Below are 72,089 nucleotides of genomic sequence, written 5' to 3' on the forward strand. Positions count from 1 at the left end.
CACACAGGTCACGGAGTGACCCTGAGTGCAAACAGCTGACTGTGTTACAACTTAGGGGTGATACATTTTCACAATAGGGGTGAGGCAAACTCACTGGAGGGACTTTAATTCACTTATAACAAAGAAATGTGTACTACAGTACTCCTGTTGATTGCTCTGATGGAAATTATATGAGTTTCACATTCATTTGAACGGGAGGACAAGATTATTGTATATATCGAGTGCATTATGCATAAATCATATACCATTGCGACCCCTGCCTGGCCGATGGTCCAGGCATGACGATCCTGAGTGACGTCACCGATAGAGACCTCAAATGCCAGGAGAGCCTATTCGATAACTGACTTCATCTAAAAAACACGTATTGAAGATAACATCCAATGGGGAAATGGCTTTCATTTTCATGAAATATACATTCCATTCTTCAATAAATCTTTAACCCCGTCGTTAACTGCCCATTCATTCTCGAGCAATGGGGGGAATGAATACAGAGTGTCTCAAAGTTTGTGTGAAAAAAGGTGCATTTTCCATAGAACTTCTGCCAAAAAGCAATGCGTAAGGGAAAGATTAGCCCCAAAACACGAATAGATGAGTTGATCAAATGGGATGAATCATGAAAATCAGTGAAATATAGTTTCTCCTGTACTCATTACTGAATACCCCGACTTGATACGATTAATTTTTCCCCCTCTCCATCAACTTTTAAGAAAAAAGGTGCATATTTTCATAAAAATATTATGTGTTATATCGACGGACGCCCGTACGTACGAGCAGGAGGAAGTCAAATGTCTCGTATTTTTCATAATGTGCCACTGAATTTAACTGGTTCAAGGGTTTCTTTCTTCTGGGCCCCACGACCCACATGAGCAGATTTTTTTTACTAGCTCCCCTTCAATTGAAATATGCTTAACAACTTACTTCTTGTATTATACTCATCCAAAACTAAATTATTGAGTTTAATTGCCTGAAATTTACGTGCATTCTTTATAGCAAAAAAGTTATCTATTTTTTTATTAGCCTGGAGACTCCATGGGTAGAATATGATATGCTTCCCAATCTGAATTTGTTTTTATCTCATACAAAAATATCAAATTCCGTGTATTCCAAATATTGTTTCATAAACCCACCAAAATTCGGGTGAGACATTTCCCCTGGCATATTTTTTCATCACTATTATTATGCCGCACCCCTATTTTTAAAACTCCCTTTTTCCCTTTGCGATTGGATGCTTTGGCGACACCTAAAAAGCAGATTGATGAGCGAATTTCTTCCTCCGGATTCACCGACAGAAATCATGTTTATTTGCACCTTTGAGGACTGTTCTGCCAGCTTTAACAAGAAATGGAAATTGGTTGAACATGAGTCCAAACACACCGGCATTGTGAGTTGAAAAAATCTATAGATTTGAATTAAAATTGTATATTTTCACGTGCTCGATGCATTCATTCCTTATTTTAATTCCAGTCCCATTCGTTATCATTCACGTTTGTTGTTGGTGACGCACATCACATCCCGTTCGTCTTCTCACACTCACGTCACAGACACATGCATGCACACCTAGCCAGGTAGCTCCTAGAGAGTAAAAATCATTCATGGTCATCATAATTATGTCATTGTCGGCACATCATCATCCTCATCATCAATATCATCACCATCATCATTAACCAGGCAATAGACATCTGGCAGCCCTCTGCTCTTTAACTTCTGTTTCGCGGAGTTTTAATTTTATTTTAAATTTATCATTAAGTTAACATTTTAAAAATTTCTCCTCTTAAATTAAAAACAGACGGCTCGCGATCGTGCAGCCACCATTAGGGGATAAACAATGCAAAACCCCCTGTCTCCGATGGTGCTCATCAATTTTTTCCTTATTTCATAAAAATGTATAAAAAGAACTGGACAAAAATAAAGACATCTGGCAGCCGTCTGATTCACAGAGTTTTTTAAGTTAATGTTTAAAAAAAAATTTATTGCTCCTCGTAAACAGACGGCTTGCGATCCTGCATCTGGCAGCCGTCTGTTTCGCGAAGTTTTTAAATAAACATTTTTTTTATTTCTCCTCGTAAACAGACGGCTCGCAATCGTGCAGCCACCATTAGGGGATAATCAATGCAAAATTCCCCTGTTCCTGATGGTGCTCATCAATTTTTGTCCTTATTTCATAAAAATATATAAAAAGAACTGGATAAAAATAAAGATTATGCCTCATATTATTCCGTTTTGGCCTGAAATGCACCAAAACAGAAAAAAAATCAAGTTAATGAGGACAAAAAACAGTGATTTTCTTCGGTTGTCGCGCAACTTCACTTCCTTGGTTTATCGGAACTTCATACATAAACATATCGCCATTGGTTTTTCTGTACAGATCAAGTGAGAACTTCGGTCTCTGTATTTGGTGAGTGGATCCAACAGAGTTCAGCAGAACAACCAATTTAACAGAGACTGAACCTTTTGGTCTACATACAGTATTGCTCGGAATAAAGTTGACACATTACCGCGCTGTACCGCGTAAGTCGACGGGAGATCGGGTACCGCGCGATTACCACCAGCAAATTCCCATCGGCGGGAGTCTCCTGCCAAGAGAAATTACGGCGGTAATTACCACGAGATTTTTTTAATAAAAATCTCGTGTATTACCGCGGTAATACCGCAGAAGGAGGGACGATCTTATGTTGATAATAAAATGTCACAATTTAGACAACTCACATGGTTCAAATTAGCCCTCCTGACTTGCCGCGATGTCTCTCTCGAAATTACAATACAGCAACTTATTGCCGTAAGATGCCGTCTCGATCTCCTCGAAACCCAAACAAAAATGTCATGGCTTGATGTTTAGCTTTGCGCCAGTGCACAATTTTAATGCACGCTCGTGTCATCGCCCTCAAATTGTCATCTTTCTGAACTTCTTTGAACGAAAGTCGGGTCGAGATGAGATCATGTACTTTCTGGGATAAGTTGTAAATAGTTACAAGAAAAAGGGAGCACCCAATAACGGAGGGACAGAGTCGAGCAAGAGGAGAGAGCGACAGATACGAGAGACGGGGAATGATCAAGAGAGAGGGAGAGAGAGCATTAGATAATGGATAGAGAGGGTGTGGGGGCGGGGTGGTTAGATTGAGCAAGAGACACCGAGGCTGGAAAAAACAGACCTATCGTCTATTTCCTTTAATTTCTTACATTCCTTTATCGTCATTCTCTCACTTGTTCGCAACTATAATTATTTGATTTTAATATTTTCAGTGCATTATTGCCCAACAATCCTCCTGCCGTTATTATGATATAAGGAATGATAAACTACTTTGTTTCTCCCACCACTCGATCAAGTCACAAAAACACAGCACGTACAAGGCATATTAAATGATTGCACCACGAATTGATTACTCATGCTTAATTATAATCAGTGTTGTTTTTCCCTTGTTTCCTCATATTCTATTTTTATCGTTTTTTATGTTGATATATTTCCATTTGACCCAGGTCTCACTCATTAAATTTTTACTGAATCAATATCTCAGGTCACTTCTCCCTCGATCCCTATCTTTTTTTCCTCCATTCTTTAATCCTTTTGACTTTTTTGGTGTAATATTGCAAAGCTCTATATTCAATATTATCCGACGTTCAAGCTGGTGTTAATGGATGAACAAAGATAAAATATTTTTAAGTGTCAATTTATTGTCACCGGATCGTCATAATATGCATATATCTTCTTAAAGTTTAATTAATCTTTCATTGTTTGAATGATAGTTTTCAGAATTGTTTTTATATTCTCTCCTCTCACTGATTCACGTCACCTCTGTCATTGTCTGCTGTCATCTCTCTTGCTCGCAGTGGCGTACCTCAGATTTTCCAGCAAGGGGGAGGGCAAATTCGTCCGCCCAAAAAAATTGACAAGCAACCAAAAAAAGTCTACAAGAACAAATGAAGGATTTCGTATCAGGAAAAATTTTGGCCAGCCAAAAAGTCTTCAACCACAAATAAAGGATTTCGTATCAGAAAAAAAATTTACAAGCAAAAAAAAATAAAATTCAAGACCAAAGTAGCAGGCCATCTGTGTGTCGCTCGTCAGGGGGGGGGGGGGGCACTCTCTCCCATCTGACCCCCCCCCCCCCCCGCCGTAGGTACGCCAATGCTTGCTTATACCATGGTCACATTTGTTCCACGGCGGCCGTACGGCGAGTCGAAAACAGCCGTTTTATCCATTTTGATTCAAACCACCAATATGTAGTTGGACAAAAAAATGTTAAAACGGCTGTTTTCGACTCGCCGTACGGCCGCCGTGGAACAAATGTTACCATGGCATAATGGCTCGTGAGGTGCTGGTTTGCACAGCAAACCAGCCTGAAAGGTCGAGCGAAGCTTCTGCAGCCTCCGTAGACATAGTCTGCTATGCAGACTCGTTGAATCAGCTGAGGTACACACACTGCTGATGTGGGTCTACATTTTAGACTGTTTGCTCGACTCACTTTTCCCTTGCCTTATCGTTCCTTAGATACATGTATTTAATTTGATATATAGATATTAGTTTGATTCGTATAATCACAATATTTATCTACCGTCTGTTACCAAGTATTGTTATCTTTGTCTTTTTTTGACTTAGATTTTGACTATATTTTCATGTATTATATGATGATTTATAGTTTTTATGTTTTCCTTTGGTCATTGATGAAAAACAATTTTATGCTGATCTTTTGTACCTGAATGTTCTAATAAACAAATAAAGGTGTATATTTGTCAATAAGTAAATATTTGGTCTTAACTAAGACCCAACGGTGGATCATATTATCCTGAAGAGTGAAGGCACAAAGATGAACCACTGAAGTCAGACAATGAATTAAATTGTCCTGATTAACATCATGACAATTAACTGTAAGTATGAATGTCTTCAGTTAAGTTTTAGTGCCGGAATAAACATTTGCTTGTGCTTTGTGAAGGCTTGTTTGTGCTTATCCCTCACTCGGCGATATCTGCATTGCGACAACGACAGAGTAAGCCCGAGAGTAAGCATATATGGGTATACGATCAACGTTAGGCCTAATTTGGTAGTCTTTTGAAGAAGTGTACAAGGCTAGTACTAAGTAACTACATGTAGCTAGCTACAATCACTGTCAGTGTCACTACGTCAAACCACTAGTACGAGTTTAGCTAGCTACTGTACTACTAGTATACGGTACCGGTTACCGTACATTGTGAGCAGAGGCCGAGAAGACAGTGACAGTGCATAATATTCCGATTTTGTCTCTAAAATGGACGTCCATCATTAAAAAATACAATACCTGTATCATTTAACTGAAGAAAATGAGTTTAGGTTCAGTAACAATCACTGGGATAGCACAAAAGCACGAAATACTTTCTATTTGGTGATTTTGTTGTAACTTAGTTCGAGCAATCTGATTTTCTTTCGAGCTCGCTGGTATGGTACGGTATCTGCAAAAGCGCTAACGAGTACTCGCACGAGATGGGTTTTTCTCTTAATTATGGTATGATTTAGGAGTAGACTGAATAGATTATGCCTAATATCACTGAGAAATACGACAAAAAAAGTTCTAAGAGGCATAGCGAGAGCTTTTAATATAAAGGATGGGAACAATTACTAAGGAAAATGTTTCTGAAATTGAAAATCCCATTTGAAATCGAAACAAACTTCGAGATAAAAAAAAGTGAATTTGAGCTGTAGAGGAACGGGGGGGGGGGGGGGGGGGGGGGTAGCACCCTCCCCCTCTCCATCGAGAACCATTAAAACATTTATTGTGGTAAAATAACGGACATACGTAAGTGACCTGACCCTTGGTTATATGCAGAATTTTTTTTCGGGGGGGGGGAGATGCATAAAATAAAAAAAAATTGAAGTGAGAAAAGCGACCGAGCTTGTCATTGCGTGTTTCCGTTCTGTTAAGAATGTTCAGACTTTTCGTGGCATATATTACCTTCATTTGGGAGTGAAACACATTTTTTTTTCAACTTGTAAGATTTTACTGAATAAGCATACCCCCCCCCCCCCGTTGAAAAAGTTGGATCCACCCCTAAACTTCAATAGTGATGCTGTGATTAAAATGATTGACGGAGCGAATGAGGGAAAACCAAGCAATAAAACAATGGAAACGAGTCAGGAAGTGGCAGTATACATAAATTAAATAAAGAAATATATCCAATGAAGTGACATTAAATTTCGCAGTACGTTTTTCATGAATGTGTAAGAATGAAAAAAATAAAATAAATCAATTAGCTAGAAATGTGGAAAGATAAACTTACCTTATTAATCTAATGCACAACATAGTTATAGTTTGAACATCGGGTATAGTCGAGGACGACCTGGCATCATCATGGGTGAGGGGTAGTTTGCAGGCACAGACCCTCATTGGAACAAGTGTGCCTCCACGCAAAGACTAGCACATACAAAACTTGCTGTTCCAATCCTGAGCGAGAGAGCCTTCAGTACACAAGGCATGAGTAGGCTGCACATTCAGACCCTTATTTCGAGTGAAGGGTTTGCCCAGCAGACTAGGTGAGGGGTGGGTTATTTCTATTTCTTCAATCATCAGTTCTTCTAATTTATCCATCATTTGATTTCATCAGTCAGTATCAACCTCTCTTGTAACCACACGTACACATACGCCTGCTATCTATATCTTAATTTCTCTTAATCTCTATTAAGACGATCCCTTTATTTTATTCCTCAATATCAATAGTTCCTGTCCTCTTCTATCGCTCTTAATTTTTGTTGAATATCTTGTCTATCCCCTATTTTATTCACTATCAATTATGATACTTCCAAAAGAACGGCACGATACCAAATTGAAGACAAAAATAAAGAATAGAACATAACATTTTAATAAACGAACATGTTCCGAGGTGTCGCACCTCATCCTCAGCCTGAAAATTATTAACAGAGTCATTGCTATTTATACTGTTAGGATGTCAATTATAAATTTCAAGAATGTAGTTACACAGGATTATAAGGTGTGAATTCAATTGTTCAATGGAATGCAGTAAAAAAAAAGTCTATGGATTCATCAGATAGGGGTGGGTTAAATTAAATGGATAACATTATTTGGAAATTGCACACCTGTTGGTTTAGTTGAGGTTGTTTCCATTTGATGAAAAGCCCTTCTTTTCTTTTTAGTTGAAAATCTGTTTGAGCAGTATCGAGAATTTTGAAACAATGGGTATTTCATTCTAACTAGCATTGGGGTGACGATTGCAAGTGTCTCCAGACATGGTAGACAGTGACTGTGTGTAACTACATGTACATTCTTGAAATTTATACTTGACATCCTAACTGTATAAATACCTATGACTCTGTTAATAATTTTCAGGCTGAGGATGAGGTGCGACACCTCGAAACATGTATGTCCTATTCTTTGTGTCTTCACTATCAATTGTTATTGTCTTGTATTCGTCTACCGTTCTTGTTCTATCTCTTTCAAGCATATAGGCCTAAGTATTTTATTTATTCAGATCATTCTTTCCTCTCTGATCTCGCCTTTTCTTCTCTTTAACTTCAATCGTTTCCATCAGTCACACATATATAATATGACGGTACAAGACTCTTACATTGTTTTGTTTCTTCAGCATCAATAAGATCAGGAATGATGTCCTCGTACATGTATATTAATTCCTCTTGAAACGTGGTTAAATTGAACAACCCTAGCTGTATGTGAACTTAACTGGGGTCAATTAATTACACCGTCTCGCGCATTTTGTGGACAATGAATAGAGGTGTGAAGATTATAGAACAGCTAACAATGAGAAGGCTGTAAGTTACACAATGATCTTTTGTGTAACTGTTTGAATAGAACATGTATTAAGCCAATTAAGTCAATCCCGTTATTTTATTCCTCTATATCAATAGGTCCTGTCCTCTTCTATCGCTCTTAATTTTTGTTGAATATCTTGTCTATGTCTATCCCCTATTTTATTCACTATCAATTATGATACTTCCAAAAGAACGGCACAATACCAAATTGAAGACAAAAATAAAGAATAGAACATAACATTTTAATAAACGGAACATAGTCATTGCTATTTATACAGTTAGGATGTCAAGTATGTAGTTACACAGGATTACAAGGTGTGAATTCAATTGTTAAATGGAATGCAGTAAAAAAATACAAATTCTATGGATTCATCAGATAGGGGTGGGTTAAATTAAATGGATAACATTATTTGGAAATTGCACACCTGTTGGTTTAGTTGAGGTTGTTTCCATTTGATGAAAAGTCCTTCTTTTATTTTTAGTTGAAAATCTGTTTGAGCAGTATCGAGAATTTTGAAACAATGGGTATTGCATTCTAACTAGCATTGGGGTGACGATTGCAAGTGTCTCCAGACATGGTAGACAGTGACTGTGTGTAACTACATGTACATTCTTGAAATTTATACTTGACATCCTAACTGTATAAATACCAATGACTGTTAATAATTTTCAGGCTGAGGACGAGGTGCGACACCTCGAAACATGTATGTTCTATTCTTTATTTTTGTCTTCACTATCAATTGTTATTGTCTTTGTATTCGTCTACCGTTCTTGTTCAATCTCTTTCAAGCCTATAGGCTTGTACCTTTAAATTTAAGTATTTTATTTATTCAGATCATTCTTTCCTTTCTGATCTCGCCTTTTCTTCTGTTTAACTTCAATCGTTTCCATCAGACACACATATAAACCCCTCAAAAAAAGTTTTGCAACTCGTTTTGGGGGTGATATCTTTTTGGTTAATGAAGTATAAAAGATGAAACTGGTATCTTTGGAAAGCTGAATTATTCTTCTTTACAATGACATGCCATTTGCTGTGATTATGTAATCATGGAATATGCAGTCACCCTGAACATCGAGAAAAGTCAGAAGTGAAATGTTGCAAAATGCATTGATTTCCAACAAGAGTCTCCATTTCTATAGAATTTCCACCATGCAGGTGACAGTGAATGCACTCGGTCCATCCTCGAAACAATTGGAAATTCGCTATTGCAAACGACGCATTTTGCAACATTTCATGTCTAACATTGCTGCGTATTATCATGTCTGTGTATTTCATGATAACACTAGCATGACAAATGACACATGATTGTAAAGAATAATAATCATGCTTTCTAAAGATATCACTTTTACACATGATGATGGCACATTAAGAAATTTATTAGCACTAAAATTTGCAGTATGAGTTGCAGAACTCAAACATGACATGGCAACGAATTTTGCAACATTTCATTTTTTACATTGCTGCATATTAATATCATGTCTGTGTATTTCATGATAACTCTGGCATTACAAATGACACATGATCGTAAAGAGGAATAATCATACTTTCCAATGATACCACTTTTACATATGATGATGGCACACTAAGAAATTTATTAGCACTCAAACTTGAGCTGCGGAACTTTTTTGAGGGGTTTATAATATGACGGTACAAGACTCTTACATTGTTTTATTTCTTCAGTATCAATCTTCCCTATCGAACGTGTACATTATTTATATAGACAGATAGATAAGATCAGGAATGATGTCCTCGTACATGTATATCAATTACTCTTGAAACGTGGTTGAATTGAACAACCCTAGCTGTATGTGAACTTAACTGGGGTCAATTAATTACACCGTCTCGCGCTTTTTGTGGACAATGAATAGAGGTGTGAAGATTATAGAACAGCAAACAATGAGAAGGCTGTAAGTTACACATCTGATCTTTTGTGTAACTGTTTGAAAAGAACATGTATTAAGACAGTCCATGAATACCCACCCCCAAATTGTCCAATATAGTTGGCATTTTGGGGCCCGGAGTGTTGATGAGGGTGACGATGATGGTCATGAGGATGATATTGAAAATCTATCATATATTTTGGATAAAAATCACCTGTTGTCGATAAAAAGAGAAACAATTGCAATAATTCCTGGTTGTCTGTTCTATATAGACGAACAATACACAGGGCAACATTAAAATGAATATACATAAACATATTAGCAAGAGATAATTGATATGCACATGGATTAAAACGAGTCAATTCATAAAAAGATACCATTGCAACATTTTATTAATATTACTGAAATACATTTATAGGGAATTATGTTTTAAATGTTTTTTTTTACGTTACAGCTATAACGTAAGTGAAATGTTTTATAGTAATGAGAAAACCATTTTTATATGATTTTAACATTTCCCATAAACATTTTTATGATATTTTGTCAATGTTTTGTGCCACGGAAAATGGAGTATATTGGTAAAGCAAGAAAACTGGAAGGTAGTGACTTAATTGACCTCAAAAGGAATAGAATTCCCGGATCATATACACACCAATAATATAAGCCTCGGGTAAGTTGAACTGGAGTTATCATGTTGAGAAGGAAAAGTTAACGAATGGACGGACAGACGGACACCGAGTGTGTCCTTCATACGGGCGGGCGTAAAAAGACGATATAGCCTACAGGGGCAGGCTGTTGCTGGAATGATGAACGGGGAGAAAGGGAACAGAGTAACACTAACAGGCATATAAAATATTTAAGGAAGATGCAAGGGGGGGGGGGACTGAATAAGATTTTTCAGAAACTGCTGATGCTAGGCATTTAAAGCAGGGCCACTTGCGGGTTTTCTTTTTCCGGGAAGGGGGGTTCAAGATGGCCGATCGAAGAGAAAAGAGGGAGAAGTAGGAGGAAGAAGACGACGGCGAGGAGAAGGAATGAAGGATAAAGAAGATAAGGATACAAGAGAAGCAACGGATGATATGTTGAATGAACGAATGAAGGTGATAAAGGTAAAGAAAGAAGAAGAACAGGAAGAAAACAAAGTGAAAGACATAAGAATTGAATGAGAATAAATAATATACGAATGATGATATTGAAAAGTAATCTTTTTGGGGTATAAAATCATGTGTTATCGATAGCGATAAAATGAAATATGATGGGAAGTGAATAATCTTTGAATAAAAGACGTAACCGATAAACGTACAGAATTTTACAGAAAATGATGGAAATCAAATTTACTAGTTCTTCGAATAAACAACTAATTAAAACACAGAACTGATGAACAGGAAAATGGAAAGCAAATATACTCGTCCTCTGAACGTCGGAATGATGGAAAGTGAATCTACTTGTTCTTGGAATGAACGATGTAACAGATAAAATAAAAATACAGAATCGTTGAATAGAAAAATGAGGGAAAGCGTTTTTTTTTCTTTAAATAAAAGACGTAACTGATGAAACAATGAAAAGAATTGATGGAACTAAAAAATGATATGAAGGTAATCAACTCGTTCTTGCAGTGAACGATGCAATTAAACTATACAGAATTGAACAGAAAAATGATTGAAAGTGAGTGTTCTTTGAATAAAAGACGCAAGTGATTGAATGAAAAAAAAAACACAGAATAAATGAACAGAAAATGATTGAAATCGAATCTTCTTTGAATAAAAGTCGTCAGTAATGGAAAAACACAAAAATATTGATGAACAGAAAATGATAGTTAGCAAATCTAGTAATCTCTGTTCCATTCTGAGTAGATCTCGTATCTCATAGGTTGTTTTGTTTATTTAAATGTATGATTATTTTGACTTAATTCTAAATCTCTATTTCATAACTTCATAATAAAACTCAAATCTGAATTAAACTCGTCCTTTGAATTGACTTTGTAACGATTACATGAAAAAAAAGTCAATCAATGAACAGAAAAATAATGGTAATCTAATCGTCCTTTAAATGAACGACGTAACAGAAAAATACAAATACAGAATTCATGAACAGAAAAATGATGGAAAGCGAATCTACTTTGAATAAAAACGTAAGTGATGAAATTAAAAACAAAAAACACAGAATTGATAAACAGAATATGATGGTTAGCAAATCTACTCGTCCTTTAAATAAACGACGTATTACTGATTAAAAATAAAAAAAACAATGAACAGAAAACGATGAGCATAGGCGGCGGGGGGGGGACAGATCCCCCTAAATTTGAGGTGGGAGGATGGTTCCCCTCTAAAATTTTAGTTGATAACCTTTTTTTTTCTTGTCAAATTTTTTAACTGTGTCCATCACAAGATTTCAGGTGGACCCCTCCTATTTTTGTTGGCTTCCGCCGCCTATGATGGGAAGCGAATCTTCTTCTTTGAATGATGAATAGAAAAATGATGAAAATATTCGTTCTTTGAATGAAATACGTACCTGATTAAAATTACAGAATTGAAGAACAGGAGATAAAAATAAAAGACATAAATTATTATCTACTCCTTTTAAACGGAAGACGTCATTGATAACATATACACTGAATAATAAACCTTTAGCTAGCTTCATAAATAAACGGTGGAAAGGGAATCTACTCGTCCTTTAAGCCAAAGATGTCACAATAACTGGGTCACTCGGTCAGGAACTGGGCACATGGATTTTTAGCGGGAATTTTTCTGATGCGCGCGCTCGAGGCAGTTTTTCAACCTACTGTCTATCGGGTTGATATTTTGAAGTGCAAATGACTGGATGGTAGATTAAAAGAGAATTGAACAAAGTGGGTTTAGCCATAATGTTGTTAGCCCATCTGATAAATAGACCAAGTGACAATAGAACATCCGTCAGTAAACTGACGGGATCGCATCGGGATCGCTTGAGATTGCGTCTTGTTTTTACCAAAAAGTGTCGAGTGTTGAGGCGAAAAGTACATGGACAAATGGTGATCAGATCTGACTAAAATCTCGTGTTTGACGTGATAATTGGGCCTCTCTTCAGCCAGCGGCCTGCGGGAATTACCGCGGGAATTTCACACGTGAAATTGGCTGGCGGTAATTTTTTGGTTCACGCCTGTCTCGCGGTAGGTGCGTGACCCCTCGGGAGGGTGTCAACTTTATTCCGAGCAATACTGTAACCATCACCACTATCATCATCTTCACATCACTGTCATTACCATCACCACTAATATCACCATTACCACTGTCAGGTTGACCACTGTCATAATTTTACCATCATTGTCATCATCAGCATTATCATCATTATCATCACCATCATCACCATCATCATCATCATTATCATCATCGTCATTATCATCATTATCATCACCATCATTATCATCACCATCATTATCATCACCATCATTATCATCACCATCATCATCATCAACATCATCCTCTCAAGGTTTCCATCACACATAATCAGGTTTCAGGTGTATTTTTGATAAAATGAAAAAAGTGAAAAAGTTTGTCTTAAGACTGGTTTAAGCAATATCATTTTTTTTTTAATACACACAAAATGAATATAGGTGGGTGATGTATTTTTTTTGTCCAAACACACATTAAAGACTGATATTTTCTGTTTACATAATCTATCCCTCAGACACTCTCCCTTTGTTTCCCTAGCTCTTATTGTCTTTCATGTGTACATTTCTTTCTCATTCTGTATCTACACATTGTTTGCCTATAATGAGTCATGCTTGTTTCAGTTTAATAGTCATGTTTGAGCTAATAAGATATGTATGATGGTGGTACCCAAGTCTGCGCACCTAACAATTTTAGTTAAGATTTAACATGAATTTCTTTTTCACAAAATCTTTCAGTTGATAATGTTCCTTACATCATTATTAGTTACTAGTAGTGTGCCCAATATCTCGCAAAAATTTGAAAGAAATATATGATTTTCTTGGAAAAAACCTCAGGCAGTCATTTTCAGATTGAACAAAAAAATGGTGCCCCATGTCTGTGCACCCATTCACTTTGCACGCGATTCAGGGATTTTGATGAGAAAGGCTGCATTTTGAGGCTGTCACAAGAAATGCCCAAATTTCATTATTTTTTCACCATTGTGAGTCGGATTTTGTTATTAATATCTGTTAATGCATTAGATGTGTAAAGTTTGTGTTCATTGTGTATCTTCTTTTACTAGAATCACGCAGATACGTGTATGCGTAGACAAGGGGATGATGTCACTTGCTCACTATTTCTTGTCTTTACTAAATTGTATGAATTATACAATATTTAGATTTTATGATAAGGATTAAACCACAAAATATTAGCCATAAGTAACAATACCACATCTTCAGGGAGGAATTAATCTTTGTTTATAATGAGGAGAAAAAATGAAATATTTCATAATAATGAAATTTAAAAAAATAGTGAGTGGTTGATGTCACCATTTTCCTGATTTGCATACCCACCAGCATGTTCCAATATTTTGTTGTTGTTTTTTAAATATACCGTAAATTTAAATTTTTAAATGTCAAAATTTTCTCAAGTTTATATCTAATTTTGATGTAATTTACAGTTTAAATATGGGGTATTGTGTCCTCTTTTTATTCCACTCCATTTTTTTTTTGGGGGGTAGACTTTATATTTGAGTCCTGTGTATATCATAGTTTTCAGAGTAAGACATTGATGTAGGCCTACTGTTCTATTTTTCTTTTCAATTTAGATGGTGTTTTCATTACATTATACATTCATAAATTTTCATATTATGGAAATTTTCTTTCAAAAGATGGTAAATTGGTAGTGACTTCAATACAAGGCTCATCAATGAGGACTTGACATTGTCCATTCTCATGTGATGTTGCTTTTACAACCAGTTATGCATTCCTAGCAAATAAAAGGAACAGCAAAATGTCATATTTGTTTTTGTTTTTCTAGAAACCGTTTGTATGTCCCCATGATGGGTGTACCAAGGCCTTCACTAGAAAGCCTCATCTACAGAGACATCTTGGTTCTCACACTAATCAAAAGGATTTCTTGTAAGTATCATCTGCTTAATATGCAAAATCTCCCACCCCACTCCCCCCCCAAAAAAAAAAATTGTTTGCTTTGACATTGTTGTCCCTAGGAAAACCCTTCTTCAACAGTAAGATTGAATACATCTAGATGTAGTAAGTTCTGACTTATTTCTGACTTAATCAAGTAAAATGTGAAATAATGAGCACGTGCTGAAAAATTATCAATTAAATAGCTGGATAAAATCTTCTGACAGATGCCCTGTTTGTTTTCATCACTATTGTACATGAATAGCAAATCCTCGTTTTCTGTATTATAGTTTGGCGTAATTTATTTCAGTCATAGATTCAAGAGCTTTGGTGATAAGTTTGTTTGATTGGTATGAAAAAATAAAATAATTTTGTAATTCCAACAAATGGAACCTCTGAATGATATTTGTAAAATATCATTTATTTGCTATTTTTAAACAGATGTGAGGAGATTGGATGTGGGGCAGCTTTCAACAACAAAGATAATCTTAAAAGGCATATTAAAAGAGTACATCAAGGCAGACAATATAAGGTGAGATCAAGCTCCTGAAATCTCGTAAATTTTATTATGTAAAGTCTTTACATTTTAAACATTCCTTTTTACCATCAAAAATTTTCACCTGCTTTGTGGTTTTTATTGCTAAGCCCCAAGAGCATAGTATGAGAACACTACTTTATGTAGCTCCAGCAACTACACCATCTTTGAAAGCTTAAAGGACAAGTCCACCCCAACAAAAATCAACAAGCATAATACTGAAAATTTCATCAAAATGAGATGTAAAATAAGAAAGTTATGACATTTCAAAGTTTTGCTTATTTTTAACAAAATAGTTGTATGAACGAGCCAGTTACATCCAAATGAGAGAGTCGATGATGTCACTCACTCACTATTTCTTTTGTTTTGTATTGTTTGAATTATGAAATATTTTGATTTTCTCATCATAGTCATGTGAAATGAGGTTTCATTCCTCCCTGAACAAGTGGTATTCCTTTATTTTAACATTTTGTGCTTCAGGTCCTAATTGTCAAATTCGTAAAAATTGAAATATTGTATAATTCAAACAGTAAAAAACAAAAGAAATAGTGAGTGACACCATCGACTCTCTCATTTGGATGTAACTGGCTCGTTCATATAACTATTTTGTTAAAAATAAGCGAAACTTTGAAATGTCATAACTTTCTTATTTTACATCCGATTTTGATGAAATTTTCAGCATTGTGCTTGTTTGATTTTTCTCTATTGATTCAAATCAACATTTTTCTGAGGTGGACTTGACCTTTAACTAAAACTGGTTGATTTTTGAGAATGCTTTCTGATGTCATCACACCAATCAGATGAATCTTTTCATGAAAATATTTTTAATACATTAGTAATTACTCATTATCTACCATAATCTTATAAATTTCATATATACCTTCAAACAGTGTTGTGGACATTGTGTTAGATTTTGTAAGAATTAAAGGTAAATGATAGTTTTGGTAATGATATCAAAATGAGTTCATACAGAATCCAATGAAATGACCACCAAAGTGTCTGTTTGTATAAATAAAACGCATGTGCCAAAGGATGGAAGAAATTGTGTAATTACTGAGAAATCAGCAAATAAGCACGGGATTCGGGTAGAGCATCGGGCCCGACGCCCTAAGCAATAATTATACATTGTCCCTCGTGCGCTTTTCTGTGTTGGGGATATTCGATGTGAACATTTTTCAGCGTAGATTTCAAGATTTCACAAAGTCCAGTTAATGTAACTGTACCAGATCTAGATCCTCGATGATATACTGACAATTAAGCCTTGTTTTACAGACTTTCTCATGAAATCAGTGTTAACTGCAACTACTGGAATTTCTCTTTAACATTACCACAAATCTGATGTTGTAATTGGTGATTAATTTCTTCTTCTTTGTTTTCAGTGTGATCATGTCGGTTGTGGTAAAACATTCAACAAACATCAACACCTCACTGTACATCAGTATGTCCATACTAACATCAGACCATTCAAGTAAGTCATCAGAGATATGCTGAGAAGTTTGAAAGTCTTAGAAGTGTTAGCGGAATTTGTGTGTAAATTTCATAAAAAAACAACTTAAAATGCTGTTTTAATCTTTATCTTCTAAGGATTCAAATTATTCAATATAATTCTTCTTCTTCATTTGAACAGTACATGTGAAATTTCTTGTTGTCTTATTTAATTATGTACCAGTGTTGATAATCTCATTATAATGAGATTTAGCTGATTCCATATCATTTTCCTTTTTTATGTTCTTTATCAATATAATGGATATTCCAATGAATTATTTGATTTTGTAACTGTTTTTGTGTCCATATTTTACATTTTGTTGCATCATTTGCTTATTTTGTATTTGTCATCATCTTTACTATACATATTCCTCCATCTTTGATTCAAATTTGATTTTTTTTTTTCAATTTTAGATGTGAAGAAGAAGGATGTGATGCAAGTTTTCTAATTCCAAGCAAACTTAAACAACACATGAAAGTTCACCAAGGTGAGAGAAAATATTTTCATTTCTATTCAGTTGTGGATCTAGGATTTCGACATAGAGGGGGGGGGGGGGGGGCGCGAAGAGCAAATTTGAAAAATGGGAGAGCAGATGATACAACCTGGGTCTTGTTTCATGGAGACTTATTATGATATCAAACACACAATTTCTTTTACAAATCTTCTCTCAACCTATCAGATTGAATGATTTCAATAGCTTATAACTGTTACTGCAAATTGGTTATTGAAACAAGTTTTATGAAACAGGGCCCTGCTTAAGCAACCACCTGTCTATAAAAATGGATAACAAGTTCGGTTTCCCTCCAAAAAGGATTCTCAATTGAAACCTGTATTTCAGGAACCTGTTTATGAAGACCACTTGCTGCTCATGAAGACCAATCTTTTTGTCTCCCATGGGTTGTCTTTATACAGATTTGACTTTATATTTCTGTTTCTATTATGGTAACTCCCATAGGAACTTGACAGGTCAGCTTTTTGGTGGTATACATAGCAATAACATAGGAATCATTTTACGTCTAAGTTAATCAGGCATAGTGGCTGACCTTATATAGACTACAGATGTTACTCTTGGGTCTTTTTATCGAAGTTGGGATTTGAACTCACAACCTTATGGTCATCAGTCCAATGATCTAAACACTAGACCAAATTTGTCTTCCTTGGGCAGTCTTTATATTCAGTAGGTGATTCTCAGACTATAAAGGGGGTGTGTCCCCTTGTAATGCTACCTGGATTTGCCTCTGCATTTAATGCTTATTGTTTTTAGTATATGCAATTACTACATGTTTATTATTTTTTTCTTTTTATTATAAGTTTATTCACAATTGAATTGATCGATTTACTGGAAAGCCAGAGCTGTAAACATTTGTGGTTGCAGTGAGGAATAATTTCAAAGCTCTGACATAGTTAGAGCAGGCCAAACAATTTTTAAAAATCATGCATAATAACATGTTCAGATAGATTGAAAGATTCTCAAGAAAATAGTGTTAAAAGTGATATTTTATTTCGTAATTCTCCTGGAGAAATTACAGGAGATCCCGCCCGCGCATGCGCAGTCATTACGTTCGCAGCATTGTTTTGGCAGTCATTTTCCGCCATTTTGGGTAAGACAAAAATTGTTTTTTCTTACCCTTCTTCGAGTTGGTTGCTGGAATTATTGTGCTAGGACTTTTTTCTTACCAACCTCCTTCTAACATCGACTTTTGTTCCGAGTTGGAGTACTTCCTGTCGGAAATCAGATCATGAATCGTGATCTCTTGAATGTGGATACCAGCCCGCCGGCGACTCAGTCGCAGCGGAGTGCGGTTTCTCCACCGGGCCAGACGCCGGCGAAGCCGGGCGCAGGGACCCGTTCCACGAGCCAGCAACCAGCTTCGCACGATAAAGGAGATATCAAATCTCCGTCGGGCTCTTCGGGCATAGGTACCGATATGGCACTATTGAAAGCCAAGCCCAATAAAATTGTCAAGAAACATAAAGACAAAGGAGATATTAAATCTCTGCCTGGCTCTTCGGGCTTAGGAACCGATATGGCACCATCATCAAAAGCCAAGCCAAAAAAGAATAAACCATCTCCCTCAACTTCAAACTCTGAGTTTGAGGAGAGACTTACTAAATTGGAATCGCTTTTGACTAAAGCACTTGAGAATCAGGCCACCCGTTATCAAGATAGTGCCCCTTCTGAGGCCGAGTCTTTTTACGATGATAGTAATTATGGCTATGATGATCAGAATTCTCAGTTTCACGCAGGTCAGGTCCATGTGACCAATGTCAGTGATGACTATTCACAAGCACCAGATTTCGAGAGTGGGGAAGGTGAATGTGATGTGGGCCAAGGCCCAAGCATTCCGGCATTAGCCGCTAAGTTTGCCCAGCCCCAAGAGATGGGACAAGCAATTGATGATAATCTAGCGATGTCTGCATCGTATTTACTCTCCAACAAGTTGGGTGAAAAGGCTCTTGAGGAGTCTTTGGACAAATACCCCCCACCCACCAATTGCCCCTTGGTCGATGTGCCAAGAGTTAATGGTCCCATTTGGGACAAACTAAAACAAGTAACTCGACAAAGAGACCTGCAACTACAAAAAATTCAACGTTCACTAACCAGAGGTTTGACAGCATTTTTGCAATCTTTAGACCCGGGGAATATTTCTGAAGCCCAACAAGATTGCCTCGCTTTGCTCAGCAATGCCAATTTTGAGCTAAATTGCACTAGGAAACGTCTTATCAGACCTGATATGAATATGAAGTTTACACCATTGTGCAAATCTTCCCAAGTGGGCAAGTTCTTGTTTGGAGATGATCTTGCTAAGCAAGTGAAAGACCTGAGTGAGCAACAAAAGGCAGCTGCAGGGATGATGAGAGGTCAATTAAAAGACAAACAATTCAAGACTCACTCATATCACCCATATGCCAGGAATAAAACCAGTACCCGTGAATTGGGATGGGCGCAATCAGCCCAACATGATTTGTGGTCAGGCAACCCAGAGGGTCCTTTTTTAGGGCAGCCCCAGTGGGAAAGACGCAAGAACAAGGGTCAAGACCAGTGGCAGAACCCAGGCTCGCAGAGCAGAATGCCTTCCCACAGCCCCTTTCCCCCAAAGCAGGGTGCACCTTGGAAGAAAACAAAGTAACTACTTCTGCTGAAGAGGTGAGTTTACTTAATGATTATTCAAAGTTTCCTATTGGTGGCCGACTGAGGCATTTTGTAAACAATTGGAGAAAGATTACTTCTGATCACGTTATCTTATCAGCTGTTGAAGGGTACAAATTAGAATTTGAAAATGTATCTATTAAACCATACCGTTCACTACCCCCACGCTGTTTTCACATCAGGACAGCTGAAGTAATTAAAATCAATCAAGAAATTATACATTTACTTGAGAAAAGGGTGATTGAACAGTGCTCCCATGAGAAGGGAGAGTTTGTGTCCAACATTTTACTCGGCCCAAGAAAAATGGTGGGCTAAGAGTTATTCTGGATCTTTCTGACCTGAACAAGTATATGAGCTATCAGCATTTTAAGATGGATAGCATACATACAGCAACACAATTAATGTCAGAAAATTGTTTTCTTGCCTCAGTGGACCTCCGGGATGCTTATTTTTCGGTCCCAGTTCACCCTTCAGATAGAAAGTACTTCAGATTTATTTGGCAAGACACTCTTTTTCAATTCACTTGTTTACCAAATGGTTTGAGTACTGCACCACGGCTCTTTACCAAAATTTTGAAACCAGTGTTCGCCACACTGCACCAAGCAAATCACATCTTAGTGGGTTACCTTGATGATACCATCATTATTGGTAACAATAAGGCCAAAGTACACAAGGCAATTGATGCTACGGTTAGCCTTTTATCACAGCTTGGGTTTGTTATTCACCCTGATAAGTCGGTACTCAACCATTACAGGAACTTACCTTCCTTGGATTTGTACTTAATTCAGTGAATATGTCCATTACACTTCCTTCTGACAAGGTAAATGAAGTTAAAAAGTGTTGCTCAGACCTCCTCCAAACTAACTTGCCTAGTATTAGAGCAGTCTCCAGAACAATTGGGAAAATTGTAGCAACATTCCCTGCTGTCCAATATGGTCCGCTTTTCTATCGGGCTTTAGAATCAGACAAAATTGTAGCACTGAAAATTAACAAAGGTCATTTTGATAGGCCCATGCAACTTTCGCAGGCAGCTCGGTACGATCTTGAATGGTGGATAGCAAACCTGCACATTGTATACTCGTCTATTCTGAGAAAAGAACCGGACCTGGAGTTGTACTCCGATGCAAGTGGTTCGGGATGGGGAGCTAAGTGTATGGAGCTAAATTCTAGCACAGGTGGGCGATGGAATGCCGAGGAGCTTGTCAAGGCTAAGAATAACGAGATTAATTATCTTGAGTTACTGGCAGCCTTTCTCGGACTAAAGTCCTTTTGTACATCTATGAAAAATGTCCATATCCTACTACGCATAGATAATGTAACTGCAGTTACCTATCTCCAGCATATGGGGGGTACTAGATCATGCAGTTGCAATGAAATTGCAAATACAATCTGGAAATGGTGTTTAGAGAGAAATATTTGGCTGTCTATTTCCTATATTCCAGGCAAGCTAAACGTAGAAGCTGACAAGCTGTCTCGGAAATTCAATGATAGGACAGAGTGGACACTGGATAAGCAAGCTTTTAAGCAAATTACTCATTACTTTGGCTCCCCAGATATTGACTTATTTGCATCTCGACTGAATAATCAATTGCCAAGGTATGTCTCTTGGCTACCTGACCCTAGTGCATTCTCGGTTGATGCATTCTCCCTAAACTGGGCCAAGTTTAATTTTTATGCCTTCCCACCATTCTGTCTCATACCAAGTTGCTTGCAGAAAATTCTGAATGACAAAGCTACGGGCTTACTAGTTGTCCCAAATTGGCCCTCACAGTCTTGGTTTCCCTTGCTCCACATTATGACAGTAGGGAAACCTGTAGAAATTAAGAGGAGAAAAGGGTTACTAACTCTACCTTTCTCAAATGTCACTCACCCCTTTTGGGATCGCATTGATCTATTATGTTGCAGGATCTCCGGAAACCTTTCAAGAGACTGAATAAAAAGACTACGGAGATCATAATGTCTTCATGGAGAGACTCTACTAAAAATCAATACTGTATCTACATAAGAAAATGGAAATTTTTTTGTTTGGACAAAGGTTGGAATTATGTTCAATCATCAGTAGAAAATTTATTGGAGTTCCTTACAAGTTTGTTTGAACAGGGAGCTGGTTATAGTACCTTGAACACTGCAAGAAGTGCTTTATCTACATTTTTAGTTTTAGATGGTCCTTTTACGGTGGGAACTCATCCTTTAGTGCACCGTTTTATGAAAGGAACCTTTCAACTTCGACCACCCAAACCCAGGTACACTCATATCTGGGACGTTAAATTGGTGTTGAACCATTTAAGGAAGCTAGCACCTGCGAAAACCCTTAGCCTCAAGCTTTTGAGCCTGAAACTTGTCACCCTCTTGGCACTAACCTCAGCGCAGCGGGTGCAGTCGCTTCATCAGTTAAACATTGAGCAAATGACTCTTAAAGATAGTGGAGCTACGTTTTGGTTTGGTCAACTACTAAAACAAGACAGACCAGGACATATCACCGGAGATATGACGTTGGAAGCTTACCCTCTAGATAAACGACTGTGTGTACTTCATTATCTAAAACATTATATTTGAAGAACAGAACGTTTGAGGGGATCAGAAAAATTCCTTTTCATCAGCTTTGGATCAGAAAAGTGACTTCTCAGCCTCCTTGTTAGGCAGTGCCTCATCCTCGGTTGTATAGAGGTATTATGTTTTGTGCACACCAGGGTTGTGACTTGGTGTAATTTTGGTATCAAATATGCCTCCTGAGCTTTGAAATCTCCTGTAATTTCTCCAGGAGAATTACGAAATAAAATAGAAAGATTAAATGAGAACAAAGTTTGAAATTTAATATTTATTTTATGAGTAATTCGGAGGGAGAGATTACAGGCCCTCCGCTCCCTCCCATTACTCTAAGGCAAAATTAGTTCTAACTTGTTCTCATCTTAGTTTAATCTTTCTTGCTGTTTTATCAGGAGTCATATTTGATGCTTTGAATGATGACTGCGCATGCGCGGGCGGGATCTCCTGTAATCTCTCCCTCCGAATTACTCATAAAATAAATATTAAATTTCAAACTTTGTTCTCATTTAATCTTTCTATTATTTCCAAAAAGTTTATGCTGGGCAGTTGCTAACAAATAAACTGGCTTAGAAGAGGTTGGGAAAGATTGATGACTTCTGTTTTCTGATTGGTCGGATGATAAGTAGCATAATTCAATGTCAATGGATGTTTGTTTATATTTTGATTTTATTAAGGGTATACCTGCACAAGAGAAGGATGTAATGACTGGTTCAGTAAGTGGAGTGAACTAAGAGCTCATTTAGCTACCCATGCATCTGGTGAGTGTTCATGAGTAAATATTTAAAGCCTCTCTTAAATTGGTGGTATGACCCACTCATCATCTTCATCACCATTGTCATAATCATCATCACCATCATCTTCATCATTATCATCATCCATCATCATCATAACAGCAGCAGCAGCATCATCATCATCATTATCAACATCATCATAGTCATCATAGTCATCATAGTCATCATCATCATCATTATCACCATCATCATCACTTTCTTCATCATCATCACCATCATCATCATCAACATCATCTCACCACCATCATCACCATCATCATTATCAACATCATCATCATCATCACCATCATCACCATGATTACCATCATCATCATCATCACCATAATTGTCATCATCACCATCATCATTATTGTCACCATCATTATCGTCATCACTTTCACCATCATCATCATATTGGTAATCACAAGTGGCAGCAACATCATCATCATTATCACCATTATTAAACCTCTTTAAGTTCACATAAAACGATAGCACACAGAATCTCAAAGCATCTTGGCAGACAGTTGTGCGTCTGGTCCATGCAACTTGGAGGTAACCATCTACTGCATTCATGCTGTTTCAAATAGCAATCATTTCTTTCACCTATTTTTTGTTTTGTGTACATCATACCACTCACTGTTGATAATATACATCACCATAATTCAGTATATTGGTAAAATTTATTCACTGCAAGTGCTATTTGTGTCTGATAATCCTTTACTTTCATTTTATTTAAATCTGTAATTATTCTGTATCAATTGATTTTGATCATTTTCATTACAGAATTTCCCTGTGAAGAATGCAGCATGGTGTTCAACAAGAAACACAAGGTAAATACAACAGTTTTAACACATGATTTTGTAAGTTACTCTTGTTCATGTAAAAGGAATGTTCCAAATATTAATGGGTATTTTTTATGAAACTACATGTCGAGCATCAGACCTGAAGATTCTCAGAGGTTTGCTTGTCTGATATACCTTTTGGTGCATCCAATATTATACAATTTTGTTATGGTATACAGCTGTGAGACACTTTCCATGCAAAAAAAAAAAAAGTTTTGTAATTAAATTGAGTTTTTGTTTATCTTTTTCTTGTTCCCCGTCCTGTCTGAAATGTAGCTTCGTAATCACATGATGGTTCATGCTACTGAGAGAGAAGTCTTTGTCTGTCCTAAAGATGACTGTGATAGAAGATTTATGAAGGTAAGCATCATTGAAGCATTCCATGAAATAAGTAATATGTGATTTTCATTGAATACTGTTATAAGCTAATGAAAATCCTGTTCTATGATTTGGCTTAGAGCAAAAGTAGTCTTTGAAAATCACTGACACTGACAGTGCCCTCCTGAAGAAAGCAGGAAAGAGAAGAAAAGATAAGACTTTGAGACTGAGAGAGAAAGGGGGTCTCTCCTGAAGAAAGCAGGAAAGAAAAAGAAGAAAAGGTAAGACTTTGAGACTGATAGAGGGGGGGGGCTCTCCTGAAGAAAGCAGGAAAGAAAAGGAAAGACTTCGAGACTGAGAGGAGGAGGGGGGGCTAGAAGATAGGATGGAAGATGGAGAAAGTAAGGAGTACTTCAGTCATCTAGGACGAATGCATCTCAAGATGATGGTATATGAATCTTGCAGTGTCGATAATTGGATATCTGATGCATTCTGTAAAACTTGTTTCTCAGTAGGCATACTGCTTATTCAGTTCAGGTGAAAAAATATTTTACTTAAGAGTGTTGATTTTTATTACACTGATTTTGGAAAGATATTTATTTTAGTTGAGAAAAAGAAATATTTTGATAGAAAGGAATAGTGGAATGTATCAGAATTACAATAACCTAGAGCTGCAGGTGAGAAAGAAAGACATCATCATCCTCTTGGATAATCATTGAATCAATAATAGCACCAACAAATCCACACAATAGCATTATCTACTTGTACACTGTTTATACATGTAATGAGAGAGCAAACAACAAAACCAAAAAGAAAAATGTATCCCTCAGAAATTGTCAATTTAAGAATAATAAAAATCTTGTCATGAACACAATACTATTATATAACTCCTGAAAGAGTATTTTCCCTCAATCTTATCCCATTTTCATGTGGTATATATGTGTGTCAATGCTTGGGGTATTGTTTGCTCATTTGTAATACTGGGTTTATACCAAAGTAAGGGTATGATTATAATTAATTAATCCTTTGTCAATTAAGACATTCTACAAGAGATGCACAAACTTAATTGCAAAATACCTTATTATTTATTTGTTCTTTGTACTCGTACAGCATGAGAGCTTGCGGCTTCACATCAGTAAGTTCCATGAGGGCGCTAGACCATTTTCTTGTTCTCACTCTGGTTGTATGAAGACGTTCAGCTATAAGAAGTCGTTAGTTCAACATCAAGTGGTTCATCAACCAGGTTATCAAAAACCACCTCCTAAGGTAGGCACCCTCTTCATCTCTTATCTGTCTTTTAAGTGTGTTTTTTCTTCTTATCCTTTGATTAATCTAATTATCCATATTCATTTTCCGTCTTTAAATGCTTTTTACTTGTGCTGACAACCATTTACCCATGTTATTAGTAACTCTCTGGTAAAATAATTTTGATAGTTGAAGTATGCAAAACTTTCAATGTTTTGACTTCACAAATTCTGTGAGCAAATTAGCGTAAAGAATAATAAGTGATTCAGGAAAGAATAGAATCATAAACTTGGTTTCTTTTTTTCTTTATTTATTATACAGTGCGTCCCAAAAAAAACTATACACTTTTGAAATGGCTGCCAAATAAAAAATGTAGCACTTTTGGGGAAAAGACTTATAGATATGGAAAGCCAATAAAGTCAATTTTCAAATGACACCAAAAGGTTGGAATATTATTCATGCTTGAGCGAGCACTGCCCACTGAAACAGAGGGTATGCAAATTAGGGTGGGCTGGAATTAGCCTTCCAATTTCTTTCAGATTTTTTGTTTGGTACTTGCAAAGTTGAAGGTTATTTGGTGAGTTAAAGATCAGATGTTATCAGTTTGTTGTTTGTGAAAATTTCATACGTTATTAAATTGAAATTTAATGCATGAGTGATCATGAATTGCAATTTTTAGTGCAGCTTTATCATGTGGATCATGTGGATCTTAACAATGTGTTCATGACAGTCAGGAGAAGAGGGGGTAATATGACTTTAAGTAGGTGAAGTAAGTTGATGGGCTTAAGGTCAACAGAACATTTAGCAACCCCTCCCCCCACTTCTCTCCTCCTGAGAGACTAAGCTTGGCTAGGCTGGGCAGGAATTAGCCATACAGTTTTTTGAGAGGTTAGTCCTTTGGAACTTACAAAGCTAAGGGTGTTCTGCTATTCATGAGTGAGATAAGTTTTGGTTTTAATAGGCAAATTTCATGAATTACTCAATTGAAATGTACTGCATGAGTGAACAGGAATTGCAATTTTAGTGTAGCATATTCATCTTGTGGACATCAGAAGTGTGTTCATGAGAGTCAGAGTAATGTGATGGTACATGTACCTGTTACAAGCAAGAGGGCGAGGTATGCTAAGACTTGGTTAAAAGGGCATTCCTCTTCTTTTTGTCCTTTTACAAATTAAAAGTCATAGGTACCCTCCCCTCTTCACCTCCATTTTCCAGCCCCCCCCCCCTCCCTCTCTCTCTCTCTCTCTCTCATCTCCTGGATTGTAGCCTTTTCAAAACTTAACTGCCAAGTGACCGGTGGCTGATGGTCAGTTTGAATGATTACCAAAAAAATTTAATGATTATGATGATTAATGAAATAATTTATTGGAAAAAAATGAATGTTTTATTGATCACATTGCACATTGAATGAGTTAATTTACTGATAAATTGTTGATTGAATGATTGATAGGAAAAAGTTGATGCCCTAATTCAGAATTGATCATTAAACCAACATTCTGCTCTGGACTTCACGCGTACATAAGAATAGCCATCAGTCTCTCAACAGGAGGGGAGGGTGGGAAAGAGGGAGGGGGCGGGGCTGAATGTTCTGTTGACCCTTATTCCATCAACCTACTTCTCCCACTTAAGCCCTATCTCACCCCCTATTCTCCCGACTGGCCGACTCCCATGAACACATTGCTGAGATCGCCATGGTAAAGTTGAAATGCTGCCCCAAAAGAGATCCAAATAATAAAAGCTGAAATGCTGCTCCAAAAGTGTAATTTGTGTTCACTCATGCATAAAAGTTAAATTTAATAACTTAAAAAATTTGCTTAAGCTATCAAAACTGATCAAGGTTGATCATTAATTTATTACAACGCCCTTAACTTTGCAAGTTCAAAATGATTTGCCTCTCAACAACTGAAATAAATTGGAAGGCTAATTCCAGCCCACCCTAATTTTCGTACCCTTTGTTTCAGTGGGCAGTGCTCGCTCAAGCATTAATATTTTTCCAACGTTTTGGTGTCATTTGAAAGTTGACTTCATTGGCTTTCCATATATGAGAGTCTTTTTCCCCAAAGTGCTATATTTTTTATTTGGCGGCCATTTCAAAAGTGTATAGTTTTTTTTGGGACGCGCTGTATATGTCTTTATCTAAGTTTGGTATTTTGTAACTTAACTTTCACAGCCTCGGAAGAGACGTAGTCTTGCTTCAAGACTTGCTGGCCATGGTGACGTCGATGAGCCTGATCTTCTCTCAAGTCCTCTTCATATATTGACCTTTGACCCTGGAATAGAAGACCCTCTAATGAGCCCTAATGTGAACACTACACAATCCAGTGATATCCCATCTACTTCAACCTCAGTGACCTTTGACACTACTAAGGAAGATTCACCAAAAAGGTCAAAGTTGAATACTGAACATTCAAGAGAGATATCTTCTTCATCAACCTCACTGACCTTTGACACTAGACAGGAAGACTTGCCAAAAAGGTCAAAGGTAAATACTGAACATTCAAGAGAAATCTCTTCTCCATCAACCTCACTGACATCTGAAACTAGAAAGGACTCTCCAAAAAGGTCAAGCGTGAATGATAAACAATCATGTGATTTCCCTAGTACTTCAACCTCAGTGACCTTTGACAACAGAAAGGAAGACTCTTCAAAATGTTTCAAGTTGAATTCTGAACAATCGAGAGTGATTCCTCCTACATCTACCTCTGGACAGAAATGTCTACCTTCAGTGACTTTGTCTAGGAAGGGCTCTCTCAAAGCTGACAAGAAGAAGAAGAAAACATTATCCCAAGTTGATGAAAATAACCTTGATGTGTATGCTACAAATATTCTTCTAAGCATGCAAGGAATAGAATGCACGTCACCTGACTCTGATTGGAGGTCACCTGACTCTGGTTGGAGGTCACCTGACCTTGATGAGAGTAAGGACAAGGAATTCTCAGAGACAATTGATCACACAGACACTCTATCAATGGACTGTTGTTTTACAAATAATGAGAGAATAAAGGCAAAGTAATTTCCTGTTTTAAGATAAGTGTTTGTAAGGTGTGAAACATAGGTCTTGCCATTGACTTAGAATCTTCTGAACAGTTTGAAATTACATTTGATATTTTTTATACTATCCAACCGAAAGTAATTCATAAATCATGATTTACATTCTCCAACTGATGAAATCAGTCTAAAACATGTTAGCCATACATTAAGACTACCATGGTACAAGTTTAAGGGATATCTTCTTTTCCTTTTTTACTGTAAGTTTTGGAAAATTAACCTGATAATCATTGGAAAACTTAATTATTCTTTACAATGATGTGGCGATTTTGTTGTGATTATGTAATCCTGGAATGTTTAGTCACCAAGAATAAAGGGCATAGTCAAATGTTGCTAAATGCATTATACCAAACACATTTGACTTCTATGGGAATACACCATGTGTGGATTTCAAGCATAGTTGCATCAATGTCATTTAAACTAGGTCCATCCTTCATTCATTCATGGTGCATCAACATCATTCAAATTAGGTCCATCCCTTCATTCATCCTTGATGAATTGGGAATTCAGAAATGAAAACAACAGGTTTTTGCGATATTTCATTTTGGATATTGTTGCATATTCATCACTTCATGAGCATAAGATGTGACAGATCATTGTAAAGAGATATAATCATGCTTTCTAATGACACCATATTCACATATGATGAAGCTTTAGGATTTATATTTGCACCTCACTCTTGAGTTCCATTATTTTGGAGGTTTTATATTTTTAAGTATTTAGTTCCTTTTGCTGTTAAAGAGTATTATTTCATTAAAAGATACAACAAATTCCACACTGGTGCCAAATCATTGAATGATATTTCAACAAAGGATGCTCTAATAATAATTAGGTTCATTGAATATGAATTAAAATATGTATTGAAATTTGTCGCGTTGGGGTGATGTTTTCTATATTAACTGTGCTTAGAGTGGTGCAACATGGTTATTAAAAGTCCAAGAAAATGTTCTTTCTAAATGGACTTATCTGAAGGGATGAAGGAAAGTTGAGTTTAACTTCCCTATCTGTAATCTGCTGGTACTGGTGAAATAACTTAACATAATTCAACTTGTATGGTTAAGAACATTATTTTTATGAGTAAAGAAACAGGGGTACGTTTGTTAACACTTGGACAAGTTAGTCATATCTTTATCCACCAACCACGGAGTTAGTTCCAATTTGACTAAACCCTTTCACAAAAGGATTTTTAACTAGAATACCTTGATATCGATATTATCGGTAGAAAGTACATACAAGACGTAGCCTTAGTCACAAAAAAGCAACATTTTCAAAAAGTAAAATTATGATAAAACTGCAATTATTGTGATGAATTTGGAAATACATCTAATCAAAATAATAGCAGAGGTAAAATATGCATCAAACATACTTAAACCATGCAGACTGAAGCATTCAATTGCTTGTTCTTTTGACAGTCTGTAATGTTTCTCAAAGGACCATGACTTTGTCAGTTTGTGAATTGAGGTAAGACTTGAGAAAATGGGGGTCGGACGTACAAAAAGGTTGATTATTTAGTGGAATTGCCCCCATGTTATATCACTACGTCATTAAGAAAGAAGTTATGACACGTGCCGCGGTTTTCAAAGTGGGGGGCTGACCATGCAAAAAATCACAATCATATGGTCATTTTTACCTTTTTGTACACGGCCCGTGACACATTCGGAGGTGTCATGAATATTTAGTCAGGTTGTTGTCCCTGATCTTGGCAAAGAAATGGTTAACAGACAAGTAGCTCAATATCTCCAATTTAGTTAAGAAGTTAGACTTATGACGGTGTTGAGAAACGGGTTTCCAGGTCTCATTAGATGGAAGGGCTATGGTGTGATATTTATGAACCTTGCTATTTGCCTTTGATCCCAAAGCAGGTGCCCAAGTAACTGGAAATTATCAAATGCCATCTGAAGTCATTTTTTTTACTGCTGTTTGATGATTATAAAGAGCACTTTTGTTTTAGGGGAATCAGTATAATTACAGACTTCTTAAAATCATGTATTGTGGTTGACCTGGGGAGCGTTTCATGGAAGGACTTGTCAGACATCTCATCCAACAAGTCCCATCTTATCTGACAGTTACCATGGTAACATTACTTTTCATCCAATCAAAATGAGTTAAAGATGTCAGATCTGATAACTTGTTGATAAAATGTTGAAGAAATGCTCCTGTTATCAGATGTGTGAGAAGACACATCATATTAAATGAGTTTAAGCTGCTAATGGGTATGCTGCAGGTTTGTACTTATTTGTATTCACTATTAAAGGTAAAGGATTCTATTGTTTTTATTCAAAGGCATTGTGCAATCATCATTTGAGGTATTATTGGATGTCCCAATAATCCTTGTTTTCAAATAAAACTTCATGAATATCATGAATCTGTTCCCAGCGTGTGTCTTTCTTTGTAGTCATATTATGAACTTATGTTAATAGTTAAATACCTAGAAGGAAAAAAAATTGGAATAATGAATTAAATAGCCAGTAGACATTATTGGTGCTTAATTCTCTGGCTTTAATCATATCACCCTCTTCAAGCTCAAAAATAATTCAAATCCATCAGTTTACTATTTTGCACTCCCTCGATAATTCATATTTGGCTTGTAAAAGCTGTTTTAAGGCAGGTAAAAATCCTTCATAAGGTCAGGTCAGGTTCAGTTTTCATTGAAGCACTCCTACCCGTTCTTCAATGTTACCCAAATTATATGTGGTTTGTATTTGCTTGGTCTAAAAGCAGATGGTCTTATTCTCAGATCATTGATTGCCATCATGGACAACCCACATGATCTATCAATTTGGTTCAATTTCCTCTATCATTTTCTAGTATAATCATCTAATTTCAACTTCGTCAAATGAAAATTTAGCTCACAAAGTAGACTTATGTGGTGTTAGACCCAGTATCATGTTTTACAAAATGGGTATGGATGAATTTGACTCTATAGAGCACTGTAACTTACGGCAGCCATAACTTTGGGGCTTACAAAGAACAAAAGTATTTTTAATGGATTATGCAATGGGCTAGATGTGTTTCTATGTCAGTTTGTAACTTATCTTTTGTTATACTTGAAGCCCCATGTTAAGATGTGACAGTACCCAAGCTTAACAGGAAATTGGATGAAATGATAAATGGGCTAAGTGGCAATTCAAGCAAATAGTAGCCAAATTAGGATTAGGTCCATGATTTGGGTATCCACGTCGGAACTATCTACCATGAATATAAAGTGAGTTCAATTGGTATATTATCTTCTGTGGAACTGCCAAAGTACGATCTCTCAATGACAAATATTCCATGTTTGTAAAGTTACTATTACATGTTCTATAGAGAATGCCAAGCAGTACAGACAAAGTCCATTTGTCACTGGAAATTTAATATTCATGAATACAATAACTTGCTTTTCATAGTATTTGCGTACTGAGAATCATATTTCAAATATGTACTAATTATACCCTGGATAATACAACATACATTCATAACCAAAGTACAGTACAGCACATCATGAAGTCAATATTTCTTGAAAATGCCAATGTCCAGATTATCTAGGAGTTCTAGTTTTAAAAAGAATAAATTCACTATCTTCCTGTTGTTTACAACAGTGAATGAATTGGAAGACAAATGTAGTAACAAGTTTTCTTCAGATTTTGTGAAAACAGACGGAAAATGAATCTTGACATTAAATGGGAATTTTTTTTAGAACTTAAATAAGCATTTCAAATACAAGGACACTCTTCCCATTCTAATTTTTACAAAACCAGTAATACAAGAGGAGTTTTGTTGCATGCTATCTATGTTTTTATTTTAATGACAAGATAATCAGTGATATCCTGTGCAAAACCTAACTTTCTCTCTTAAAAGATTACGAGATATCAATGTGGTACCTGTCCACGTGACTGGTTCGTGCCTTAGGAACTTGCCCACACATACCATCGAGACTTAAGAGACCGATCCATTCAACAAAAAGTGATTTTCACCAAGACACTTACTTTGTTATTACTGAAATGCCTGCATCTGATAAATTCAAAACAAACTAGTCAATGAATATCACTATTTGTTTCATGTAATGCTCCATTAGTCTCGTCTACAGCCTTCACAAAGATGCACTACATGTACTTTAATAACAGAAACATAGCATTATGGTTTTCTTCTTTTCAACCGTACTCATATTGCCAAAACGTTCTTTCATGAAAACATATTCTTTAAAACTCTTTATTCTTTCATTATGTATGTTTATTTAAGTATAAACTTTTAATCTTATTCCTCCCCAAGTACTAAACTTTGTTGTTGCCTAAAGAAACACTATCAATTCTCAGTTTCACTGATGGGCATTCAAAGAGTTGTAAAATCAAATGAAATATTGTAAGAGTTTTTGCTTTGCAAACTTTGCAATCACAATAATATAGAAAGTGATGCTTATGAAAAAAAAAAATCATATTCCCAAATTATAATATTTCAGGCTACTATATCTATTTAGGCCTTTGAGGCACTTTTTCTGATAAACCCTTTTTATAAGCAGCTTTTTCTTTGGCAGACATGGTGCGTATTGTAACCCTAAGGTTATTCATATTCTTGCCAACCATCTGAGGGGGTCCATTTAGAGTTAGTCTATCGTCAAGTCCATGAAGGAGTTGATTCACAACAGCCATCTGTGAACGGAAGATAATACACAGGATTTCATTTTAGAGTGAAAAAGAAAGGTGGATAGAGCAAAAAAGGGCTGGTGGATACATATATGATGCTCGGTATTCTATAAAGTGATTGACACCTCAATATGCCTTTGAGTTGGCTTTAACAATATTGGAATAATGGCTTGCAAAACTACGCCAGGCCACAAATGTGCAATCACATACTTCGTAATGATATTAAACTACACATGTTTCTAATGAGCAAACAACTGCTGCTAAGTAAAACATTATTGCATCTTCAAGCATGCTTCTTTTAATATACTGATGACGATGGTGATGATGATGATGACGATGATGGTAGTGATGGTGATGTTGATGGTAATGATGATGGTGATCATGATGATAATGATGATGATAGTCGATGATGGTGATGGTAATGATGGTGACGATAATTGTTAATAATAAAAATAATGATAACTTCAATTATAATGATGATAAAGATCATACATGTCAGCAAAAACACTACCTGCAATTTTTTATTTTCCTGGGGAGGAGAGCAAAGGGGAGGCTTTGCAAACAGTGTTAATTCAACCTAAAGTTACAACCGTAAGTACAAATTCCCACTCTTGCTTAGCTGATTTAGCATCATGATGCTACCTTTCTTGTGTGCTTTCAGGTATATTTGTTATTATTAACCGTATCAGACATCGGGCCCCTGGCAGAAAGAGTTGCAATCAATCGCAACTCTAAAAATCATGCGCAAGTCCCAAATGCGCGTTGTTGATTGGTCGAAAATCAAATTGCACATGATTTTTAAAGTTGCGATTGATTGTAACGCTTCCTGCAACGGGCCCCTGAGCAGGGCAACTTTGATACATTGTTGCCTGCTTCAGACTGGGATCGAATGGCCGGCCAATAAATTTCCAATTGTTTATCCACGGGCCCAATTCATTGCCCGCTCAGGAAAGTCAATGAGAATATGCGTGGAATGTAGCGGGCAATAAAGCAGACATAACCTCAGGGTATTCTACGCGTTTTTGTATGCGTCGTTGAACCGCACAGTGCTATACGTCACAATGGTAATCAAGTTGAGACAACGTTGGATACTGTGTCCCTAGCTAGTCCAGGAACGCGTCATTTCCATTACGTCTCAGTGGTAGTTTAGAGGCCCAGTCTGCTCAACATGACAAACTAGATTCTCATTCTTAAACTTTAAATATCTAAATTTTAACGAATTTTGCTCTAAATCTCTGATTTGGTTAATAATAGCAATATTGACTGGCCTGGAGGCATAAAGGACATATTGCCCTCACTAAATTGATATTAATCTAGTTTGGGCGATATATGACGCATCGCCTTGAGGCCAGTCGATATCGCTTTATTATATTCTGTATAAAGCTCTCTGAGAAGTAGCCAACTGTTTGTAGACCAAGGCTCCGTAACACAAAATTAGCAATCAATCATTAAATAAACTGACCAATCAAGATCAACATTACACTCGCATTTGGCGCAAAATACTGACCATGAGCCAATCAGAAGTGTTCTCTCATATTTGCTATTCATTGCTAATCTTTGTGTTACGGAGCCCAGGTGAATCTTTGAGTATTATCTGTACCTGTTTCTCCTGAGGTACTATTTCAGTTCCTTTGCCACCTGTGACCGTAACTCTAGCATGTATATTAGCACTTTCATCAGAAAACCAGTTTTCAAGTTGACGCTGTCTCACTCCGATGTCGTGTTGACCAATATTCCATGATGCTTTGACTTCTTTTAACTGAGAGGGAGAGTAATAGAAAAATGGAAAGAAATATTATTTGAAATATAGATGCACAAAAACTCACAGCAAACAACAAAGTAATGATAAGGAGCATGGTTTTGACCAATGAATTAACGTGCAAGATTAGAAGTAATCTCTTTTTAGAGTTACTGAGATTTCAATATTTTAATGGAGAAGACATATCAATAAATTAAATCAAATCTAAAAAGACTGATGTTTAATAGAATAGGATCCCAATTATTTCATCACATCTGAAGCAAATTATCTTTCAAGAATTTAAGAAGCATAATTCTGACTAAGTCTAGTAATGGGCAAGAAATTAATACAAGAATCATCCATCTAACCTGCGTAGGAGTTGTCTTCTTTTTGGCTTTTTCATTGCGCTTAACCTGTTCCTCATGAAGTTCCTGTCCTGTCATCAACTTGTAAATTGGCCAAGGTTTAGCATTAGGCTTCAACAACACCAACTTAAGTTTCTTCTCTTGACTTAAAGCAATTGCTTGACTCCTATTGACTGATCCAAGTGATGTTCCAGTTTCATCAATCAATTCAAGAATCTTGTCCGTCACAAACCTTCCAACGTTGATCATAGAGTTCTTTGGGTCCGCTGCGGCACGTTTCTGCTTCCTGGAGAGTTTGTTTGCAACTTCTAATTCTTTCTGGATGTGAGCAACATCTAAATCTGATGAATTCTCTTCTTTCTGATTCAGATATTTATGCCTGGTAGTCAGAAATCTAGCATTAATTCTTAGTGTTTTTATTTGAACTGTATAATGGCAGATTTTGAAGGGAGATCTGGGTCCTGCATCTGATGCAAAATGTATATGATTAATCTTTCCTTGGGTGCTTATGAAACTTGCACCCAACATCTTAGCTGTATTGTAAGACCATATCTGAGGAAGGATTGGCAAAATTTTCGGCTTTGTAAGAAGCCTTCCAATGCTAAAAACTGGCAATGCCATCTTGATTTAATTCTGTCTGACTTGCATTAAAATCACAATTTAATCAAAAGATAGGTATTCCATAAGAAATCGTCAAGTTCATTGTTTTAAATCTTTCCCTTGTCCTGTGCCTGTGATGATAAAAGAAAAGATGAATTAAAAAACGTGTTGATTAAGAATAGGTCTATATCATATTCATAAGAAAAAACATTTCATACAACAGATAAATTCAGAAGATAATAAATTCAAATTCTTTGAATTGTTAGGCAATCACTTGCAGTTTTGTTAGCCTCTTTATTACTCGAATTATAATTATATTTATACTCATATATTATCAGATTGATGGCATAATTCAACATGTTCAATGCACATTCCAATCAATAGTTTTGTACGTATTAATAATATTAGTATTATTGACAATAACATGACACAAAAAAGAGACAATTAGAGTTTATTAAAAAATTGTAATTGGGCCAGTCTGCATCATTATCCTGAAATGAATGTCTCAAATTTGTCCCTGCGCCTGTGCTGTGCTCTACGCCTCTCTAGTAAGATCTCCTTCCAACAAATATTTGTATTAGTGGGGCTACATCTGTTATTATATTTTGAAGTTCCTTGTAGTTTTCTCGAAATACACAGTTCCAACTTTCCCATCAGCTTACGGATACATCAATACAATCGAGCAAACACAATTAATCTAGCAAACAATGAAATATTTACTAAAAATTTCACAAAGCAAAGCATGGGCGTACCTTTTAGATTTAGGTCTAGTTTTAGCACTCTCCGGTACCGGTATGCGTATTTTTTATTTACACCAGTACCACGGCGGTACGGTACCGCTAGCTCTCCCTTTCACCCTTTGATCACGTCACCTACAAGTACAAGAATCAGACCATACTATTAGTATCCCCGGTATACATCTGGGGGGCGTTTCATCAACATTTTCGTCCGACAAGTTGTCAGATCTAACGACTTTTCGTGGTTTTGATTGGCTGAGAAGCACTGTTACTATGGTAACTGTCGGATAAAACAGAACTTGTCGGATAAAACGTCCGACAAGTCCTTTCATGAAACACTCCCCTGACATCTCTATGAATCACGGGGGGGAATAGGGGGACACGTGCCCCCCCCCCATCGGCTGACAAAAAAGGGGGGAAGGGGAAAAGGTAAAAAGAGGGAGAAAGGAAGAGAAACGCAGTGGGAAAGAAGAAAATATTATTCATTATAATGTTATATTATATTATAATCATGTTATGTTACATTACATAAGAAACATTTTCATCATAACTTTATGAAACATAATTTGCCCAGGGCCTACTTCTTCATTGTTCCTGGTGCTCGCATTGTCTGTTTAACGAGATATGTAATCTTGTTATACTAAAACATCCCGTTTTTTATTTTTTTTTATTTATTGGTTTCTGCAACACTTTTTCATAAACACATGAGCAATTAAAATGAAAATACAATAATGATATACGTATAACTGACAAGCAAAACTTTGAACATAATTGCATTTTCTATTAATATATATCGATTGTTAAAAGGTTGCAGGGGTTACCACTATAAGCTAAGCTTGACTGCGTGGCAGCCCCAGAAAACAATAATTATTATTCATCCAACATATCTTAAAGTTAGGGTGCAGGTGCGAAATGACGGGGGGGGGGCGCTTGGTCCTCACAATGTTTTTTTTTTCAAGTCAAGTCAATATAAACCAAATATATTTTCAAGTCAATATAAACCAAATATATTTCCTAGCACTTTAGTAATCATTGTTTTATGTATTGACATATGCTTCTTTTTCACATATGCTTCTTTTTCATGACTCAAAAAGTGATTGCCTCATGTTAAGGTCTTCGTATATATGAAACATTTCCTGTCCGTGATTACTTTCGCATTAGTGGATTGGTGAGATATGTCTGCTCTTCATGAATTCCTAAAATCAGTCCTTAAAATGTCCCTTTTTCTGATCTGAATATCAAAAATTTTCAGCTCACGCTTCGCGCTCGCATCATTTGGTTAATGAAATACGTATGGTCCTAGTTAATTCCTACAAAGAAACCTTAGAATGCCCCCATTTAAAGTCTGGATTATCTAAATTTTCAGCGCGCGTTTCGCGCTCGCAATATTTGATTAGTGAGATGCGTATGACGATTGCAATGACTATACAAAAAGTGTTTCATGTGTTCAGATGTAATTCTAATAAAATCAGCAAGCGCTTGGCACTCGCATTAGATGACTATGGTGATATATGCATACTCTTAATGGATTCCTAAAATATATTCCTTAAAATCTCGCTGTTTGGGGTCAAAATATACGAAAACTTCACCTCGCACTTCGCGCTCACATTGATTACACAAATTTGATTAAAATGTCCCTTTTTTGGTGTGAATATAAAAAATATTCAGCTTGCGCTTTGCGCTCGCATTATTTGATCAGTGAGATACATATCCGTTTAATGACATTGTCCTTAAAATGTCTCTATTAGGTCAGAAAAACTGGCAACTGAGCGCGCTCACTCAGTGATTCAAACAATTTGCTGGTGCCCCCCCCCCATGGCGTGACCCACTGTGCGTCACTGTGGACATATCAATGACAATTCCTTGCATATCTAAAAACATGATTGCAAAAAAATGCCAAATATTTCAGTCGTCCCCCACCCATCAACACGGATTTACGCCACTGAACTGAGTAGGGATACACGTATATGTATGCAAATCAAAATATGTATATTCTTTGTGAATTGAGCGGGGAGGGGCGGCCGGAGCCAATATCGAAGGAAATGATCGACGACCTAGAGGTGATGTTGACCTCTTATTTTAGAATAGTTTGGGGACTCAGGGGGCGGCCGCTCCCTCTGCCCCCCCCCCCCGGCCGCTGGCTACGCTCTTGTAGCTGATGTTGGTCGGGCTTAACAATGTGCTTAAAATTTCAAACAGCAATGTATACGCTCACTCACAACGTGATGGACATTATTGCCAATCCAAAAACTGGAATAATGAAACCAAAGTTGTGTCAAAGTTGTGTACAAGTTGTAATCAAAACAGAAGTTCGTATTTTGTTTGCTAATTTTGCTCTCATCAAGATAGAATTGGAATTGCATTCAAAACATGATTGTTCCTACATCCGACTGCATGGCGACTGTTCATTTGGCACTAATTATGATCCGAGTGTTACTACATAATTATTCTGAACACTCTTGCTTGCTCGCCAGTATGGAATTAACGGTAGGCCTACCTATAATGCCATAGTGCCTGCATGCCCAAACTTGATAAAATCATAAATGATAAATCCATAATTTATCACAAGTATAAAAACCCATGCAGTTTCTACTGAAAATATTAACAAGTGGGCCTATAAGTGCTTGCTTCTCTCGCTCGCCTTAATGAACATTATATGTAGTTTATAAATGTGATTGTAGCCACCGCGGAATGTAACCGTGACAAAAATGCATGTTTATTAATTCATTGCAACCATCACAGTTGGATTATTGACAATAATATAAATGGGACAACAATAGATACACAATTACACATACAATTAAATACTTAAAGGCGATTGAAAGTGCATAACAATACTTTACTGTACGATATTATGTAGACGAAAGGGCAATGGTCAGCATAGATAAATACAGAAAGAACAAAGAAGAAACGCGAAGAAGAAGAAATATAGGAGAAGAAAAGAAATGGGAAATTGAGAAAGTAAGAAGAAGCGGAGGAAAGGAAAAATATACAAACAGGTGAACATGGAATATCTAAAAAGTTGAAAATATACTAAAATGAAACAAGGAGGTAGGAAACAACCTGAACAGTATTTCTTCAAAGCGGACTCTATAATTCAAATGGTGATTTAGAAAATACACCAAATCGTTCAGGAGTAATTATATGATAAAGTGTGATAGTGGATAGCCAAATATTAATTAGAATGAAGGGGATACAAGTTGTCGGACAAGTTGTACTAAGAACAAAATTATTCAGAAGAACAAAAAGAGAAGAATATGATGGATAAGAATAAGAAAAGGAAAAGAATAAGAAAAAAGAATAAGAAAAAAAGGGAGAAGAAGAATAAGAGGAGCAAGGGGAAAAAAGAGAAGAAAGAAAAATAATAAAGAAGAAGGATATGAAGAAGAGAAGGGAAAAAGAAGAAAACGAAAAAAGGGAGAAAATGAATTAGACGAAGGTAAAACAATAACGGGAGAAGAACGAAAGCCAGAAAAAGAGATAAAAAAGATAAAGGGGGAAAAGAAATGAATGGGATTTAAGAAAAAAAGAAGAAAACTAAAAGAAACAAATTAAAAAAAGAGAGGAGCGAAAAGAGGAAAAAAGAAAAGAGAACATAATAAATAATTGACCTGGAAAATATGGGTTTTATTGCACAATAAGTTATCACCCTTTCAATATAAACAAATATAATTTGAAAGTAGATTTTGGAAATACAAAATATTTGAATATACAATATTAGGTCACAAGATGGGTCTAAATCAATAAATCACTCTAATGTATAACCCTTGAGAGACTATACACTTGCTACTGAAGGTTATACAAACATTCGGAATAACGGGCTGTAGCCTTACCACATCCTATTTTCGATATTGCCAATTAACCAAGGAGATATCACCTCTAGAGGTGATATCTCTTTGAATTAACATTATAAAGTTCCGAACGAAGACTTGAAATTTGATGAGCTGTGTTTATTACAATATTGATATAGCGCCATCTCCTTTCATTGACGTGAATTCAAGACAGTCTTTCCCATTGAAATACTCCATATACGTTTTCTCCCTTGTTATTTAACATTGACAATACTAAAGTTTGTCAACCTAAATATCTAAAATCTGCTGAAATATTATGAAGAATATATCTTTAAATTTTCTTCATTATTTATAAACATGGTGCATCAGTATACTTTTTTTTTCTTTCTCCGATGTCTCCTATATTTCTTTTATAATTATTTTGCATTAATATTTTCACAATTCTCTCCTTTCCTTGAAAGATCAATGAATAGGAAGGAAAAAAATGCAGATTGTTATGAACTGCATGGTTCATTGTTTTAAAGAAAGTGTGTTGGGCCCAATAATATTGCATGCTTATGATGAACTTTTTGTTGAAATATGCCAAATGCAACCAAATACCAAATTACGAGCTATACATCAAAGTTAATACTCTGTCTAGTACAAGGAATGTGGTATTATTGGTGAAATTAGAATCCCAGCGTTGATCTTTCTGACCCCATAGCCCATTTTCCACAAAAGAAAAACTTATAGACTCGGACCCAGTTAGTTACTCTACCAAAATGCAGGAACGGTGATGATGGAGGGATATAGAAGAATGTTTTCTTTCATCAATAATGCGAATGACTTCAGATACTAATTTCATGGAGTGATAATCATCTTGGTTAAGGCCAATGTTGGCATGCATGGAAATAGGAACAGATTAAAGGGCAATAATGTAGTGTCATGGTTGAGCTTCAGGGTTTATTTCTGTTTTGACATCAGATTGATCGTTGAACCTCCATGTGAAGAAACATTACTTTATCCCGAGATAGTATAAACCCATTTTTTCATCTTTTCGCATATTTTCTGAAGACATCGATGCCAGACACTGAAGTCCCGTGGTACCCTTAAATTTGCCGCCAGTGCCTTGCCGCATCTCTCCAGCGAAACGAAGAACTCGAAAATGATAAAATTTCTTTGTCATTTGTCATTTTGTACCCTAGCATGTGTTCCTTGTTGAGATTTATAGTCCAATATGTTTGCCCAAATCCCCATCAATAAATTCCATTTCTGACCCGTTTGCAGGGTGACGAGATGCAACTCTGCGTATGCCAGGAGGGGAGGACAGATTGGGGTAATAAAAAATGCGCCAGAATCGAGGCAAACTGTATACATTTTTATAAATATCACGGTCTGCGTCACTAAATTACAGTTAGTGATCTCTCAGAGTTAGTTGTCTGATCAATTTGGCAAGGAAAGGCGATTTGTAAGGTGTGAGCAAGAGAAGGAGTGAGTCAGCTCGACTTCTTGCAAACCATAAGATAAGGGATTGTAGGTCTGGTGAGTCCAGGAATAGCAAATCTAAATTTCAAACTCCCGGTCCAGGAGGATTACAAGTCACTTCTAAGGGCGGGTTACATGAAAAACTCTTCTTCAAAGCCCATTGCAACTGTGAATGGATTACACATCTAGGATTTAAAAAGTGGTCGGTCCGTCACTCGTATACATCAACAGGCGGTTGTCTGTTACAGACGTGTTGGTGAGATAGAGGAAGGGGGCAACACAGGGGGCACATCATTTCTTCTCTCGTATCATGTCCGCTTTGTACGAGATTGGCCGGATGACTCAATCTGATAAATCTTGCCCCAGGAACATCATTTTACAAGCCAAGCAGCGAGTGTCCATTCACGAGTCGAGACTACTGAACATTTCCTGAACTTCGTAGTTTGTTTCTAACAACAACATCAGAGAAACCCGCGCAAGACTGAGGGATCAGAACCGGCCTTCTCCACCATTTTTTCGTTTGGTTTGTTTATTTATCCATGTGTTCTCCAGTGAAATGCACATGTTTGTCTCAATATTTTCCTTTCGATGATGGATCTATCTGTTTTGTTACTGAAATATGGATTTTATCCAAGTACGGAACATGGGAAATTCTGCTTGATCCCCTTCGAAGGAAATCGGACTGTGATAAGAACATTTAGCTTCGAAAACCTTTTTGCACATAACTAAAAAACTTGAAGACTCCACATTCAACTGGATAACTGCGAGGAGTAATATTTGAACTCTGAAAATTACCGGAAAATTAATACCTTTGGATACTTGCAAATTGTTTTTACGGAGTTGTTATTTCCTACCATAGGAGCCAATCGCCATTTCGGATTATAATAAAGCCCGCTTGAGAATTTGGATACTTCTTTATGATGCCTATTAGTTGTCAAATATCAACTTTGTTCGGAAATGGATTTTGGGGAGCCTCTAACCATAAATCGACCCGGGAAAGTTGCATTGATTACACTTCGTCTCTGTTTATGAAAGTTCAACTAAACCATGGAATCATAGCGCATTATAATACTATGTAGGCATCGCCGCATCATGAGCACAGACTGAAAATGAATAATTTGCGTCGTGAAAGGATCTAAAACAAGTTCATAGCGTGATTTATCGAATGTTGTTTCGTTAAACGCCTGTCAATACATGATAATATATTGGAAAAATAATTTTCCACCGCTTTATACAAATATTGGAGTGACAATTCATTTCCCATTGTGGGCCTAAGGCTGGTAAACAATATTTATTTCGACGAAAATGTCTATTCAGGGATGATTATGCAAATGAAAAGCCTAACTGTGTTGTATGGGATTATTCATGCTTTTAATTAAATCTCTCCACACAAAGGAAAGGATTATCTCAAATGGCTGAATGTAACGAAATATACGGTATAGGGGGTGATGGCCCCAAGGGGTTACCCGTTTCAGGGAGTTCTCGCGCTGTCTCGAAATTAACTATTGTGCTCGGAAATAATGGGAACCAAAATTCGCAAGATGCAGAATATCACACAGAATATCGTACCGAACGGCGAATAGAGGAAACTTATACGGAATACTCATCTTCAACTTTCCCAAGACGACATGGGTCTGCGAAGAGTAATTTGAGGAGGAGGGGTGATGGTCCAGACACAGGTGCTTATTCGTACGCCTTTCGGAGAGGTGAGTGTCGGCCTGTGCATACCAATAACATATCGGCCGTCGGATCGTACGGGTCACGTGGCACGGACTCAGCTGATTACGGTGAAATTCAGTCGTCGTACACGCGAATCGAAAACGGGACGGAAGTGAGATTTGCTGTCTCGTCCGCCGATCCCAATGTTCGCCTCCGCATTATTCCCTCATCCCATCCACAATCGCGGCATGGACATGGGAACAACAATATAGCTACAATCACTCATGTCAATACAACAAACGAGCAGCCTTTATCGGGATCATACCAAGAATTGAATAGGTGTATTGACGATACTGAATTAAAAACCTCGTCTCGCACCACTGATCGCTCCAATGTGGGATCGTATGGGGGAGATGAGCGACCCGCTGCACCAAACCCGAGGTACGATAATGATGATACAGGGATTAGGGCGCAAGGTGTATACAGCGGCGGTGTTTTTGTGAAACCAAGATCGGAATGTTTTGTTCTAAAAACTGCTCGACAATTTGACAGTAAAAACGGAGCTGGAGGTGTGAATGTTAACAGAACTGGGCCTTCAATCAATGAAGATGCTAAAGGTGGGAGATTTGTTTCGCAGCAGGAAAACCGTGAAAGAACGTCGATAGAGAGGAGTAATTACATGGTTGATGGACTCAAATCGAACTCCAAAACATCGTCGCTAACTTCGAACTCCCGACCTCACGTTCAGCAAATCGTTCAGCAATTAGAGGGGGATAATTCTGAAACGATTAGGAATCGAGGTAGGAGTTATAGTTTTGTACGTCACCTCGGAACAAACGTGGATTTGAGTGAACCTTGTGTGGATAACAAACTAGGCAGGAATAACAGGAGTGAGTCTGAAGACCCAGCACCACATCAACCGTCATCATTAACATTATCCAATGCCGGAGCCTGGGGCGGCAGGTACCCAGACAGCGTGGATGCCATGCATAGCTCCCGCGCACCCAGCTGTGAGGGGCAGCGTACCGCTGGTTCAGACATGTCAACCTCAACATTTGCTGCATCTAGTGACTCGGATGCTGCATCTGGTGAAAGAAATTATTCTTCTAGTTTATATTTGCAGGGAAACCAGTTAAGAGATGTTGGAGCATCTCAACGCGGTGGGTTGTATGTTCGTGATGGAAATAAAGCCGCCAGTGCACCGGCTACACCGTCTAATGAACCAGGATATGAATCGCCAGCTGATGAACATTATGACAAGCAGACATTGGGAGATGTAACTTCACAATCACATGATCGCTCTCAAAGATATAGATCAGACTTTGAAAGGCAGAGGAAACAAGGTGGTATTTTCTCGAGCTCTTTCCAATCTGGTAATGATTCGCGAGATTATTCTTTTGGGGGAACTCAACATGACTCCTCAAATACTGCGCATGCACACAGAACAAGAGTACTTAGTCCAAATCGCATTGGTGAAGGTGAATCAGGAGCTAAGCCTCTTACCTCCCCTTCAAGTAAAACATCACCCACACATAAGCTGAAGCCCCTAGCAGTGCAGAAAGTCTCCAAGCGTTCACTACAGACTTTTGATTTCAGCCCTATCAGTTCTCGCTCGACCAGTCGCCGGTCAAGTGTGTCGAGCCAAAGCGGAAATGATTCAAAAGATCTTCAGAATCTAGCTAAGAATCTCAGTGAGGCTGTAAGTAGACGTAGAACTGAAGGCATGTCGTCATCATCTCACAGTTCACAAGGATCAAACAATGACTTGTCAAGTGTTCATAATACTGGGAGTCAGGCAGAGGGAAAGCATGTAAGGTCAGAATCTATGAGCCCTGTATTCCCTAGTGAGCAGAACACAGGGCCCTCTCCAAATCAACTAAAAACTCCTACAAGCCCAGCAGATTCAACTTACCAAAATATGAGTGGAGATACGGTGACTATACGTAAGGATTATAGCAGTTTGAAAGTGCCTCGGCCCAATGTGCTTGTTCCTTCTGGCTCACTTTCGCGTACATCGCGGTGGGCGTCAGCATCTTCATCTCATACAGAAAAACCAACAACTAAGGCTGTGAGTGCTCCCACATCACCAGATCGTTCAAGAAATCTTCAAGATCTGACTGCAAAACTGATCAGGGACTCGCCTGCAAAGAGTCCAAAACACCCAACTGTCCATCATACTAAACAAGACTCTGGTCTTTGTTCACCTGATGAGGAGGATCAGGGATGTGTAATGGATCTAGATCATGAAAAGGAACAAGAAATTGAAGTCCAGCCTTCTCACTTTGGCAGGAAAAGAGGTATAAATCTTCCAGAAGTTCCTAAAATATTGTCAAAATTCAATAACCGTGAAGATGCCTCCTTGAATGAGGTTGCATCTCCAACCAGTATAGAGAAGTTCAGTTTGAAAGCTCATTTGAAGCCTTTACGACCAAAACAAAAGACTAGCATTAGTGAGGATGAGGATAGTTATGCAGAGAAGGAAGAGAGGGAAGCAGAAAGTGGACAGTGGGCGAGGAGGAGAAAAAAGAATTCTGCCTCTGGTTTTCCCTCGTCTGAATTCTCAGGTGGAGGGGCGGAAGGCAATGGGAGATCTCGGAGTGATCCGACACAGGAACGTAAGCGCGGAGGAGGAGATAACTGTGAACCTACAGCACTTGATGCAGATATGTTTGGATCTCTTCAATCTAGTGGTCAAGGTTTGCCCCCACTGACTGATATAGGAGAGGTGAATCTTAGTGAAGACTCGCTCTCAAGTCATAACACCTCTATTAGTGATGCAACAGCAGATGCCATGTTTATCAATGTCTGTCGGGATGTCACAAGAGGAACTGATGTTATTATCAATGCATCAATTGAAAATGAAGAGAAAAATGGGAAGATGATCAAAAAGACCAAATCTTTAACCTGGCCAAATGGTGATAAGACAACAAATGAATTGAGTCAGTACACACAAGGAATACAAGAATCAACGAGTGCCCCAGTAGTCTCTGAACGTCAGGAGGATGTGGCTAAAGCTCAAGAGATTAATAGACGATATAGTCCAGGTCAAGCTTCGCATCTGTCTTCAGAATCTGAAGATAGTGTTTCCAACCAGCCACTGGGACGAAACGGAGGAAACGGTACTCATGGAAAGCGGCACAGCAGTTTATCAGATCCGACATCAGAAGTTCAAGCCATCAAACATGTCCGTGCTGCCAGTGAACCTGCGACAATGCCAGTTGCTCCAAAGAATGCATCAAGTCAAAATGCAGGAACACCAACAAAGATGCACGAGAGAACCAAAAGTGTCGGGGAGCAGCAGAAGCCCCGCCCAGCTCGTCGTCAGCCTATTTTACCAGGACAACACTTTCTTAGACCGCAGATGCTTAACATTCACATGTCGGAATCTACTCCGGACTTGTCGAAAGCCAAGACCCCGGATTCTCCATCCTTGGCACCAGGACCTAAAGCAGGATCCTGTGCAACTCTACCACGTGCTACGTCAGACAAGAAAGGAGGAGAGCTCTCGCCTGCATCTAGGAGGAGACAAAAGCAACAGGTAAGAATAATAGATTTATATACCCTGTATGAATTCTCGTACACCCTTTATTATTCAGTATTCTAATTACCAAATGAATATGTACATGTACATGTACCTCGTAAAACAGGTTTGTTGAAAGTGAAAGAAAAGGAGGAGTATGTAGGCCTGATTGTTATTGATACAGGAAGATGTGGGAGCTTTTCTTTTGTTTTAAATGCAGAATCATATAATATTTTCATTTTATGATTTGTTTTACTTAATTCTGATGAAACTGAATATTTGACTGTTAATTGCAATGCTGCCCTAGTAATGATAACCAAGTGTTTGACATCAAACTAAGTTCTAGTGATGGATTACAGGCGGAAACAAGAGGAAGTAGTGTGTAGGTCAGTCCATTTATGTGAAGTATGCAAGTTTAACCAGATAGAAGAGAAGAAAAGGAAGAGAGAAAGCAGAAATATACTGTAGGCTTATTAAGAGAGAGAGGGAGAGTTGGGGGAGGGTTGTCGCACCGGATTTAATAATTGTTCAAGATTATAATTTTCTTTTTCTCAAGATGGCTTTGCAGTCATTTAGCTTTTGAAATAAAATGTTAGTGTTGAATAAGTAGGGCTATATCAAAACAGTTTTCATGAATTCATCTTGTATTAGCCACAGTAAGGATTACATGTATGTTAGGTCCTACCAGTGAGTGGCACATTTCTCTTTGTGCAACATGCATGGAGAATACATGAAGTATTATTGTTACAGAATAGTATGCTAAACCGCATGATTGATGTACTATGTAGACTGTCCTTATACTTGTTTACGCAAATCCATGAAAAACAGGTGAATAGAAGTCATCCTAAATTTCAACTTTTCAACTCGGATTGGGGGAACGTTGTTCTTCCACTGAAGGATGTTGGGATGAAAAAGTATTCAGAAAGTCTGTTCCATATACCCCCCCATCCTTCTTTTCTTCTGGAATTTGCTATTACACAGAGAAGGATGGACAGGAAATTTGCCTGTCTCTTTTGATGAGCATACCATGTGGAAAGGTCGCTTTTGCTTGGTGATATAGGCATCTGTCACATTCTGTTGGTAGAGATGTCAAGGAACTAGGGCACAAACCTGCTTGGGTAATAATAAAGGGGAGAATCACATTGGTTGGTGGATTACTTGAGTATGTGTTTTTGATTGGTGTTTTGGCTGGGCCTGATGCCATTGGGAGAAAAGAAATAACAGGAACCCCCCCCCCTCTTATGGCTCAGTTCTGACTGATTTTTTTTTCTTGGCAAAATAATTCACATCAGCTGATGTTGGCAAAGGCATGCATTAGGCGGTTTCAAACCGCCTCGATCACAAGAATCCCCGTTAAATTACGAGAACTTCTTAAGGCTAAAAAATACCCGTTAATTATTCCTGCATTCACACCGCCCCGAAACACATCCTTCGGGATAAGTTCCCGTAGTTACGAGCATGCGCAGTGTGGTCTGATAAGCAGGCAAGGCGGGAGATTCAAAATCACTAGCCCAGCAGCCACCCACGCCGCCGCGCCCAACGACACGCTGGGATAAAAGTTCCCGTAATTTGCTTTCACATCGCCAAAATACCTGCGACCTTGGAAAAATCCCCACGAAAGTTCTCGTAATTTCGCCAAGTACCTACTATTTAGCGGGTATTTTCTTTCGGGGAAATTACGCGTAGTTTGCTTTCACATTACCAAAATACCTGGTATTTTCTGATCGGGGTAAATTTCCCGATCAGAGAATACCTGGAACTGGCGAACTTCGAGGCGGTCTGAAACCACCTATTGTGTCTGAGTGCCAAAATGATGGAAGTGTTTAAGAAGATTTATAAGCAATCTGATAAATGTCAAGACTTTGCTTAAGAAGTGTTGATGTCATATTTTGGGAGACAAACATCCCAAAATAGACCTTTTCTTTTGATGTACATGATGTACATTTTTTTTTTTTGAATACATGAGATTATTTTAAGAGGAAATTATGTCCATGTAATGTACATGTACATGTTCAGAATTCATTCTAAAATGTAGTGTTACATAGTACATGTATGTACAATATGCATGTATACTACTGTAGGTCTTCATGAAGGTCTGTGTTGATTGCTCTGTTAACACATACATGTAGGCCTACAGTACATGGATGTTTAAAGGGGGAAAAATCCTTTTTCTTAGTATTTTCTTGTTTTGAAGTTTCTTCGTCTCCATTCATGAGTCAACTTGTGTCACCCATCCAAGACCCAGTCATCCAACCTTTCCAAGCACTCAATTTCTTCTACTTTTCAGCTGATCCAATGCTATATGACCTTTGTTCTTCAAGTCTGCTTTAGGAATCCAATCATGCATGGCTGCTTTCTTTCTGTTCACAAGTGGAGTAAATAAGGTCCTAAAGGGTTCTCCCTTTCATGCAAACAATAAGAAGAAACAGATAAATCTCCAACTACTATTGTGCTTAACGCAGAGTGGTGCTGTACACTTTCTCAATCAGGTTGTAGTATTGTCCATTCTTGAGTACACACTGCAAGTGTGTATTCTTTTTTGATTTCTGGGTCATTTTACTTTGCGTTTTACACAGATTTATATACATGACCTTCCTCTATGTTTTGATGGCATGGATTTTTATGCCAGACTAAACATTCCTGTTATTTACAAAAGGATAATTTTTTGCTATAAAAAAGGAGTTTTTGAATAATTAAAGTTGTGATAATCCACTGGCTTTTAATCTTTAAACCTGGATTATTCTTCCTATTATTGTTTTGTTATTGTGTTTATCATTATTGTTCTTATCAATATGAAGATTATTATTGCAATCATTTTGATAGCTGTTTTTGACATTGTATTTTGGGGTTTTATTATATTAAAGTATGAATGTGGGCCTCCTTAACATTAATTGGGTGACATTGGAAAAATAGATGCTTATCTTGAGTATTGTCCTTCAAAACAAACTCGAAAAACAAATCTTTGCAGCATTTCAATTTCATTCAGGTATACCTTTGATTTACTGCCGGGGGGGGGGGAGTAGGGATGTACTGATTTGTCTTGGAACCTGTCAAATTTTGACCATATTTCCTCCTAGATATCTAGACTAAAATTCTAATTCTTGAACCAGAAATTTTTTGACCACAAAGCATCTTAAATCGTCTCTTTTCTTTAAACACTCTGTTTGATCTTCAATTGTTGCTTTCAAGTTTGAAAGCAGGATGGATGGATGCCCAATATTACCTTGGGTGTTGGTGTCAGCCTACATGTAGGGCCTATATTGTTCTTGCACATAACTTTGTGTGGCAGTATATCAAAGAGAGAAAGAAGAACAGATGCCCTTGGATAATTAGGGAGCTGCCCCAAACATTTGAAAAGTACCGCCATCTGCATGTAGGCCTACATGTATTTATTTTCCTAACATCACAAACAGTTTTTATTTTTTGGATGCCTTTTTTGTATAAAAAGTTAAAACATATTGTTACATGTAGTTGAACTGAGTTGTTAGGTATGTAGGCCTACTTAAAATTGCTATACTTATTGAAAATGGAATTGTTCTATCGCATTCTGATTTTTGACCCCCCCCCCCGTGCTTTATCCTGTAGCAATTTTACAAGTATATATGAGGCCATTCTCATTACGCTTTCTAAAAGTAGTTTACTGGAAACCGATTCAGGAAACCAGTTTGGAAGATCGCTTTGCTAGCGTTCCCACTTGATCATATGAAAGTAGTTTTCAAAATCACTTCACGCAAAGCGATCTTGTTGCTATGTAAACGCTCTCATTGGGGTGACATGTTTCGCGCAAAATTTGAAACCGCAGCGTAGGACGGTATTCTACGGAGTAGCCTGCTCAAAACTATTGTGCGAAGATATCTTGCCGAACAATGGCTGTGTCCTTACGCTATTCCAGTTTAACAATGCAATGCGATCTTGAATTTACATCGCGAGGTAGTTTTCTGAACCGGTTTTGAAGATGGGTTCGACTGTTCTCACTCAATGTTTAACTAGTTTCCAGTTAACTAGTTTTAGGAAGGTAATGAGAATGGTGTCTATCTTGCCATGTGCAGGCAATCACCATATTTCTTGGAAGATGAATGAAAAAAAATGTGCTATCATCTGACAGACATGCCTCTTTGTACTCTCATGTACATGTATGCACTTTCACTATGCGTGTATATTGATTACTGATTCATCCAAACCTTCACCTACATTTTCATTTCCATTGGTAGAGGACTTCTGGTTTATTGCTGTGGTTTTATTTGTTATTCTAAAACTGAACCACTTATTTATTCTTGGTCACAACTAATTGATTGAAGTAATGAGTTCATTGGCCATAGAATAACATGTATACGATTCACTGGAACAAACTTGAACTTAAAAAAAAAACTCATCTCTCATTGAATTTTTATTTTTTTTCTCTTGATTGAATGAAAAAGAAAACATACAGAATAGAAGGTTCCATGTTGTAGCATAAGAAATATATTCATGTTATGTTGAATTAGGCCTAAATGATTACAGGAGATTTGTCTAGTTGTTATATGTTTGTAAAGAAGACAGGGGGTTGTACCTTGAAAGTTTAATGTGATCTCATTATGCTCAGGATGATAATAGGGGGAAAGCAAGGAGGCTAAATCAATTTGCTTGAAAAATCAATTGATAAACTTGCTAATGCTAGGGTGTGCCCTTGTTTCGAAAACTTTGTCTATAGTATTATGCCACACATTTATACAATGTGATATGTAAATGTACATGTAGGCTACATTACCCCCTAGATTTTGGTTAGCTGAAGGAATGTCTCGCCCCAACTCTAAAGATTAATAAAAGTAATTTGATCAATTTACAGTACTGATAAAAATTACTGTTAAAAATTCTATATATGGTAAACCAGTAACCACTGATACACGTATACATATATACCCGTACACTTAATGCCACAATGGGATTATACTTTTTCATTTTCATCTTGGATCTTGAATTATGGTATCTGTTGTTATTGAGCCCAGATCTATGAATTCACAATTTTATGTTAAAAGTGTGACTTTAATAATGAAACTTCTTAAGAAAAATGTGTATACACTCTGATAATGTTTGAGTAGATTATTATTATCTTTGGCATTTAACATCTGAACTTTTGAAATCATGAAAAGAAAAGAGGAGGTACATGTAATCATAGAGATTTTAGTGTCACAGAATGTAGAAGGTACATGTATTCTTTACACTTGTACCTCAAAGAACGAATGGCTGGAAACTATGCACTTGTTTGCAACTAAGTCGTTTTGTATATTTCTCTTTGTGGAGGTGGTGTTTTTCCATTTGGTGTATTCAGAACCTGCATAGTGATTATCATTGTTTGCATCTTATTGGCAATGCAATTAATTGATACATTTGTAAGTTTGGAGAAAACAGGATGTATGAATAGCGTCTACCCACTGATCTCTTCAAGGGAATAAAGTACATTACAGTTGTAGGTCTAAAAATACTTCTACTAAAACATTGAATTCACATGTAGTTCAGGAAGACTGACCAAGAAGAAATTGTTCCTTTTAAAAAAATCTTACTTGTAAATGTGTAGATCACTGGGTAAACATTGGGATATGGGGGTAATTTGACCCCTTCCCAAAAGAAGAGTGAAAGAGGATGGAAAAACAATATTACTTTCTGATTACCGGTAATAAAAAAAATACAATATTAGGTTATGATTTTGAAAAGGTCAAAACATTCATTCGTTAGCGATTTTTTAGAAAGCTTGCCCCATATGCCATGTTCTGGCCCTCAAATTTTCTGGCCTTATAATTGCAGTGCTACATCTACGTTGTATATGTACATGACGGTGCTGTTCAATCTTTGGATTATTTATGAATAGGTGGGACTAAAGCAAGAGGAAGAGAAATTACAAGGATAAGGGCTAGACAACACATGTTATGAAGAGATTAAGAACATACATGTAGGGGAAGGCTTTGCACTTCGGCTTTAATACACTCTTGTAACCATAGGAAGCAACAAGAATGCTTTAACTCAATACTGGTCTGTGTGTACCATGTATGTAGGCGGTAATTTTCAGTCGGTACATTCAACACACGAAGCTTCTACATGCTACAAATTTCCAGGCTTTTCAGGAATTTTACGTCATAGGAGGTTACCCTAATTGAAATTGGATACACGTATGTCTGAGCCTGCAATTTTTCATCAGGCAGACGCTTGTGCGCTGGGATATCCTTTTCTTCAAAGAACCTTGGGTAGAGCTTTGCATTGAGTACCATGCCTTTATAATGCTCTTAGGAAAAATCAAACAAAAACATAATTAAGCTGTGCAGCAAGTGAATGTGATCAATAGATTCCGAGGGTAACCTTCCGAGATTTCCCACTCCTACACAGGAACATGAACAAAACATGAAATAGAAAAGATTGAAATCACATTCTATGATTGAAAAGCAATCATAGGTCATATACCATTTTGTCATAATTGAAATGGAACAATTTGCTTTTATTTGCAGATTAAGAGCAGCTTAAAAGTTCCATGAAATTCTTGCCAGGTGTATTTATAGACTGCTTTACATGTATTTTTTCATGGACCTACATGTACAGTACTATTATAGCACTGTAGGTCCTTGTCTGTAGGCTTAGGACAACTTTGCTCAGACATGGGACTTAGGAATTGAAATGAAATGACATTTTCCACTGAAAAGATGTTTCCTTCATTAAAGAAATTAAAGTTGCCTTGACTACATGTATTATTACATGTAGTCTTTGGTATATTGTCAATAGAAATAGGTTTTACTCTGGAATATGATAATACCCCAATAAAAAATAGATTGCACTGTACAAGAAGAGTTGGACATATAAATCTTCATGTAAGATGCATGTACATGTACATGTATATTTTTGCTGGTTGTATCGTACCATTATGATGCCTGTACATCTTTATCATCATAATAAATATGGTAATTATGATGATTAACTTTGGATCTGTGAAATAATAGGCTATTGTGTTTGTCCAATCTTCAAGAAGCAATTTTCTTGTGCGAAAAGGAAAACATTTTTTTAATACTGCAGATTCTGATGTATATGTACATGTACAGTAGGGTGTGTATAGTCAGTCAGCCTTGATTTTCATTTGCTCAACGTTAGGCATGTCTGATTATTTTGTGAGTTTCCAATAGTGCCTAGTTTCCAAGTTACAAACCACAGTCATTATTAGTATATTACACCATACCCTGGACCTTGTTATTCACTATTTTGAGATAGAGTGCCTGCCAGACGCTCCTGTAAAATGGTCTTTTTGTTAATGTGCAAGAAATATCAGTTATGGTGAAATCAGTTTAAACCACAATAAATGACTGTTTTCAGTGTGTTTCATGCCTAAATTAACTCCGGGAATAAAAGAGTATAAATGGTCAGTAAAGAAAAACCATAGATAATTTATACCCGAGAATGGAGAGGCATACAAAACGAGGCATTTGTGGTTTTCTTGTCTTTTTGCACATTTGTCGGGTTGTGAGTGTTTCTGTTGAGAGCAGGAATAAGGATTCTTAACACAGTTTATACCTTTGTGACATTTGTATATTAGGCTGTCATGCCAGCTACCTTGAGAGAGTGTGGGCATGCATTGCTATATCTGAGCTGCGGCTTTTGCTATTGAGGGGAGTATAAAGCCGGCTATGAGACAGTCAGACGGGGATAATAATAGAAGTAATGAATCAGAAACTTGCACTGTCCACAATCCTGTTCCTTTTGAGTTACCTCACACTAGCACCTCCCCTGAGGTGGTGAGAGTTCCCTTTCAATCCAACCAACAACCTGCCTCCAATAGCCGCACAACCTGTGTTTTCATAACATTCAATGGTATCATATAGAAGCGAGTAAATGATATGATTTGACGCATTGCGAATACAAAAGAAACCGAGCCAATATTATTCTACGGCACAATAAAGCCGGGGAAGAATGGCACCCTTGTACATGTAACTATTTTCTTTCTCTGTTTATGTAATGCAAGTTTAATAAAACCTTTCAAGGGTTTTAAGATTTTGATAGAATCCTTGAAACTGTTCACTTTATCAAGTGCTATGTTCTGTCTCATTTGGCATTCGTGCTTAAAATGGACTATTTTTTCCTTTATCCTGCTTTAGTACTGAGCATCTGTTCTACACATGTTTCACACTTCCTATAAATGTTAAAGGGTCTCGGTTAAGGGACCAAGGAGCTCAGTTTAAAGCTCCTTGAAGGGACCATGCAATGTTTGAATTAATCCACTTCTTGTGTAAAATCATGACAACTCTTGAGAAACTGATATTAGGAAGGATTAAAGGGGACAGGTGTGGGGGAGGGGTAGGGGTGATGTGACTGCCCCATGATTTGTCAAATAATGAGAATGTTTTAGAACTTTTAACTTCCCCTGGATACTACTGACTTTGACACCCAGGCTCCTCTTTGTTGGTCACACCCAAAAGCTAAAAAGCATATCAAAGCGGATCAGTTATTGACTCATATTGAGTGCCCTTTTGTTATGCATGTGGGATTTTTTAAATAAAAGGTGGACACAATTAAACATATTTATCTATTTAGAAAAAAATCATGTCTTTTATTGTATTTTGTGAGCAATAAATAATTTAGTTATATCGCATAATTTTATAGGCCTGCTGTACTTTTAATTTATCCTTGACCCTTCTGAATTTATAAGTTAAACGATTGATACATAATTGTGTATGATTCATATCATGGGGGATTGATATATCAAACTTGACCAGATTAAAACTACTTTTTATACGTGCCCTTTTCACAAGAGAAAAAAACTCAAGATTTTGATTCATAGATCTATTTTGAAGGTTTTGCCAGACTAAGATGGGAGATAAAAGAAATATTTGATTTGGAATATGAGGATTTGCCAAGTTTATTAAGTTGTATTATTTCTAGTCAAAGAAATAGAAGCTACACTCCTATACATTGAATGAAATGGTGCTCTTTCATTTGCATTCAAATATTTACTTATAAATTTATTTATTAATTTTTGACATCTGTTTGTTTTTCTCAGTTGGTCAATATTCTTTAATTCATTTTTAATTCGAACAGTACAATGTAGTTTGACCTGTGGCCTTTCAACAAAATATTTGCATTAACATGGGTCCTATGCATTTTTACTATAAATTCAGATATTACTAGTCTCAAAGTGGCCTTAAACCTGTTATGATAGTCCTGAGGCAGTTGAAGAAAAAGTTGCAATCAATCGCAACTCTAAAAATCATGATTACACTTGTAACTTGATTTTCTACCAATCAACAGTGCACTTTTGGGGCTTGTGATTGATTTTTTGACTTGCGTTTCCTGCAACAGACCCCAGATCTTGGTTCAAGTACTTGTACAGATAAATGACACCCCTAATATTTGCATGCATCACCTATATCTTCCACACTAGACCATTTCCATTGAATATTTCAAGTACCTACTATTGTGTGAATGGGTACTCATCCTATGTTGTGTGAGTCAAGAAATCAAAATCAATCTAAGCTAAAACCCCATGTAATCCATTAATCAGTTAGGGTGAGCATCAATTAAACCCCCACACACAGCTGAGCACACACGCCCATCTTCAAATGGCCACTTCGGTCAATCTTAACACTTTAATAGCTAGCCTCAACACCAGTCAATATAGGATTGGATGTCTTCACTCTTTGTCTTTGTTACATCCAGACAATTATAATGATAATGATAATTATTATCATTATTATGTTATTTTATTTATTCATTCATTCATTCATTCAATTAGTATTATTTTGAGGGGGGTGGCTACTTTTCATGTCTGCCTACATGTAAATATGGAACTTTACATAATCATTAACATTGCAATGAAATGGGTATTTCCAGGGCTCCCGGCTATTTTGATTATTTTGGGTGCTTAATTGCCCCCAGTCCCTGTGTAATTTTTCTTCCCTTGTTACACCTTAAAAACAAAGTAATGGTATATGAATTATATGTAGATGGACAAAATTCACAAGATTTGTAATGATTAAAAAATCCTAACAATTTAATGGAAAATTGCTTTATTATTTGTAAAGAGATTTAGGTTGACCAATCGTAGAAATTTATTATATTTTACCCCTCTTGTGAATGTTGTTACATGTAGATCTAATTTGCACAGTTTGCTATAGTAGTAATGATATTAATAGAAATTTTGGATTTCACATGTTGACAAAACAGTTTGATATGATTTCATTAAAAAAACACACAAAGGAAACACCCATATACCTCGTTCTATTCAGTTATGAGCCATGTTTAGATCTGATGTCACAGAATCATGTGGAGAATGTGGAGCGTTGTGGCCCAGTGGATTAGTCTTCGGACTTTGAAACAGAGGGTCGTGGGTTCGAATCCCAGCCATGGCGTAATTTCCTTCAGCAAGAAATTTATCCACATTGTGCTGCACTCGACCCAGGTGAGGTGAATGGGTACCCGGTAGGATTTTTCCTTGAACGCTTTAGCGCCTATTAATATGGCGGCTCAGCTACAGCCGGGGTAATAATATGATACCAATTATCAAAGCGCAGTAGAGTATATGCACATAGTAGCTGCGCTATATTAAATGGACCTATTATTAATCACAACCTCAGATCCATGCAAGTACAGTACGCGTGTAATTGCATAAGCACACCAGCCGTTGCTGAACCCCCATTCCCCAACCCCATGATCATGCCAATTTTAGGCATAATGACTGTTCCAATTAGTGTAACAATGGCCAAAAAATCTTATTTGCCCCCCTTTTCTCTATTTTGGCCGCCTGCTTGATGTGATGTGTACTAAAAATTAAGAAATTCTAAATTTAGGCTTGTGGGTTTGTGTAATCCGCATGCACAGTTGCACATGACCTCACAAAGAAATTACCAGACATTTTACTCTGACTCTTATAATATGATTATATGGGTTGTGAAGATTCAATGTTTTTTCCTGTAAAAAGGCAAAATAGAAACATCTGTAATCATGATTTTATGAATTTGAGATACATGTATAAATTTGTTGTATAATTGTAATGATCAAATCCATTCTTTTATTCTCTCTTGTAGAAATCACTCAGCCAGTCATCTATATAGGTTTTCTTCAATATTTTTTGGCATGACTTACCATGGTAATAAGTGTCCAAGGTATCTGCACTATTCCCCTGAATTTTTTTTGCCAGAGATGAAAAGGAAATTTTTGAGTTTGACCAATCTTGTTCCTACATGAAGATCTATGTTTTACTTTTAATTTTGATTGCTTGTAGATTTCTTTCGCTCTTTTCTCTCTCATTCTCTCTCAAACTGTCTCTTTCCCTATCTTTTTCTCTCTCATTATCTCCTTCATTCACCCATTCTCTCTGCTTCTTTCTCTGTCTCTGACTCTGCTTGTCTGTTTTTGTCCTTCTGTCTGTCTGACTGTCTTGGTCTCTGTATCTCTCTCTCTCTTTCCTCTCATCCTCTGCACACTCCCACTCTTCCCATTATTTTTTCTCCGTTCCCCTCAGTTTCTTTCTGGCTGTCTCTTACTTTGTCTCTCTCTCTCTGTTTCTCTCAGTTTCTTTCTGGCTGTCTCTTAACCTGTCTCTCTATCTGCCTGTTTGTCTTTCTGGTTCTCCCTCATGCTGTAAGGTTTCTTTCTAGACAAGAAAACTTTCTCCTCCCTCCCAATGATCTAATGATGGATAAATGTTGATGCAGCGCTGAACTGCCAGCAGTAATTCTGTAATCAAGAGCTGCTTAATTCTGATCGCTTGACGTCATTCTTCTCGGTGTGTCGCGAGACGAGCTTCATGACAGAACCAAGCAGCCAGGAGTAATCCATCTGCCACTGCAGTTTGTGGCATCGTCATTGTCGTCGATTGGGAGAAAAATATTAAAAGATGCTCTGCTACGTGTTTATGTCATGATCTCTTAAGCGATCGATCATTCATATGAATTACACTTAAAGTAACTGACTTCACATTTTGCGAGAGTTTATAGCAAACAATGTATCCTGTATTTAAGAGTAAAAGAGTTTGTTAATTCTGTGTTCAGTGATGAAATGACCATTGCAAAGCTGTTTTGGCTATGAATAAATGACTTTTAAAGATATACATGTATCCTCATGAATAAACCATAGAAAGAAAAAATATATGAATATTTAAAAAAGGTAACATATACATGTATATCATTTGCTTTGGTACAATAGAAGTATAAATTTGAATGGGAAAAATAAGAGAGTAAACCTCGAAATTATGAAAAACACAAATTGCCCTAGAAACAATGACCTTGTTCTGTGAAAATACCCTTTTCAAAATTTATCAAGTTTGAATGCTGATTTCAAAGTTTATGTAGGCCTCTCAAATTAAGTCAAATTCAATTTAGATGGAAAAAATATATATGAACAAATAGAAATTGATGGCATGTCATTTAATGGAATTTGCCTGGAATACAGAATAATGGGCTTACAATAAAACATATAGCTGAATGGAGAAAGGACATCACAATTAATCCAAAAGACGTAAAGACCTTGACATTCACATTACACATGTCAAGCATGGAATTTTCTCTGCCTTTCATTCTCTGGTAGTAAGGAAGGAATTCCATATTTTCTTTCAGTTTTGATATCATCAAAACAGACTGATGAGATACAACTACATTTGATGTGGGTGTGGAGTATCTCATTGGAGGCTGATCATAGAGTACATGGCCCTAAAGGTTTCTTAAAAGTGTAGAAACCTTTTTAAGAAAAGTGATCTGAAAATTGTCCTTTCTTTTTCTTGTTATTGTGCAAGAAAGTCATATTGACTCTTTCCAGATTAAAAAAAAAACCCACCTTGATTTGATTCTTTTGGGGGTTGGGGTTGGTAACTGGGATGAAATGGCTACGGGGGGGGGGGGGGGGGGGGGGGGCTCTAATGAAAATAATTAAAATCTACTCTACATGTATGCTCAAAATGTGTTTTCGTTGTAAATCTTCTGAACATTTGTTGGTAATTACATAAAATTGCATATAAAACAGAGAAATTGAGCTTGCTCCCATTCTAAAGATGTAGTTAGTCATAGCTAATCCATTTTTTTGTGTCAAACACATATCATTAAGCATGTCTGTGTTGAGAAATCAAGTCCATGATCTGTGTGTTTTGTAGTTTGCGTGTTCATGCGCAGCGTAATAAAAATCGTCTCCCTGCAGGATTTCTTCCAACTGAAAACAAGTCGTCCAATTAAAATTGATAGACTTGACCTTCAGATCTACATTGTATGAAGCAGTGCATGTAGTGCTACACTATACATTCATGTCCTTGGTGCAAGGAGAGAGAAGGTTGGTGATTTCACACAAATACTGTATATTGGAAGGAGAAACTACCTCATTGTACTGTGAAACAAAGTTTTATTTTGGCCCGAACATGTGGAGTTATCATTGTTTTATTGTTCAGTCAAGTTTGTCCCTATTGTCAAATTTGTAACTATTGTGTAAGATTTGAAATATTGTATAATTCAAACAAAAAAGCAAAAGAAATAGTGAGGGACATCATCAATTCTCTCATTTGCATGCGACTAAATTGTACATATTTTGTGAAAAATGAGTGAAACATTAAAATGTCATTACTTTTTATTATTATTTTACATCCGATTTTTATGAAATTTTCAACATTATGCTTGTCTGATTTTTCTCTATTGATTCAAATCAACTTTTTTTATGAGATGGATTTTACCTTTAAATTTGTTTGAGAAACCTTTGGTCAGATTTTATACTTTTTCACATGCACTGTACAGTATGTAATTATGTAAGTGTAGTTAAAGTGCAAAAGTTGCCCATGAAAACCTAATTTGACCAGAGTCTGCTTACACATATATTGACATTACTTTAAAAATGATTCCTGTTATAAAATCTTTCCAATTTTATATAAATCTTAATTTATGATATTAAGCTTACACACATAATGTTTTTTTCTCTCCTATTAGCAATACACAAGTGCTTTCGTACAGTTTATGAAAGTGTCACCCACGACCCTGGTCCCCTCCCACTTGTTCATCAGAAACTACAAGTACATTCTTTTCAACGTTTTTCACTGGGTGTGAACGGTACCTTGAGGGAAAAGATGAATGTGAAGAGGAGGAGGAAGAGCCTTGAGTGATGTTGAATTAAAATGAATGACATTGGAAAGCTGTTAAAAAAACTTCAAAGAAAACACCTTTCACCTGAAGGATGCCGCAAATTACAGAGAAAAATGACAAGTTATGGCTGGGATAGGTTTTCATTAGTGGATGGTCAGCAATTTAAACATGAAGGATTTCTGTTATCTGATTGATTAAGGAAGGGTTATATATTTTCATCATTGATGAGGTTTCTGTGTGCTGTTAAATTTCTTTGGAAAGAAACAATTTAAGAAGGAAAAGTTTCGTAATTTTTTTCTATACGAGGACCATTCCCTTCTTTAATGGAGTCAACTATATTTTCTGCACAGATTTATATATTTCATACTTATTTTCATTAAAACTACTACAAATATCAATAGGCTCTTTACCAAATTTGATGATGCATGGAGGGTGTACTGGTAGTCTCATCCTTACAGAGGGGGCAGGGGCTTGAAAGTTCTGTGAAGAAAAAAAGGATAGAAAAAATGAAATGAAAGGGAATTATTAACTTGATGTTCTGTCAAAATCTGTCACAAAATTAGATTTTGATTTTAGACAGTTCAAAGTTTTTGCTTGCTTGCTCATGATGTAGAAATTTCCTCCCCTACACGATATTCTCCCCTAAAACTTGTCTAATTACAGCTCTGGTACGAGTTCATGTCTGCAGAATTATCATATTGAAAATTTTCCAGCAGCAGGTTTTATGATGCGTGATTTGACATTGAAAAACATGAACATTTGCACATCCAAAAATAATGTTTTCTTTGCACTTCACCCTGTTTACGGAAATTTGCATCCATGTCCTGGAAATGCATCCCAGATGATGTTTTGTAATTGTGACATTTTTAGGAAGTCTTTATTTCCTATTGTTAAAGAATGTGTTAAACATTTTGATGCCATGTACAATTTGATGACAGGTTTCATTTTGTTTCCATATCCATGTTTTTTAAAAGGTCACATTGAAATATTTGGTAAGCATAGTCTAATATTAAATTTCCCTAAATACTTAAAAGTAGTAGTTGAGAATGCAGAATATTCCTTTTCCTGGCTGTCACTGTCACAATTTCACCCCAAAAGTCTGGTTTAAGGTGCATAGTTGACTGCGTATAAACACATCCATGCTAGAGAGTGTGGATAGATTCTTGTCTGTGAAAACTGTGTATAAACACACCTGTGGTTGAGGGAGGGTGCATATGTGTGGATTTTAAAAGATGATCATTGGAAAACTGTATAAACACATCCATGCTAGAGAGTGTGATCTGGAGATGAACTTATCGTCTAATGAAGCTGGATGGCAGTGCCTCTCTCTGCTAATCATCACTCCTACAGTTTCAGGAAAGGCTTTTCCAGGAGACCATGTAGCTTCTGAAATACAAACCTACTCGTCAGGGACGCGAGTAAAGCAAAACCAGGTGGTCACATTAATGTTGATATCCTCCAGAGCCTTCCCTAGTCGAACAAACTTATGAAGACGGACTTATCAACCGTTCACACGTATGACTATGCATTTCTTGAAAGACTGCGAGATGCTCAGTTGAAATGAATTGTGCAGATTCATTGTATTTGTAGTAAGGATTCCCTTCGCATTGCCTGTATGATGAAGGGGCTGTGCACAACATAAGTGTTCAGCATGGTCTTTATGAATGCAATTTATGGAAGTGGGAGTTGGCTGAACACATCTGATCGTTTCTCACACCAAAGGGATCTTTGGTTTGGGATTCTAGATGGGGCCAGTAATAACCATGGGGAGTATTCACATGGAGTCTTTGTTTGATATCCATTTGGGTGTATGAAATGAAATGATATGATTCAGGTTGACACGTACAGTACATGCGGAAATCTTTTCTAGGTGATCTTTGGTTGAAAAATAATTGGTCTCTGATTGTTGTAGATGTGCAATAACAAGGCCATTGACGAATGTAGGTTTTAATGGTGGCCAATGAGACATTGGCCTTCTAAAATGAGCAATTCTACTAGGTACATGTATGATGCTAATAGTCTGTTTCTTACAGGTGTCTATGGAGATCCTAGGATTTAGAGAAATTACCCACAATGGTCTCTCGGGGTTTCAGAATGTTCTTTCGGATCAAAATGAAATGAATTTTGGCATCAAATGTCGAGCTACATTTAGACCTACATACATGTAAGCCTCTGAACAGAAAGCCAAGTTAATCAAGGGTGGCTCATAGCTTCCAGGTGTGAGGTACAAATGATGAAGGTCGGTGAGAATGGCATTTTCTTCCAAATCTTATTCGAAATATACCAGAATGGTAATTTAGATGTAGAAGTAACAGGCTCATTATTGAGATACAGTGTGAACATGTTAATGCAGTCATGTGAACACACCAGTGAATAGGGAGAACACATCTAATTTCAGAGCATATTACAAACTGAGTCAAAATGTAGAGCCTGTCTATGCATTTGCATTATCTGCTTTTAAAAATGCATATCATAACATATGGTCCAACAAAACCCGAGTATTTCATCCTTCATGCTATGCAACATTACCTGCCCTAGAATGTCTAAAATATCTTTCAGGAATGTTCTGGGGGGTTCATGTTGTACATGTACATGTATGAACTTACCGTATAGAGCCATGGACACTACCTGTACTAACAGTTCATTGGTGTATTAAACCCTGTTCTCATCTACTTTCTTTAATTGGTTTGCCTAAACCACTTGGCTAATCCAGCTTAAAACATTGCTTCACTGGTGTTCTCAATGTTCCATGACATTTGCTCTGGCGACAATTGTTCTGGAAAACCTGTACATTAAGCCAAACATAAAATCTAACCTTTATAACTAAATAAACCCTAATCGTGATCTTTACATTATTCTGAACCAAACCATCTCTTACACACTTAACTCTATCTCTATACCCTCTAAAGATATTAAGACCAGAGTAAATGTCGCAGGAGCAAATGTCGTGGATCACCATTCTCATCACTGTCTGGTAGAAATACCTCATAAGGCAGAGTAGCCCTGTAGTGATTTCCAGCTGAACAAAAGACACATTCTCATCCTCTTGATTGTTAGAGGCCTGTTTGATTTATTTCTGCCTTTGATGAATGAATGATATTTATTGAATTCAAAGCTTTTTAGAAAAGCCGTAAGTTCTTCCTGCCGATTTGAGTCCAAAACTTTTAATGCCAGTGCACTCACGCAAGCAAAAATCCTGTTCCTGTAGTAAGCACTGTTGCTATGGTAACTGGAGAACAGATTTATGCATATTACAGCCTAGAGCCTCATTAGCTGCGCTGGATATATCACATGCTACTGAAAACTTGTCACAAATGTGGGATGTTGGCGGAAAGCCAAACTAGAAATGTAATTAACACTGGACTTCAGATGATAAAGAGGAAACAAGAATATTTGGATTATTATGAAAGAAGGGATGCAAAGTTTAGACAGTTTTTCCTCACTGACAAATGCTACTGTAAATTATTGCATCTGAATGACTGAAAGCTAATTTTAGTTGGTGAAAATAGCTGACAAAGCTTTTCATGAAATACCATTCATGTACAGAAGACTTCTGAAAAAAGCGCAACTAGACATTCGCAATAGCATGCCCTTTTCTCAATCTGGTAGTTACTGTCAGGGCGTCTCGTAAGAATTCATTTCAATTTTTTTTTTGTCAGGATGTACTTGTAAGGAAATGTAGGCAACTTGGAGTATTAGTAGGAAAGTGATAAGGGAATTACCTGTTTGGGAGTGATAACAGGTATGAATTACCAAACGTGATCCTATCACATTACAAATGACAATGACAAATTACCCAAATTTCTAGAGCAATTTGGATTGCAGTGAAAGATGAAAATGGTGTTAATTTGTGGGGCTTACTACATTGACTGCCACTGTAAAAATTAAACATACTTTTTGAGACATATCATTTTAAGGCATTATACAGTACAATATTAAAGATAATCCTTGTTTTCTTTTTTCCTTTTAAAGATAATCTGTACATGACAACATTTACTTTTACATGTTTGGTGAGGCTGAGTCACCTACATCTATTTGGATGATCAATGATATCAGTTTTATTTGACACTGAATTTTTCTCATCACTTTAAACTGGAACTTTTCATTTCAGATTAATGAAATTCAATTAAGCAGAGAAATTTTGTTCAAAAATAAGGATAGGAATTCAAACATCATTTTGGACGTCTTGGAATAAATTTATTGATTAATCATTGAGATTGTGACCACTATTTTGCTTTACTTTTCAATTGCAAGCATTGGTGAACATTAATTTTTTTCTTTTTTTTATAGTAGTCTCATATTTTTTTTAACAGTCTTTCCACAGTAAGGTGTAGGCCGAGACTTCTGGTGTGATTTCAATTGAAGAGATTTCTCACACCAATGTTAGCAGGGTTCATCTTTATATCTAATGAGATTTATTATAAAGTGACTGGGCTTGAAGGTGTGTGAGAGAGACAGGATATTTGCTATGACTCATGATGTAGTAAACACTGCCATATGGGAACGATGTCGCTGGTCTTCACTGATAGGGCAATGCAGAGATTTCCATGGAAATTAACATATTTGCCAAGTAATAGATATTTACTTTTTTACATACTCAGAAGATGCCAAATTTTAATATTGACCATTTAGACCAAAGTTTATAGAAACATATTTCTTTAAGAAGGAAGCCTTGTGTTTTTAAAGGGATTATAACACTGATGCAATGTCAATAATAGGCCTATATTTTCAAAAATACTTAAATTTGCCCATCAAAATGTGAGAGTACATGTACATATACATGTAGCCCTGGCTGCTATAATGTCTGTGTGAAAAAGCGGCATTTTACAGTATTGAACGACAGGATGAAATTACTATAGTTTAAAAAATCAAGAACTTCTGCATCGGTTGAGGAAATTATTAAGATCCTGAGCTTATTTGTCTGTTATATCAACAACTTAAAAATATAAAAGTTCAGACATCAAAAGCAGATGGTTATAAATTGATTGTAAGAGTGCTAATACATGTATGTAGGGCATGAGAGCGTTGGAGAGGAAAGTGCACAGTCATTTGTAAGATGTTTTTGAATCACAAGGATTGGGATTTAACAAGGTCAACTGAACAGGTCCTCCGAAACACGCTTTGAGAAATTTGGCCAATTTAGGGTGATTTTTCAAAAGCCATTCCACAAGCTGCATGTGGGAAGGTGAGCTGATGGCAGCCATGTTTATTGAAGCTAATTCAATTGATCCCTGGGTGACTACATACATGTACATGTACCTCTCTTGCATTGTGGGAAGTCCCTGTTGCTACATAAAGATAAGAATGTGAAGATTTTCTTATGAATTTCATCATTTTGTGTTTCAGCACATTGGAGTTGGAAAGGCAAATCAAAATTAAATCATTCCTTTTTATAATCACACGATTATCACCTCCACATTTATTGATCGCCCTTCTGGCCTTCTGTGAAACAATAAAAAAGAAACAAGATCTGGTTTCTTTTCAAGTTAAAGTATAATTGATATCATTTCAATGGGTTGGTTGGTTGTTTCATGTACATACTCACACAATGGTCTCCAATAGATCATTATTAAACTATAATCTCATTTGCTCCTCCAGCTCTAATGAACACATTTCCAAACATTGTCATAATATGGTATTACTTACTTTTATTGAAAAGTTCAAACATCTTGGAATCTTCCTGTTCACACTTTTAACGATTTGAACGCATCCTGATTTAATAGCAAGTGGGTCTTCACTTAAATTGTATTCATATTTATTAACAGCATTGAAGATTGTGGATAAATCTTTCATTCTTAGGCATGAAAAATGAACAGTAGAGATTTATGTAGATTTGCAGTATGCTATTGTATCCTATTTTATCAGTATTGGCAGTGTGAACAGAAGCTTACTTGAACTTATGCATGTTTGAGCAAGAAGATATTTGTAAATAATCAAATTAATAATGATAGAAAATAGCCTGGGAGAGGGGAAAGGCTTACAATGTATAAAGATTAAGGTGATATTTCACCGAAAAAGACATACAGTAATTGAATCGAGAGATGATCCATGTGAAACCATGATATGGAAAGCTTGGTTTTATTGTTTTTAAACTCTGTCTAGTTATGGGTGGTAGCTGTTTATGTGAGTGGATTATGACCACATTTGTTTTGGTTGAGAGGAAATGAGTCCCACCAATCCCTCCTAGGATGCTCCTTAAGACAATCAGTGATAGAATATTGAAATCTCCCAGCTCACAGAGTGAGCAGATATCCTCAATGATGCCAAGAGCGGAAATCCTCCTCGCTTGATTGGTCAACCAATGCCTTCGGAGAGGAACTCGCCCTGCTGTCATTTTTTCTCTCCCCTCGTTGTATTTCGTCCCATGACGACGTTGACGGGAAAACAAAACGAGGGGGTCGAGGAAGATGATGAGGAGACAAGAAAAAGGGGGGCATGGACCGGTCGGTGGTTGGGAGGTACACTGAGATTCTAGGGCTGCACACACATGTCCACGTTCAACTCACCGGTTGGTCGGTCGATATTGCCGCTCAATTACTGCCTTAGAGATCGTCGGGGGCCCTAAAAAACGAGTGATCTAAAGGTCAGATTCATTTCCGATGCATATCGTCCGGGAAGGGAGCGTTGATTTTAGGAAAGAGCCTCTCAACATAGGTCAGGAAAAAGAGGGAGGAGTATTGGAGTGAAAGGTATCATTCTCAAAGACTTGTCACTCATAATCCTCTCCATGTAGAGTGTACTCCCTCTGTGATTTACACCCTCAATCAATATTCATGACTTAACGCTATGCAGTCAATGCAATTGTGTAGTTTCATGGAAAACCTGCAAAATAAATGTGTCTGTATGTTGATGGTTGTAAACCTAGATATAATACACATTACTATGGACTGATGGTGGGGGGGACTATTTATAAGTCTAATTATTATAAATTAAAGTGAGGAGTCATGGTCTAATGATTAACCAGTATGTGATATAAAAATCTTAATTTATTATCATCCATTTTGGTGCACATTCTCCCTCCAAAGGCTTATAAATGTTGCCAGTCTATGTATCATATTACAGTTTGTTGTTTTTATGCATATTATTAAAACATGAATATAGGCAGGCCAATTCTCGATAGATTTGAATAGTACGTATATGCTTTTGTCAAGTACATAGGCTACATGTACATGCACATGAAAATATTTAATTTTTACTCTGAATTATCTCAGATAATCCCACATCAACAGTGCACACACTCGGGTACATGTGCTCACTTGTGTTAATGATGCCAATTCATTTTTGCTCATTAAGGGATAGTTGACGATGAGTACTTTCCGATGGAGTGATTGACTGTGCCTAATGACTCCCATTAGGCACAGGTAAACCACAGGTAAAACATCAAGAGGCTGTGGACGGCTAATGTGACGGCAAAGCTATTTCCTGTTGTTTGTATTGGGTCTCCTGTCACCCCTTCTAACCAACATCTTCCTACTTTCAAAGTGCTTTTACATTACCTTGGTTTATAGCTTATTATACCACATTAATCAGTTTTAGATGGCAATTCAAAGCCTTAGAAATGACTTGTGCTTCTGTACAGATCCTATTCTGGGAAGAGTTTGGGTTTAAAAGGGCAGTGGGGGTGGCCATGCAGTGTGCCTAAAGTGTATTGACTTTGTTTAGTGCCCTCATTGAAGTCCGCTGATCTTGCTATTGTCCTGGAGATCTTGTTGTTGGAAAGTGGTCTATTTCATGCGAACACATGAATTGATAGGGAAATGGTGTGAAGTATTGCCTGCCTGTGATAGGGATTATGTTAGTGCATGCACTTCTAAATACAACTGTTTTCCAGTAAATAATTCTGTAGGATTATTTTTCATTCTTCCATGAAATCAACTTGTTTTGAAATACTTATTTTCAAACTGCATTTTGTTGTGCTAACTAGTGGCTTGTCTGCAATATATGGGGAACAGTAAGTGAAAATAGACATTAAACTTAAAGAAGAAACTCTGTTTCAACAAATCACTTTTTTTAATTCTAGGAATCTGTATTCTGCATGATATATTTATTTCACAATCATTCATTACAATTGAACGAGGGTTTGTATTTTGCCTGTGTTGAAAAAGCAAGTATAAAGAGTTTCTCGTACCGTGTGCAAATGTTCTTTATACATATGCATCATTGTGATGTGGATTAAACTCACTTGGCATCCACAGATGAAGAATAATTAATGGCCTCATTGAAAACAGAGAATGATCTGTACTGGGATTTTGGAACATGTTATTTTGTGTTCAGTTTATACACATTGTTCAATGTCATGTATGGCATGAAATCAAGAACAGCTGAGGGCATGTAACTGAGTAATAAACGTTGCTGTTTACAAATAGTTCGTTCATAAGTCCTGATTGCATTTTCCCTTGTTGAATGAGTCCTGAAAAAGGCCATCTGATTATGTAGAATATTAATCACGTGAGAGTTCATTTTAGAGATAGATATCATGTCCCAATTAGTGTAGTAACGTGCACCTGTCACTGTTTATGTAGATATGACACTTGTACGAGCCGAGAAAATCCAAACATAGATGGCGTCCTTGCTGCTTGCGAGAAAGAACTGAAATATTTTGTTAGGTTATAAACAAATAACATATGTTTTGTCGGTTGATAACAATATTCGGGGGTAAATTGCCCCGCTGTGGTGATAACATCATCACAGTTTCTCAGCATGGACTAATGTAGGCCTTCATGTTGATTTTGTATATTTACTGTCTTTAAGGTGGGAAAAATATTGGCCAAATACAATGTGCATAAATACAGATAGGCCTACATCCCTCAAACAATTGTACCTTCAAGTACCACACTTCCATCATCAAGTACATGTAGATAGATAAATAGTGTGCCAGGGTGCTTTGTAGCCCATTAATAACCCAATTTGTAAAAAAGGGCTGTTGAATCAATTGAAGTAAAATCAAGAAATCTCTCATTCCAATGCTACCTGTTTTGATGAAGAAGATCGGATTAACTTTTGTATTCTTGAATTGTGGAAAAACATTGGTTGTCCTACATACAATTCTGAAAATATTGAACATTCCTACCACAAACCAAATATCCTGTTTCTTGTCAATGCAGACAATGGATGAATAACATGAAACTGGGCTAATTCTGCCTATTATCTATCCAATGTGTGGAACTACTAAAAAAGAGAAAATGTTTTGAAGTGGAAGTGCTTGAAAAAAAGACGAACATGTTCATGTAGGCTACTCCCCTATGATAGGCTTTCCTCCATGTACTTAGCATTCAGTCCAAGGAGTTACCACCCCTCCTTAACTCCTTGTTCAGACCTATCTTGCTCCTTGGACTCATTTTTGAACATGCAGATTATGTGTCTTCTTGCCAGCATACTTTGAAGATACTTTATATGTAACTCTTCATTACATGCATTACACATTAGACACTGGTTGATTTTGCTATAACATATTTTTTCATCGTCTCCAGCCCGCATTTGCAGCATTTGCGGCTGGCGTCTCCAGCACGTAAAAGAATGTAAAAGGACCTTGTGTGATGAATTTATTGGGTCATCAAGCCATTATTACAGGTAGTGTAACTTCTAAGTATTCCTTGACTTCTCTCTGGGAAAATTGCTCTGATAAAAAAGGTACAGCATTAAAACCAAACTTAATTCTAAACTCAGATAACACATCTACTCGATACAGGGTAGATGTTGTCAGGCGTCCTTTAAGTCCAAAGGGTTGGTAATAAAAGGAAATCTTAGTGATGTCTTAGCATGTTTATCAAAAATTGCGTTGATTTTGTTGCATAGCATTACATGAAAAAAAATATTTCCAAGTTTTCATGATCCTTTTTACAGGATGTTCCAACTGAGCACTAAAAACCTTGATTTGACCATAGATTATTTATAACTTTTTAATTATTGTTCGTAAATGATATAGCCAAGTGGAATAAATATATGTGGAAGCATACATGTTACAATTAGTTTCATTTCATCCAGATTTCAATGTTTTAACGTACAATGTATGAGTTGAGGCTGATTTATATGAAATGACCCTTTGCATCAATGCAAATCATGTGTGAATAATCATATTCAACAACCCTGTTAGTAGGATAATCTTCATATTGTCTGAAAACTATGGAAGTCTTAAAAGTGCATTCACATACTAATGCTATCTTTATTCTATATAAGTTTAATGATACAAGGCTGTAGCATTTAAAATCTGGTGATACTAGCAGAAAACCTCTCAATTTGCTTTACACAAAGTTTAATGCCATTATTTGCAAGATTTGGCAAGAGCTGAAGATAATCTACATTTGCAACATATGTTCCATGTAGGCCCTGTGAAAATAGTTTTTCCTTACTTTCAATTTGATAAATTCAGCTGTACAGTGTAGGTAATTGATATTTCTAATAGTGCATTTTGATGACAGTCTTACTCATCATTTATCCCACCGCTGCCACCAAATGTCTGGTTGGGTATTTTTCATTTGAACTTACTCAACAAAGTCACATTTTAATCTATCACTGTATTGTATTAGGTCTGTATACAGTTTTACAGTAAGTTTTTTTTTGTGGGGGCATTGAGCCAAAGTATTTATTAGGTGTGGGGGGGGGGGGGGGCTAAGGTTTTAGGGAATATTTTAATTCTGAAATCCAGTGGTAAAGAGAATGCATTGTACAGTCACCTTGATTAGAGAAGAGAGAGAAAGGGTCAGCTTTAGTCATCCTTGAAACAAACCACTATCTATTCAGATTTTTTTGATCCCTTGTTTTTTAGATGGATGTGAAAGAAAATAGAATGATAAATATAGATATAGTCGGTCAGCGGAGACAGCTTGCTTTTCACTGGACGATGGAGTCGCCCATGTTTATGAAGACGGATCGTTTGCGAGACTTTGTTTAGCGAGTATGTCCCG

The 72,089-nt window shown here is 36.8% G+C and overlaps 3 protein-coding genes across 3 annotated transcripts; 2 read left to right on the forward strand and 1 right to left on the reverse strand.

The window, feature by feature from the left end:
* Positions 1 to 1,238: 1,238 nt before the first annotated feature.
* On the forward strand, positions 1,239 to 30,991 carry LOC121408950 (transcription factor IIIA-like). Its single transcript, XM_041600692.1, has 10 exons — positions 1,239 to 1,381; positions 14,581 to 14,681; positions 15,129 to 15,219; positions 16,602 to 16,690; positions 17,122 to 17,195; positions 23,081 to 23,164; positions 23,960 to 24,006; positions 24,295 to 24,378; positions 25,447 to 25,602; positions 27,752 to 30,991. The coding sequence occupies exons 1-10, from the start codon at positions 1,256 to 1,258 to the stop codon at positions 28,592 to 28,594; spliced, it is 1,695 nt and encodes a 564-aa protein (XP_041456626.1). The 5' UTR covers positions 1,239 to 1,255; the 3' UTR covers positions 28,595 to 30,991.
* Positions 18,201 to 21,871, forward strand: LOC121408959. Its single transcript, XM_041600704.1, has 2 exons — positions 18,201 to 19,856; positions 21,765 to 21,871. Exon 1 carries the CDS (start codon positions 18,448 to 18,450, stop codon positions 19,837 to 19,839), a length of 1,392 nt encoding a protein of 463 aa, XP_041456638.1. The 5' UTR covers positions 18,201 to 18,447; the 3' UTR covers positions 19,840 to 19,856; positions 21,765 to 21,871.
* A 972-nt stretch (positions 30,992 to 31,963) lies between the features above and the next one.
* Positions 31,964 to 36,729, reverse strand: LOC121408967 (translation initiation factor IF-3, mitochondrial-like). The gene is made up of 4 exons (XM_041600716.1): positions 36,704 to 36,729; positions 35,355 to 36,082; positions 34,849 to 35,007; positions 31,964 to 33,254 (listed from the first exon to the last, which is right to left on the reverse strand). Exons 2-4 carry the CDS (start codon positions 35,970 to 35,972, stop codon positions 33,075 to 33,077), a joined length of 957 nt encoding a protein of 318 aa, XP_041456650.1. The 5' UTR covers positions 35,973 to 36,082; positions 36,704 to 36,729; the 3' UTR covers positions 31,964 to 33,074.
* Between the last annotated feature and the right edge of the window lie 35,360 nt (positions 36,730 to 72,089).

Source organism: Lytechinus variegatus, chromosome 1, assembly GCF_018143015.1.
Source record: "Lytechinus variegatus isolate NC3 chromosome 1, Lvar_3.0, whole genome shotgun sequence".
NCBI lineage: Eukaryota > Metazoa > Echinodermata > Echinoidea > Temnopleuroida > Toxopneustidae > Lytechinus > Lytechinus variegatus.

Excerpts from the sequence above, each read along its gene's own strand:
- LOC121408950 (XM_041600692.1), top strand. The coding sequence starts at position 1,256 with ATGAGCGAATTTCTTCCTCCGGATTCACCGACAGAAATCATGTTTATT. Across the intron at positions 24,007-24,294 it reads TGTTCAACAAGAAACACAAG|CTTCGTAATCACATGATGGT; the intron begins GTAAATACAACA and ends TCTGAAATGTAG. Across the intron at positions 24,379-25,446 it reads GTGATAGAAGATTTATGAAG|CATGAGAGCTTGCGGCTTCA; the intron begins GTAAGCATCATT and ends GTACTCGTACAG.
- LOC121408959 (XM_041600704.1), top strand. The coding sequence starts at position 18,448 with ATGAATCGTGATCTCTTGAATGTGGATACCAGCCCGCCGGCGACTCAG.
- LOC121408967 (XM_041600716.1), bottom strand. The coding sequence starts at position 35,972 with ATGGCATTGCCAGTTTTTAGCATTGGAAGGCTTCTTACAAAGCCGAAA. Across the intron at positions 35,008-35,354 it reads AGAAGACAACTCCTACGCAG|TTAAAAGAAGTCAAAGCATC; the intron begins GTTAGATGGATG and ends TCTCCCTCTCAG. Across the intron at positions 33,255-34,848 it reads TAGTACCTCAGGAGAAACAG|ATGGCTGTTGTGAATCAACT; the intron begins GTACAGATAATA and ends TTCCGTTCACAG.